The 72089-nt window shown below is 32.6% G+C and overlaps 2 protein-coding genes across 5 annotated transcripts; both read right to left on the reverse strand.

Moving 5' to 3' along the window:
* Positions 1-13881: 13881 nt before the first annotated feature.
* On the reverse strand, positions 13882-27163 carry LOC129920147 (uncharacterized). Of its 2 annotated transcripts, none has more exons than XM_056001364.1 (6): positions 26816-27163; positions 26450-26680; positions 26309-26385; positions 26072-26253; positions 17256-26018; positions 13882-15611 (listed from the first exon to the last, which is right to left on the reverse strand). In XM_056001364.1, the coding sequence occupies exons 2-6, from the start codon at positions 26614-26616 to the stop codon at positions 13977-13979; spliced, it is 10824 nt and encodes a 3607-aa protein (XP_055857339.1). In that variant the 5' UTR covers positions 26617-26680; positions 26816-27163; the 3' UTR covers positions 13882-13976. The 2 variants fall into 2 exon arrangements, with proteins under 2 accessions (XP_055857339.1, XP_055857338.1); XM_056001363.1 differs by having other exon boundaries at positions 26813-27163.
* A 261-nt stretch (positions 27164-27424) lies between these two features.
* On the reverse strand, positions 27425-56312 carry LOC129920155 (6-phosphofructo-2-kinase/fructose-2,6-bisphosphatase 1). Of its 3 annotated transcripts, none has more exons than XM_056001381.1 (2): positions 56108-56312; positions 27425-29315 (listed from the first exon to the last, which is right to left on the reverse strand). In XM_056001381.1, exon 2 carries the CDS (start codon positions 29096-29098, stop codon positions 27596-27598), a length of 1503 nt encoding a protein of 500 aa, XP_055857356.1. In that variant the 5' UTR covers positions 29099-29315; positions 56108-56312; the 3' UTR covers positions 27425-27595. The 3 variants fall into 3 exon arrangements, with proteins under 3 accessions (XP_055857356.1, XP_055857357.1, XP_055857355.1); XM_056001382.1 differs by having other exon boundaries at positions 55890-56312; XM_056001380.1 differs by lacking the exon at positions 56108-56312 and adding an exon at positions 29432-29597.
* Between the last annotated feature and the right edge of the window lie 15777 nt (positions 56313-72089).

The following is a 72089-nucleotide window of genomic DNA, read 5'->3' on the forward strand; positions in this document are numbered from 1 at the left end:
AAAGCATCTTTAAACGAATATTTTATGTCCCCGACTGCTTTTGCATGCACAAAATGTCAATGCATTTCGCTGTACTTTAAAAAGTACAATGGGAGAGAATGGGTTAAGAGAAATGTACTGGTTGCTCGAACAACATTCTAGACTTATGTCGTTTTCTTTCACTCTATTAAGGAGTACTCTAAATTTTTACTCCTTTTTCTGGAGTGAAAGAACATAATGAAAGTAATTTTTTTATTTGTAATTGTGTGTGTGACAAGGCACAAATAGATAATTTCCTTGAAAAAAATAGTGATAACAGGCCTAGAGACAAATTTTATGAATTGAAAAAAAATTAATAAGGGTATTCACGTAACGAGATAATTTTCTACTTTGCAGAAAAATAGAAAATTCCGCAAAAGGTTTAAATGAACACCCCAGCAGAAAATAATTGCGTAAACAAGGGAAATAAACAGCTGTTTGTTAAACGTCAAATTGAACTTGTTTAATTAAAAAAATGAGTCAAGCTAATTTTGCAAATACTATGCAACAATAAAAAAAATGTTATTTGCTCAAATAAAACAATATTCTCTTTTCAAATATTAACATATTTTATTTGTGGTTATCTGAATAATAATACATAAATCGCTTTCAAAAAGATATTCCAGATACGGGGATCCCAGATAGCCTATCCGATAGGTGATTAAACACACCCAAAGTTTATCTGATTTTTTTTCTACGGTTTCTGCTTCAAATTTGTGAGATAAAATTCTATGATTTGCGGAATATTTTTCCCATACAAATTTTGACAGCTCATTTCTACCGATAGAAAATTCTACAGTTTCTACGGTTTCTACGGGTTTTCCGCGTTTACGTGAATACCCCTAATATTGATACCTAACATAATGAAGCATAATAAGCGTTCGTTGATAAGTCTGCTTCTACACGAAGATGCAAGGCGCAGAAATTATGTTCGAATTTCCTTATGATTTTCGTTTCGGTGCGTCGCGCGCTTCTAAACGTAGTATTTTTTTGAAGACGCAAATTTGACAGCTATTTTCTTTGGTTTTATTTTGTTCTTGTTTTCGTATGACGACTTCTACAGGAAGACGTAGTCGCACAAGATGCACATAAGAACAAGGGAGAGAAAGATCGATTTCTCCTTTGCTCTTATGTGCATCTTGTGCGTCTATGTAGAAGCAGACTATGTATTTTAATTCAAAAAAAAAAAAAAACACCAAAATATACAAAAAAACAACTCCAGTGGGGTCTATGTGCAACGAAAATTTAATAAATTAAAAACGTTACTATACACGCAAATAATACTCAACCGACGAAGCAGACTCCGCGACCGACGAAATAAATAAAGCAGAACAGCAAAAAAAAGAACAATATCAAAGAGAAACGTCAAAAAGAGTCACAAAATTTTTTACCGGAGACTCACGTCTCCTTCCCTTTTCTTCGAACTTTATTTCTCCCTTGCTCTTATGTGCGTCTCGCGCTTTGCGTCTTCGTGTAGATTGTAAAATAAAAATATCCCATCACGGCAGAAAAAAAATGGGATTTTTTTTTTATCTGGCACAGGATTTTTTTTTATTGATGAAGAGCACTGGCTGAAAATTTTTTTTATTCGGTTTTCAATTTCATTTTGGAAAAAGTGAAGAATTAACGAACAAAATGGAAGAAATATATATGGCGGAATATAATACGATAAAAAATATATTCATAATGGTTGTTTTTGTTAAAACAAAAGAGTTTGAAAGAAAAACTTTTCGCATTTTTCACTTTTCAAACAAAATTTTAAAATGTCAAACTTCAAATTCATAAGTGTGTGTGCAAATCGGTGTAAATCTGACTAAAAATGTGGAGTAAATCCGGGGTACTCCGTAGTACTAAAATTACTCCGGAGTAATTTTTTTTTTACATTTTTGTGGCGTCAAAGAACACAAAACCTTCAAAAGTGCAAAAATAAGTACTAAAAGGGTACTCTTATTGGAGTGAAAGAAAACGACTAGTATTGAAAAAAAATTATTAGTTTACAAGCAAGTACTTGGGCCTGTCTGGACATATGGTATTCAACTCTGGGGTTGTACCCGCGATACAAATTTAAATAGATTACAAACCTTTGAAAATAAATTATTAAGATCATTTGTAAATGCGCCGTGGTATATAAGAAACGAAGATCTTCACAGGGATCTTGTAATTCCTACGGTTAGCGAAGAAATAAAAACTTTTGCCCCAAAAGCATAGAAAACGGTTAGTCGAACATACCAATAGAACAATAATAGAAATTCTCGACGAGACAAACTTAGTACGACGTTTGCGAAGGACTAAACCTTTCGATTTGGTACAGTGAAATTTTTCAATCTAATTCCTTTATTTCAAAATATCGGCATTCTTCTTCTTCTTCCTTTTTCTCGGCGCTGTTATGATCTCGATGTCGAGGGGATCATAACCTTCCCACGTTACTGCTTCACACTAGTGATCCACCTGTGGGGTTCGCCGGGTTGACCTCAGAAATCGGCGGCAAGCCTCCCGGTTTTGTATTGTTCCGTTTCTGAGGCCAACTGAATGCTGGTGTTTTTGCATTTGCTTGTACCAGGAGTTTTTAGGCCTACCTTTCTTTTTATTTCGTGTTGGAACGTTATATGATATTGCTTTTTTTGACGGGGTTCTCAGGATCTCTCCTTTGAACATGGCAATACCAACTGAGTCGGTCGTGTTCAATTTTTTAGGAGATGGTATTTTTAACATGAAGGCTTCCTCGGATCTTTGTACTTCTAATTCTATCAAGGCATTGATTAATATAAATTTAAAGCTTTATATATTTTATTTGTTTAATTTCATATAAAATACTTTTTTTTGATAACAAAATTTGAACTATTACTTTAATGATTTAATTTAAAAAATAATGTTATTTAGCTATTTCTAAATATCATCAGTAGGAACTTACAACGGAAAGTTACCTACAACACGTAACTTAACTTCGAGAAAGATAAATTGCTAGATAAGTTCCATCTGAACTTAGTTGCAATCGGGAGGAGGAGGTGGTTTTAGTGGTTAAGAGTCCCTCATATCTATGAGCACGCGTTTTCCGGGCCTCATAGAATCTTTTGAAGATTTCAACACCTACCCACGGACAAAAAAAAACCTTATTTTGACTAAATACCAAAAAAACACCCTAATTTTCAATCGAAAATTCACGTGTCAAAATATAAAAGAAAAAATTTACATTTGTACACTATAGTACATTTTCTCGGAAAATGCAAAAAATGAAAAAAGCTTGAATCGAAAATTTTTTTTGTCATTATTTTAAATTTTGGCATATTTAAAATTTACACCATAATTACTCAAAAACCATACGATTTATAAACGCAACATAAAATCTTACCATTTTTCAGTAATTAAGGCTTGGCCACACCGCAGGGTACGCGGTAGCGGTACGGGTAGCGGCAACGATATTTGTATTAAAAAAATTCCACACCCGAACGTTGATGTGTCAGTTTGGAATTTTTTCCATACAAATACCCGTACCGTTACCTGTACCTCTACCGCGTACCCTCCGGTGTGGCCAAGCCTTTAAAGTGTAAATTTTAATAAATAGGCCAAAATTTTAAATAATGATAAAAAAAATTTTCGAATTCAAGCTTTTTTCATTTTTTGCATTTTCAGAGAAAATGAGGAGAGGAGTTTAACATTCATTTCACACGATTTTTTGTTGCCGAGGGAGATTCACGATCGCACAAAAAAATCCGAGGGAAAAAATATGGAGTGATGCAAGCCCGGGAGACTTGCCTCCGCTTTCTGAGGCTAACCCAGTGAATCTCACAGACGGATCAATTAATTAAAATACTGATATCAAGAACTGTTCTTCATTATTTTATCGTAATTTTAGAAAAAGTTCAGCTGGCTCATAACTGCTTCCTTCCAGTAAGCGAATGAGTTTTTTTTATTTTTGCTCAATTTTCCATGGGACTTTTGATTTGAAACGACCTATAACACCGATACAAACTTTCAGAATTGAGTGGAAACGATTCAAACTGTTTTATTGGATTTCAGAATGAGTGAATCCTTGAGTGAAACCAATCGAAAACGACATCAAACTCACCCTCTCTCTTATGGTGGGTGATCCAAAAGCACTTGACTTTTTAGCATATTTCGGTTACTCCCCACCAGCTTTTATACCGTGGTGTAGTGGACGCCTCAAGGACAATTGTCCCTTGAGCAGCATATGCTAGCATTGAATAATTAGAAATTGAAGTGTCTTCGCAGGTTACTCATGCGCTAACGGCACACACACAGGGCATTTTGCGGAAAAAAATAAAAAAACTCAAAAGTTCTTCGGAGAACATTTTCAATATATTTCTGAATAAAATCAAAAAGAATTACTAGAATCGGACTTTTAGTTTACTTTTTATAGTTTTGTAAAGGTACAAGCTGCTGAGAGTATAAAAAACTAAGTGAAAATACCCTGAAATTTAAGTTGTGTCAATTTGTTTTGCTTGAACCGACTTAATATAAACTTTTATTTTTCCGTAAAGAAGCCATATTTTGTCTATTGTAAATCAAAGAAATAAGATGTTAATTATTTTATATAATTATTCAAAGAAAAGAGAACTAAATAGGATGTTATTTTCATATTTTAATATACAGGGTGATTCAGGAGAAATGTGCCAAAAATGCTAGAGCGTGTAGGTTGGGTCGAAACAAAAAAAATTGTATGGGAGGGGGTCTATTTACCCTCGTTTATCGGAAGGAGCAATTTAAAAAAAAAATTGGCTTAATTTGGAAAAAAATTGGCTTAATTTGGAAAAAAATTATTAAAAATCAACGGTTATACCTGCAATAACGTGTTATACCTTTTTGTAAACCCAAAAACCTAGTCTTTATTTTAAATCAAGCCATTTTATTGCATAGTTTTTAAGTTTTTACAAATGTTTTCCTTTCTTTGACAATGTTTCGTCTATTCTTACTGGATTATTATTAATATAATCAATATACATTTTTAGATAACTGGCTTTAAGCAAATTGTATAATATAACTGTTTGATAGAGTGACCGCAACTCCCATAGTAAAATTTTTTTGTCGATTTTTTTTCAGGGGAACCCCATAAAATGTTCAGCTTTTGCAGATTTTAAGATAGCCAAAATTTCAGCTCGATTGGGTAAATATAAATGGTGGGAGCTCTAGCTCCCAAACAGATGGGGCTATTTTCACTTTTTGTATATTAAATTAAAGGTAGTGTTTTTATACATAATTCAAATGCTTAATTTGTTAAGTCTTATTTAAAAAAAAATAGTGTGTTCAATTTAAATTTTCAGTACTGACTTCAAAAAAGAGCTGAGGTGCAAACTTTGTTAAGAATGAAACTTTCTTTGTTATAGATTGATGTAGGGTATCTGATCGAAATTCTTCTCGTATAATTTTAATAACAATAGAAGCACTAGGCCTGAATCCAATTGACTTTGTAGTTACAACCATTGCACTTACCAGGTAAAATTATATTAAATGTTTTTCGAAATTCATAAATGAAAAGAAGAGCTCAGCTAGTATTCCAAACATAGTTCATTTCGATGGTGAAACATCTAGTGACCCATTTAAAATGTTTAATTTGTTCGCAAGCTTTTTTCGTTCAGTGTACACACCATCTGTACCGTCAACCATTGAGAACTCCGACTCTAACTTAAACTTAGTAAGCATTGGTGAATTACAAATATCTTCTGAAGAAATTGAAGATGACTGAGAATGTTGAACGATGATAAACATCACGATGATAAACATCCAGGAGCGGATGGGATTGTTCCATTAGTGTTAAAAAATTGTGCAAAAGCTCTGGCTTGTCCACTCTCAGTCATTTTTAACCGTTCCCTTCATGAAGGTATTTTCCTTGATGCTTGGATATTATCATACATTCACCCTGTTTTTAAATCAGGTTGTAAGAATGAAGTTTGTAACTATCGTCCGATCTGTAAAATTCCTGTAATACCTAAACTTTTCGAAAAAATCGTTTATAACAAATTAGTATTTCTTTTGAAAGAAGTTATTTCTCCTCTCCAGCATAGCTTCGTAAATGCGAGGTCTACTACTACGAACCTTGTAGTCTTTAATAACTATTTAGTTAACTCCCTTGAACGTGGTTTTCAATGTGACGTAGTTTATACGGATTTTTCAAAGGCTTTTGATCGCGTAAATCATTCAATATTGCTATCACAATTGAAATAAAATGCACGACTGGGGCCGCACGTACTTGCTCTTATGATAAAAGTAGCTTTTATGTCAAAGATTTAAAAAAAAATATTTTGAATTAGTTAAAATTTGATTTTGTTAAGGAATTTCATAAGAAATGCAAAAATACGAAATTATTTTTTTTTAGTTTTTCTTACGCTATATTTTTGTTACTCGTGTTTTTTTGACAAAAACAAAAAACGCAATTAGCTACATATATTAAAATCACTTAAAGCATTATGTATGTCAAATTTGGTCTAGAAAATTGTAATAACTCATTAACGGTGTACGGGAAGAGCCGACATCAAAGATTAAAAAAAATGTAAAGTCATATTTCCATTATCCGTATTTTTTGAGAAAAACTAAAAATGCAGTTACGTTAGATTTACGAATAACATTAATTGTGTAAAATTTAATCGAAATCGTTAGAGTCATTTACGAGAAAATTGCAATAACTCCATTAAGATGTACGGGAAGAGCCGACATCCGCGATTTAAAAAAGAGTTAGGTAATGTCATATTTTCACTATCCGCATTTTTTGAGAAAAACTAAAAACGCAGTTATGTTAGAACTGCAAACAGCATTACGTATGTTAAATTTAATCAAAATCGTTAGAGCCGTTTTCGAAAAAATTGCAATAACTCCAAAACTTTGTATGGGAGGTATACGTTTAAAGCGAGATATTAAAAAACAAAAAAAAAATCAACCTTGGAAATTACAAAAAAAATCATCTGTACCAAATTTCAAGAAAATCCCTCAACCCGTTTAGGCTGCAGCTTCATGTACAGCTTTTTGTGACGACGCACCGACGCACAGACCAACGGACGTCATGACGAAAACCACTTTTTCGGACTTCTCCATCATCGTAATGTTAGTTTTGATTAAAACCTCGAATTTTTTTTTTACACGAAACCAATACTTGCCCTATTGAGCAAGTAAAAAATTGGATTTTTCTTTTCGATTTTAAAATGGTTAGAATCTTACCTTACAGGTAGAACACAACTTGTTCAAATCAACAATATTCTTTCTGATTCTGTGAATGTTACTTCTGGCGTTCCGCAAGGTAGTCATTTAGGACCACTATTGTTTCTTATTTTCATTAACGATATTCCTGATCAGTTCAATAATTGGAAATGTTTAATGTATGCTGACGACATCAAACTCTATATCAGAATCAAGTCAACTCTCGATTGTATTAATTTACAAAGAGACTTGAATAGGCTTTTCGAGTGGTGTGAAGTTAACGACCTTCATCTAAATGTTTCTAAATGTCAGTGTTTGTCTTTTTATCAAAGTCAATTCCCAATAATTTTTTCATATAGTTTAGGTGAAACACCTTTAGCCAGAATTATTGAAAAAAAAGATCTTGGGGTTATATTCGATATTAAATTAAACTTTTCTGATCACATTGACTATATTGTCTCCAAAGCAAGCTCAATGCTTGGTTTCATATATCGTAACTCAAAAGATTTCTCAGATCCTTTTACGTTAAGATCACTATATTTCAGCTTCGTTCGATCTATTTTGGAGTACTGCTGCATTGTATGGAACCCTATGTATAAAACTCATTCTATGAGAATTGAAAGGATTCAAAAGCGTTTCACCAGAATGGCTATCAAAATTCTTCATTGGAATATTGATATGCCTTCTTATACTTCGAGGTTTTTGTTATTGGGAATTCAATCTCTTCAATCTAGAAGAATATATTTTGAAATAATATTCATAAGAGATATTATTAACTTTAAAATCAATTGCCCTTTCTTGCTTTCTTTAGTCTGTTGGTATGGTCCTGAGCGTAATCTTCGTTCTCGATTGCTATTTGAGATCCCTTTTCACAAGGTGAATTATGGTTACAATACAATGAAGCTATTACTCGTTGTTTAAGGCTAGGCGCACACATGCGATTTTAGTCGCACGATTATTTAGTCGCAAAAAAAATTTTTGTGTCGAATTTTTGTCGGGGGAACCCCATAAAATGTTCCGCGTTTGCAGATTTTTAGATAGCCAAAAAAATCAGCTCGATTGGATGAGTCTAAATGGTGCCGACACTCGCTCAAAGTATCAAAAATCTCTGTTTTTTCACTGTTTTTCGCAGAAAATTAGCTCTAGCTTCCAAACAGAGGGGGTTATTTTCACTTTTTATATATTAAATTAAAGATAGTGTTGTTACACATAACTCAGATGCTAAACTTGTTTAGTTTTACTAATAAAAAAAAAAATATTGTCATCAATTTAAATTTTCAGTACTTACCTCAAAAAGAGCTGAAGTGCAAACTCGATTTAAAATGAAACTTTCTATGTTATAGAAAGGTATCTAATCGAAATGCTTCTCGTATAATAAATAATAATATATAATAATTTTATCAACAATAATAATATATAATAATTTTATCAACAATAGAGGCACAGAGTAAAATTGACTGAAAAAAAAGGGCACCCATTGGGGGTTGAACCTGCTATGTTTTTTTTTATAGAAATAAAAATAAAATGCAGTTGTAAAATACATATTTGTTGTTTTTTTATGAAGTTTAAGCTTTACGAGTCGTTTCGTTGGTAGTTCAATAATTATATTAAAATAAACTCGCGCTTTTTGCTAATTTTACTTTGTATGTAAAATAAATTAACTTAAAATAAAATGTGAGTAATAATTCTGTTGCGTTTTTGTTTTAATATTAAAAGAAGTTTTAACAATTTTAAGTGTTTTCAGCCGATTGAAAATAGACACAAGTTTTCTCAAAGCACCTCCAAATCTTTTGCCCGGAAACCCGCATTTTAAAGAAGGCTTTAAAAAAGTGCAATCACTTAAAGCCGTAAATGACATGGCAGAAAGAGGAGTCAAATTAATAACCAATTTTAATAACCTTTTAACTAAAGATGAGGAACAAAAACAATATGTACTTCAAGTAGTCAGTGAATGCCGAAAATTGTATCCTGATGCTTCCAAAACTATTTTAAGTAAATCTCTTGACACATTTTTTTTTAGTAATTACTTTATTAGTTATGTATTAAAAATGTAATAGGGACTTTTCACGAGTCAATTTTTTCCGTGCGGCGAAGCTTTTCGACTCGTGTGAACGTAATTCGCAGGCGACTAAAGTGACAATCCCTATAGAAAAATCCTAGTCGAACGACATATCGTGCGGCTAAAATCGACTCGTGAAAAGTAGGCATAAGACGATATTAAGTATTTTGTTTTTTTTTTTTTTAGAAATCGGTTAAATGTTTCATTTTTTTGTTAAAACAGTTAAAACAGTTTAAAAAAAGTTTCATTTTAAATCGAGTTTGCCCTTCAGCTCTTTTTGAGGTAAGTAGGTACTGAAAATTTAAATTGATGACAATATTTTTTTTTAGTAAAACTAAACAAATTTAGCATTTGAGTTATGTGTAAAAACACTACCTTTAATTTAATATATAAAATTTAAATTTCTGCGAAAAACAGTGAAAAAACAGAGATTTTTGATACTTTGAGCGAGTGTCGGCACCATTTAGACTTATCCAAACGAGCTAAAATTTTGGCTATCTAAAAATCTGCAAAGGCGGAAAATTTTATGGGGTTCCCCCGACCAAATTTCGAAAATCGATTTCTTGCGGTCACTCTAGTAAACACGCATGCTTCTAAAAAATAGCCGCGATTTAAAAATTGAAAATTGTCCCATTTTTTTGGCGACGCGATTGTGGCAAATTAAAATGGAACAAATGGACCAAAATAGTTATGCACACACTTGCGACTAAACCCAAAGCGACTAAAAAGTAGCAGTCGCAAAGAGGCCAACTCATGCGCACACATGCGATTTTCAACCACTCGATTTTTTAGACGCAAGAAATGAAACACATTATTTTAAATGAGAGCGCACAGACTTGCGATTTTAAAATCGCAAAGTTTAAAAAAATGGATCCGGTTCTATTTTTCCCGATTTTTACTTGCGATATAGGTACTATAGGGCAAGTTTAGGATTCGTAAAAAAAATCGAACCCGAGATAACAATTTTCCATGACATTACGATGATGGAGAATGCCAAAAAAGTGGGTCCGGCAATTCTGTCTGGCTCTTTTGATCTTGAAATGATGCATTTTTTTTATCGAAAAACGGTCAACTTTTTTTCGACCAAACATAATGTTTTTTCTTGCAATAAAAAATAGTCACGCGATTTTTTAGTCGCAAGTGTGTGCACGGTAATTTAATGTTGCGACTGCGATTTTTTAGTAGCAACGACTGAAAATCGCATGTGTGCGCCTAGCCTAAGGCTAGGGGATACTCACTGTTCAAATCTAATGGTCAAATGACCGCAAAGAAAACAATCACGAAATCCGTTCGTAATGGAAAATTTCATACAAATGGTATCTACGATCGGATTTTATGATAAGGTGAATTCATGAAACGGTGTAAGCTCTGGGAAAAGTGGTAAAGTGATAAATGTCTCAAAATTTGGTAAGGGTTTGACAGCTTGTTTACCAGATTAGAAACAGGTTCCTTGCAATGTGTATGTTTGTATCTTATTTTAGGCCCCACGAGTACCATTATTTCACCAAAGCATTGTATACTCATTCTTGGTACTGGGTAAATTTCTGAAGGTCTTCTCTTAAATTTTTATGAATTTTATGGAATTGTACTTTTAAATTTCCTATCGTTTATAAAAAAGAGCCACTATACAACACTTTCTAGTAATATCCATTATTATACTTAAAATAATTATTGTTCCAAGTGTCGCACGTGCGGGCAGGTGCATTATATTCTGTATAACATATCCTTATGTGCAGCAAACAAAAATCGCGAAAAATAGAACCGGATCCATTTTTTTAAACTTTACGATTTTAAAATCGCAAGTCTGTGCGCTCGCATTGAAAATAATGTGTTTCATTTCTTGCGTCTAAAAAATCGAGCGGTTGAAAATCGCATGTGTGCGTATGATTTGGACTCTTTGCGACTGCTACTTTTTAGTCGCTTTGGGTTTAGTCGCAAGTGTGTGCATGACTATGCTGATCTATTTGTTCCATTTTAATTTGCGACAATCGCGTCGCCAAAAAAATGGGACAATTTTCAATTTTTAAATCGCGGCTATTTTTTAGAAGCATGTGTGTTCACCGGCATTGAAATCCGTGTGATCCATTTTTGCGACTAAATAATCGCGCGACTGAAATCGCATGTGTGCGCCTAGCCTTAAGACAGGCTAACTCAGTTTGTAACATTACCTACCGATTTCAATATGTTTTTAAGCAGAGATGTAGGGGAGAGTGGCGGACAGTGAGACACCCTTTTTTTAAATTGGTATATCTTAGAATGTTTTCGAGATAGCTTAACGAAACTTTGAAGTTAGTTTAAGACATATTTTATCTTAATGTTGCAAAAAAACTTATAGTTAAAGAATGAATGAGGGCATCACATTGGACTAAAATGTAGAAAAAGTCAAAACGTCTCACTGTTTGAAAGGGGTGCGATCAGTGAGACATTCTTAGGTGAAAAAAAAAATAACGAAAGCGTCAAATAATTAGGTAATTGACAAGTATATACTTAATTAATTTATGTTACTTTAACCCATTTATTCAAAAAAAAAAAACAAAAAGCCAAAAAAAAATGAAAGAAAAAACAATACGAAATCATTTTGAAGTCATGCTAAAATAATAGATTTTTTTAAAATCTATATGTCTCACTGTTTGCTTTTTAAAAAACCTATGTCTCACTGTTTGCTTTTTAATAATGTCTCACTGTTTACTTTTTGTCATTTTTCGGAAAAATATAAAATTACAAAAAACGAGAAGGAATTCTAATTCAATGATATTTTTTTATGAAAGAACATATAAATATAATACATATGTAAAAAAAGTTCTGTCCACTAACCAGATTTTTTTGTGTTATACACTCTTTTTATAACACTCCAAAAACTACTTTCACCTGATTTTGTGTGATATTTTACGGCGGGGGAAAATGGACAGCTTTAATTAAGTCGGGACAAAATTAAAAGACGCAGACGGGGAAATAAACGTTTTGACCCAAACTAGCGTTACTGTGCTTATTTTCAGAAAAGAGAAAAATGGATTGTCTCACTGTTTGCACCGTCTCACTGTCCGCCACTCTCCCCTATTTAAAAAAAATATTATATCTTTTTTCTTCTCTGGTGGGTATATATTATAATTCTTATTGTATTCTGTAGTCTATAAGAGATTTATAACTCTGCTTGACGAAATAAATAAATAAATAAATAAATTTAAAATTTATTTACATTAATTTTACTTACTTTTGTGAAGATTCCATTTTTCTTAAAATATTCCGTAAATATTTTCTGTCGGAGGATTTCCGGACAAATTTTACGAACAACTGTAGAAAATTCTTTCCTGAATGCACTTTATAGCAATGCGTTGATGGGCCTCACATTTCATCCGAAGATTCTCCGATATGTCAAATGTCAGTTGTAACGGCGTACCTGCAGAGCTCAGTAACTTAGGTCTTCCTCCAACAATATTTTTCAGCTCACCTTTAAACCATAAATACTTTAGTTGTAACTATATATTATCTGTGTTTAAACTTTTTTCTTATTATCTGTTCAGAGCTTTTGCTTACCTTCAATATTTGTTCAATATTTGTTCAATTTTCCTAACGGAATATCCTTCTTTTCATTTATTTGTAAATGGTTGCATTTTAACAATTTTTTAAAGGACCCCGAACATTTTGTATGGGAAGTGGCCCTCGGTGAAATTGTCTGAAAAACCCGTTATTTTAAAAACTGTTCATTTTTCGACTTTCTGCCCATATCGACTTTTGATCAAGGGCTTTAAGAGAACAACATACTAAAATTTCAGACAATTTCACCGAGGGCCACTACCCATACAAAATGTGCGGGGTCCTTTAAATTGAATAAATTAACTGAAAGTGTAATTTTAGTTTACACAGGTTTAATAAAAACTTAATTTGATGGTATAAGTTTCGCTTTTTGATATTTGCCAATGTGTTTCAGAACTAAATACTTATTACTTGGGACAATTTTGCACCTAACTGTGTATAATAACTTTTCACTAATTCATGAGCATTTTGAGGAAAAAATACGATAAGTAATAAAAAAAATACACAGTCCTTAAAAACTCTGCAGGACAATTTTTGAAACGAAAATTACCGTGACTTTACGATGCTGTTATTCCGAAAAGACCTAGAACGCGATCAATTTTTACTCCAAACATATGACAACCATTCCGCAATGTTATCCGAACAAATACCTTCATAAGGTCGAAATTTATTATTTTTTGTATTATCTCGTTTATTTATATTTATGGTTGCATATATTTTCTTATTATCTACACAATAAAAATATTAATATTTTTGCTTATAATTTAAGTAATGAATTTCTTTTTTTGTATATTTTAAATCCTTTTGGGATGCGCCGAATGGGATAAGTTTTAATAATATATTTTGCAGATTAGGAAAGAGACGGCTAATTATACGAATATTTTTATATAATATCCGACTCTTAACTGTTTATATAACTTAGCATTAATAATATTTTTTTTTGCACATAGCTTTTCGCAATTGAATACAAATCCAGATTTAAATTCAAGTAGCTGACTGTGCTATTAAAATTAACTAAAAACTATGGAGTACATACATATGTGTATCTAAAATATGGTCGAAAACATCATTTCGACAAGTTTTTTGACTTATTTATTTTATTTTTTGTTGCTAAAAAAAATCGGTTTATTTTGTTTGTTATTCTTCGAAAGGTGGCGCTTTGAACCTAACTAAGAAGGTTCCAGCGTGGTACATCCTACTCGAAGAACATAAGTGGATATTATCTGCCGGGATCATCAAAACTAGCACTGCTTGTTACGACGGCATATTCACCCATATCAGTAACAACGGATTCTTCGTTTACTTGATCCTTATCCCCGTGTGCTTCTGTGTTTGATGGGAAGAACTCATAGCTAAGTTCTTGATCATTAGAGCTCATCGATGGCAAAGAAGTTATATCAGGATGATGACACAGGCCCGTTGCAATTATCTCATTCATAGTAATTGTACCTGGAGTTGGTGTTCTTGTTTTTGCAACAATAGCAGGATTGGTAACAGATGCAGGCAGCTCAAGCGACGTGGGCACATTTGGAGATTGAATGGGAACTCCAATTACATTGAGACAATCTTCAAGAGTTGCAGGAGTCGATGGTTTATTTTCGAATCTTCGTTTGCTCTTGTCTGAAGGAATTTCCACTGCAGACATCTTTGGGGCTTGATTGAGAAGGACATTTGTTTCATTGGTGTTTGCTTTAGTCATGTGATGAAAAATTAAATCAGCATTCTCTGCAGCCGTTCCAATTAATTGCATACCTTCGGGTGTTTCGATTTGAAGAATTTCGCCAGTATTTATAAATTGCTCTTCTGTATACAGTCCCGAATCATCAAGTGCCACTTCAAGAATATTTGTGGATGAATCCGCATTTTGAATAACGTCAGATATTGATACTTCATGCTGATGATCACCAATTTCTGTATTCAATGCTGGTACTGCTGTGATGTGCCCTAACGCGTAATGATGTAGCAGATTACTTATTACTTGTGGTGTCAAAATATATGCATCTTTTTCCGCATTATAAAAGTCAATTTTCTTTTCTCCAGTAAATTCAAAGAAAGATTTGTCATCTAAAATCATGTTGTGGGTGCCAGCAGTCACCACCATCATTTGCCCTCTTTCCGCATCTTCTATTACTTCACCAGTTTCAAATCTTGCTAATTGCAGGGTAAACTGTTGTGGTTGCAAATTGAACTGTTCCTGAACAAACTGTTCTGGTACAAACTGCTCTTGAACAAACTGTTCCTGAACGAATTGCTCCTGTACAAATTGCTCTTGTACAAATTGTTCTTGAACAAACTGGTCTGGAACAAATTGCTCTTGAACAAATTGCTCCTGCACAAATTGTTCCTCTACGAACTGCTCCTGAACCAACTGCTCCTGTACAAGTTGATCTTGAAGCTGCTCTCGTACAAGTTGATCCTGTGAAATCTGTTTGTGTGCAAGCTGTTCTTGAGTTAATTGCTCCTGTAAACATAGTAATGCTGACGCTTGCTCTTCCACTGAAAGCTGTTGGTGTTTTTGAATGAGCACTTGATCGTGCTGACTATTGCCTTCGTTTTGATTCACCATGTTTTCTGAATTAATCTCAATTAACCTCGATTGCAAAATATGTGGCGTACCATCAGATACTAATTTTAAAGCGTTTGGATTCGGTTCTCGACGAGAATCCGACAATTTCTTATGGGCTTCGGTTACCAGTTCGTCGGGTACTTCTAAAAATCTTGTTCGGTCTGGTGATAGATACAGAGGTTTTGAAAAAACTTCTTTATATTTATTGCCAACTAGCTCGCAAAGCAAATATGTTTGCGGGTATCCTGGCACCGGAAGGGAAGGTACTGCGTAACCACCGCCAGACACCTGAAGCAAAAAAATTAATAAACAAACACAAAATATACATTAGGGTGGCAAAATTTTTTTTTTCTTTTTTTTTTCAATTCTTACCTCCCAAAATTTAAGTGATTGGTCTGAAAAGAACGCTCGCGAAAACTATGCGCTGTAGTTTAACTCCAGAGGGTCGCTATTTTATTTTTAGTTTCCTATGCATTTTAGATATGAATTTTCGTTTTTTTTTTTTCATTCAAACACCATATAATTTTCATTTCTTAAAAATACCTATCACATAATCAGAAAGTTGTCTTTTCAAGCTTTAAGAATTTCTGAATTAATTTGGAGATAATAAATACAGTCATTTGTAATCTGGAATTCGTTCTGTTGAAATAAAATAGAATTTTTTTGTACAAAAATCCTATGTAAAATGCATAGGAAAGTAAAAATAAAATAGCAACCCTTTGGAGTTATGCTACAGCGTCTAGTTTTCAGGAGGGTTCTTTTCTAGTCAACCACTAAGATTTTGGGGGGTAAGAGTTGGAAAAAAAGAAACAATATTTTTTTTTTTTGAAGCACCCTAATATACACTGCGGTTCACATGAATAAAGGCACACATTTTAAAAAAGATAAAAGCGATTGGTGCTGTGGTTTGGTAACTTAGCAGATTTTCGGTCTTGGATTTTCAAAGAGTAACTTATAACAAACAATATTGTAAAAACAAAAAACCAAAAACTACTAGTTGCGTTGACTACTAGTTGCGTTTTTTTGCATGTGCTGACAAAACACTGTGTTTTGTTTGCGTCATTAGAATAAAGGCAGGCTCTAAAATCATGTAAAAATGATGAAAAAGCGTGGACAAAATTAGTTTTAGTATAGAAAAGTGAAACTTTGTAATAATTTGTGTATTTTAACAAAATCTAGGATAAGAGCTACAATTAGGCTCCTCAGAAAATTAACTTTGAGTTACATGGTTCGAAAAAAATCGCAAGCTTTGACAAACAAATAACAGTAGAAGCTTTCGCTAAGTTTAACACTTTGGGTAAACAAACGTCATAAGCATTCCATAAGGATAATGCCCGAAATCACAACGCAATAGAAACAAAACAGATGCATGTTGGATCAAAACGGAAGTTCACTGGACTAGCCACCATACTCATCGAATGTAAATGTTATGGAAAACTATAATTTATTATTTTTAAGATGTTACCAAGCATTTTATACAATTTCTCCACTTTAGTCCGTGATTGTGCAATGTGAAAGTGCATTTCCAGTGCAAACTTCTATTTTCGCCCTTTTCGTGGTTAATAATGCCAGCTCTTGGTAAATATTTGGTTCAAATGCACAAATACTATCAACGTTTCACTTTCCTATACAAAAAAAAAAAAAAAAAAAACAATTTTATCCCCGCTTTTTCATCGATTTTACCCGTTTTGATAGACTGCCTTTATTCTGGTGACGCACTGTGTTTTGTGAGGGGATGCGAAATAACGCAACTATTAGCCACATGGCTTCTATTTCTGGTTTTTGTTTTTACAATATTGTTTATTATAAGTTACTCTTCGAAAAACCAAAACCTTAAATCTGATAAGTTACCTGACCAAAGCTACAATCGCTTTATCTTTTCTAAAATGTGTGCCATTATTCAAGTGAATCGCAGTGTACATACACTCTTACCTCAGATGTTTCAATTGAAATTTCAGTCGTTGTTGTTGAAGCAGATTGTGGATTCAGGCCTATTGCTTGGTTCTGATAAGAATCATTATTTGCGCGAATACTTTGTGAAGAACCCATTGTCATCGAAGTGTATTCAGGATTTATCATAAATCCGACAGATTGTGTCTGTTGTTGATTTGGTGTGTATACGGTTGTGGATGCCATTGCTGATTGATGAGTTTCCGAAGAAGTTGTTTCTGGCAGCGACCGCATTGAACGCTGGCGAGGAGGCTCGCAAATTCTACCAGTCGAACGTCTTCCATTTGCATTGACTTTATTATTATTGCTTGGAGTCTGCTTAGTCGATGAAATGGTTTCTGTTTTGTTTTTAGGTGGTCGTCCCCGTCCTCTGCCTTTTGGCTTCGTTGTCACTGCTCGCCCAACAGGCATATTGGATGAAATATTTTGTTGCTCTTTGAAATATTGCTGTGTTTGATTGGATGGTGTTGATATAATATTCTGTGGTGATGTCACTGGTAGTGGTGGTATAACCGGTAGTGGAGATTTAGCTGGAGTTGCAATTTGAACTGTAAGTGGAGATTGTTTCTTTTGTCTTTGCTTGCGCTGGGAGCCCATTTCACATGAATCGGATGTCACTGGAACTCTTTGTTGTTGAATTTTACATGGCTCCGGACTGTTTGACATTACCACTGTATTTGTGGGATTTCTTATAATAACGTACTTATTACCACGATTATCGATTCCTATCTGTTTTTCTGAAAGATTTGATTGGGATGATTTTTCGTTACTTGCAAGTTGTTGTTGGCTTTGAAGCTGTTGTTGCAACTGCAGTTGTTGTTGCATCAATAGCTGGTGGTGGTGCTGCATTAAAATATTTTGTTCTTCTTGGAGTTGTTGTTGAATTTGATTTTGATGATGTTGGAATTGTTGTTGTTGAAACTGCTGTTGAAATTGATTATGTGTTTGCATCTGTCCTTGGGGATTCTGCCGCTGTAGCTGCAGTTGGTTATGATCCTGTTGTATCTGATGCTGTTGTTGTAGCTGCGGATTAGGATGAATATATTCTTGCTGTTGATTTGGTTGTTGTTGAATATTAATTTGTTGTTGATAATTTTCTTGCTCGAAATTTTGAGTTTCTGGAATTTGTTGTTCTGGCAATTGTTGTCGGGATGGCGTACGTTTAGTTCGAACACAAGATGTCCTGCGGACAGGTATGCCCGCTTTTGTTACATTTGCAGAACTGTTTCCAGAGAAATTGCTGGAACTTGTTCCTGTGTTGCTAGCCAACTGATGTTGGTTTTGTAACTGTTTTATTATTTGTGGATTCGTTGTTGGAGTAATAACAAGGTGTACTTTTTCGTTTATAATTTTTTCATTTGAAAGAACAATGGGCATATTAGAAATATCGAATATACCTTCCTCGGGCTTACTGCATTTGGCTGTCACCGTTATTAATGGTTGGTTATTTCCCGCACGCAGGATCTGTTGATTAATTATTTGCGGCTTAGCTTGTTGTGAGGTTTGCATTGACGTATTTTGATCATCTTTGGAAGATTTTCTCGTTATTTCTACTTGTGGGCAAAGGTTCTGTATCTGAGCAATTGTCTCTCTATCGGCTGCTTCTTCTTCTGCAATAGTTTTCGGGCAAGGTCTTTTTATTATAAACGAAGGAATATCGTCTTCAACACTCATCTTTCGCTTTTTAACTCCACTCCTCAGAGGAGCCTCGGTAGACGAAGGTCTATTCGTACCTAGAATAGTTGCAATTTGAGATGAAAGTGGATTCGAAATATCAACAGTTATGTGAACTTTTTCCAGAGTTTGTTTTTCAGCTAAATTGGATGATGTCTTGTCTGAATCAATGGTGATACCTTTGATCGATTCAAATGAATCAATTTCATCTGTTAATGACTCTTTCATATACTTGAGGACAAAACTGTCTTCAAAATTATCAGATGGTTTTATTAATTGTAAACCGGGGTCTTTTGAAACATTTGATAGTTTTGGAACTTTAACGTCAATATTTGATTCTTCTGGTTTTTCCTCTGACCTACCTTCATCAATCACACGTTTTCGGGGTGTCACTTTCATGTGGGAACGCCTTTTTCTTCGAATTAGTTCTTTTGGGACATCTCCCTTGTCACATAATTCCAAATCCTGTGTGGATGTTGATTCATTACATTCTAATGTTTCCTCTTTTATTTCTTCTTCAGCCAGCAAATTCTCCAAATTCTTAACTTCACTCAAGGAATCAACGGAATCTTGTGGTTTCGTTATGAGTTCAGTGGAGTTTTCTATATTTGTTGCTTGATTAGGAATAAGAAGTAAAGCCTCAGCGGCAGTCAACTCTTCACCTGCTAATTCTGATTTTCGGACATCAACGTTAGTTTCTGTCCAGCCTTTCTCTGTTTTTGATTTTTCTTTATGTTTGTTAAGTTTTATTATAGTATCTGATTTTTTCGTGATAGTATAATAAGAATCAGATGTTTTTCCATTTAGGTCTTCGACAAACTCGTTTCCCTCTGTTTGAGTACTTGTCATTTCAGAATTATATTCCTCTGAGATTTCATTTTCTGTTTTAGGATTTTCCGGATGATCGATTTGGAATTCCTGCACGATATCATCGACAATTGGTACTTCACAATCAACTTGTGGTCCTATCTCACTTTTGGATAAGCTTGTTGTAGTAGAATAATTTTCAATTGTTTCTGCTTCGGTATCTTCATCTAGTAGTGGTTCTATCGGAGGAGAACAGATTTCTTCTTCCTCCTCTTCAGATGAATCAGAATTTTCATAATTTGAATCCAAAGTGTCTTTTTCATTTAGTGGTAGTATATTTTCATGTTTTCCTAGGATATCATTATTTTCTTGGGAACAAGATTCATGTTCAGTCAATTCGTGTTCAATCACTTTGTTACGGAATGAATTGTTCTCACCACAATATAGCTTTGACTCTAAAATACATTCTTTTACATCATTTCCATATTTGTTCGCATTATAAACTATCTCATTAACAACATCATTTGATGTGCTTTCTTGTGTATCACATTGTAGCGATTGAATAAGTCGCTTATTTTCCTTTAATGAATTTTGTAACTGATTGCGTGTTTTGCGCGTTGATTTCTTCAGTGTTTTGTATCCTTTTCCTTCAGCATTTGTAGCTGGCGTTTCACCCCCGGATATGGGTCTGTTCAGCACTCTTTCGTCATCTAACATTGATGTTGGAGAACCAAATTCAGCCTCAGCATCTGAAATAATTGTACTAGAGTCATCGCTGGATAACTCTGCATGTTCAATATCAGTTTGTAACCTTTCTTCTTTCGGATCGTTTTCTTCGTCGGCGTACATTTGTGCGTTGATGCCAATAATTGAACTATTGGATTCATCAATGGGGTTCTCGATCACAACAGGTTCTGTTCCAACATATTTTAAGGTTTCACTCAAATTATCTGTTTCGTTTTCTGCAACCGAACTTTGAGACTCTATCACATCAGCAATAATCATTTCATTTAAGAATGTTCCATCATCACAGCACGATACAACTTCTTCTAATAGTTCAGTTGAAGACTCTTTTGCATTTTCCAAATTTTGCTCCTCATTCGAAATATGATCAACAATAGTTGACACTTCTGTGGTAACAAGTTCATATTCGAAGGGCGATTCGCAATTAGAATCTGCTTTGCCAATTTCATCGGAAAGAAACATTTCTTTGCCATAATCAGGTTCATTCATTTCTTCAGCATAGGCATTGCTATTATCTTCTATGAGTTTTTCGTGTTGATTTTTTATTAGTGTTTCCCCGTTATCTATATATTCAATATTTTCTTCATTGGCCATTGATGATTCGACAGTATATGGTATATTTTCTGGATTATTGATCTTAGCTAGATCGTCAGGAGACGCTGTTATATTATTCTGATTACTTGTTTTAACAATCATTTCAGGATCTTCGTTCACATCACCAACTTTTTCAGTAATAAAAGGCTCCAAATTCAGTTTCAACTCATCATTTTCTTTAGTTTCGGGAGAAACCATTGGATTTTCACAATTCATATTCTTTGTATTATCAACGTTACTAAGGTCATCATTTTTAGGGCATTCATTTGCAGTTTCATCACTCACACGAAGGTAATTCGTGTTAGTTTCCGTACTACTAGAAGAAACAGCACTTTCTACTATCTGTACAGATTCAGTTAGTACTTCTTGCTTTGATGGGGCATAAACTTCTGCTGGTGAAAAAACTATACGTCTAACTATTTCTTCTTCGGAGGTTGTTTCTTTACCATCAATTGCATGTTCCCCTTTGCTTTCCATATCCTTGACGTTTCCTCCCGCATTTGAAATTTTAGTGTCATTTTTCTCCCCAGACTCTTGGTTTTTTATATCTAGTGGCGGTTCAGTTCTATCACATATTTCGACCGGGGTTAACATGTTTACATTATAACTTAAAATAGACGAGCTCACAGATTTTGCTTCCGTTGTTGTTGTTGTAGTAGTAGTTGAAACCGACGTACAACTTTCGACACGAAATCGATTTCTGGACTTGAAAATTCGCTTTCCGCGTTCTTTGATGGGTAGTCCTCGAACTTCATTTGATAAAGGTTTAGAAGACGTTAGATTAACTGGTAGTGTAGTCGTTTTCAACAAGGATTCAATATCAGCTGATAATTGTTTGTCCTTCATTTCCAATTCAAGTTTTTGGGCGTCAGGCGTCTTTGGTCGACTATCCAGGCCAAAATTGTAACTTTTTTCCGGTGAAACATATGTTTTCTTAAAATTAGCTATAGACGTTAAAATATCTTCCTCCTCATTGAAATCAAAACATGCTAGCGATGCCTTGCTAAAGGAACTCCGAGGTTTCAATTCATTTAGTTCTGAAACTATTTTCGCATCTTCCAACTCTGATTTTGAATCTAAAGGCTGTACTGTAAAGGAACTACGAGGTTTCGATTCATTCAGTTCTGAAACTATTTTCGCATCTTCCAACTCTGATTTTGACTCTAAAGGCTGCACTGAATTTATTATGTCATCAACGCGTGTCGATTCAGTTGTACTACACTCTGGGTTTTCTGTTTTAGATTTAATTTGAACTTGAGTTTCGTTTACAACTGATTCAACAGTATTTAATTTATTTTCAAAATGCCCTTTTAAAGACAATGTTTCGGAATCATATTTGGCTTCTTCTTGAACTTGAATTGATAATGATTGATCGGTTGTGAATGAGTCAGTTTTTGTATCCTCGTTTGAAGAATGTAAACTTTTCTCATTTAACTTTACTTTTTTGGCGGGGGTTCCCGTAGTTTCTTTCTTAGCAAGAGTTTCCTTTGTTTCAAAAGTATCTCTTTTACATCCTCTGGGTGTCGGGGATCTTAACGTCGGTTTTTTTACTTTTAATTTCTGTTTTAAATCTGTGATGTTTTTTTCTTTACTCGATGTTTTAGCTTTTGATATCTCATCTGATGATTTCTTTCCAGAAAATACAGGTTCCACGTGACAATCTTTTTCTTTTAAAGTTTCATCACTATTTTTACCATCATCTGGTGCGTTTTTAGAAATCAAGGAACGTACTTGTACTGGCTTTTTGGCAGATGTTTTACTTTTTTTTCTTTTCGTTTGTTTTTTACTCAAAGAATTTTGTTCGATTTTGTTTGGTTCCACAGTGTTTACTTGAAGTAGATTTGGTCCGAGTTTTGAGACATAAGGTTCCAATATATTTTGTTCAGTTGTAATCAAAGAACTTTTAATGTTTAAAGAAGTCTCAACCATTGAGGTTTGATCTAATGGCTGATTCTCTGCTATAATTATGTCTCCTTTAACTTGCAGCTGGTTTTCTAAATCTGATTCTTTTTCTTTGGGCTCTGCAGGTTTCAATTCGATAGTTCTTGTTTCTACTAAATCTTGATTAATAATTTCAGCATTAGTTTGGTTAGTAGAAGCAGGCACTATTATAGTCGAAAGTGTTGTATTTATTTTTCTTTTAATCGGGTTTGTTTTAGTGGAGTCATCTGCAGTCGGCTTCAATGAATTAAACTCTGCTATAGTAGGTTCTTCCGTAGTTGTTTTGACTGAAGTAGCTATTTCCACAGAAATTGATTCAGTATTAATTAATACTACTTTTTTTTCTTCTATTGTAGTTGGTTCAACTATAGTTGATTTTTCTATGGTTGGTTCCATTGCACTTGGTTGTACCGTAATTAATTCTGGTATAGTTGCTTCATCTGTAATTGGTTCTACTATAGATGATTTTACTTTATTTGGTTCTAATGTAGTTGTTGGTTCTATTTTAGGAGGTTCTACTGCAGTTGGCTCTACTGTAGCTGGTTTTTCTGAAGCAGGTTCTACGGTAGTTGGTTCTTCCGTAGTAAGTTCTACTGTAGCTGATTCCTCTTGAGTTGGTTCAAATGTAAATGGTTCTACTGTAATAGGTTTTACTGTAGTTAGTTCTACTTTAGTTGATCCTAAAGTAGTTGTATCTAATGTAGTTGGGTCTTCTGAAGTTATTTCAGCTGTAGTTGGTTTTACTGTAGTTGATTTAACTGTAATTGGTTCTACTGTACTTGGTTGAACTGTAGGTGTTTCTATTGTAGTTAGTTCTTCTGTAGGATATTCTTTTGTAGTTGGTTCTACTTTAGTTGGTTCTACTGCAGTTGGTTCTTCTGTACTCGGTTTCGCTGTGGTTAATTCTATTATAGTTGGTTCTACTATTGATGGTTGAACTGTAATTGGTTCTACTTTAGGTGATTCTATTGTCGATGGTTCTTCTTTAGCTGATTCTCCTGTAATTGATTCTACTCTAGCTGGTTGTATTCTGGTTGACTCTATTGTACTGCATTTTATAGTACTTGATTCTAAATTAGTGGTATGTTTGAATTTAGTTTGTCCACCTGTATTTGATTCTATTTGAGTTTGTTCGACTGTAGTCATTGATTCTATTTCAATTGGTTCGGGTGTATTTGGTTCTCCTGCAGTTGTTTCTTGTGTGGTCAGTTTTACTATAGTTGGTTCTATTATAGCTGGTTCTTTTGTCGTTGGTTCTAATGTTGCTGGTTCAACTGTAGTTGATTCTATTTGAGTGGATTCTTCTGTAGCTGGATTAATTAAAGTTGGTTCTACTGTAGTTAATTTAACAGTACTTGGTTCGTTCGCTGGTATTTTAGTTGGTTCATATGTAGATTGTTCTACCAAAGTTTGTTTTTCTGAGTTTTGTTCATCTAACTTCTGTTCTACTGAAATTCTGGATTTACCAATAGGTGTTACCATTGTAAATTCTAGTGGGCTTGCTTTTTCTGTAGTTTGTAAAGCTGAAGCGGATTCCGTTATAGTTAATTCTTCTGAAATTGTTACCATGGGTAACTCAGTTGTTTGTGCTTCAGCTGTAGTAGTTTCTTCGGCTATTGTCTCAGCCATAGTTTTATCTTGTGGAGTCAATGTGCATTCATATGATAAATCTTCTTTAACATTTTCTGATACAGATTCTACTGCCATTATTGGTTTTATTACGTATTCTTGTGCAGTCGTTGATAGAGTTCTCGTACCTACAACTGTAGTAGATGTTAGTTCTTCATTATCTTGTAAGTTATTCACCGGGAACGATTTCATATCAGAAGGCGTTACTTCAACAGGGACTTCAATCGTTTCTGCTTCATGCCGAGTTGTTTTATTTTTTTTAGTGCTTGGTTTAAACATAGAACTTTTTTCATAGTTTGATTTAGCTTTGTCCCTTGATGCGGTCGTTAACATATTCGTAATGAGTAATTCTTCTGCAATCGTTTTTGTATCGTGTTGTTCTGGAACAAGAAGCTCCGGTGTAGCCGGTCCCAGTATTGGTATTTCGACGGCTGATTTATCTGGTACACATAATACATTTTCCTCATTCAAATGCTTTTCTGACGAAACATAACTAGTGGTTTTTTGGGATAGCGATTCCACATGAGAAAAATCGTCGCTCTGACTAAATTCAGTAAAAATTATATTTCGTCGATCTTTTTTGGGAATATTTCGAATTTTAGATGTTGGGGTTAGATTTTGTTTTTCTGTGACAGCCACAGAAGTTTCTTGATTTATTAATTTACTTGCGAAAACTGATGTTGATGCTAAAGAAACGGCACTATTGTATTGAATACTTTTATTTACATCTGAAGTAATATCGACAGCTTTAATTTGTTCAACAATATTCTCTCCTTCTTCATTTTCAACGTCGTCTTCTTTGTCTTCATCGATCCAGTCGGCTAAAAGACTTTTATGTATGTTTTCTGATTTGTTACAGTTTATAAAATTAAGTTGTTTTTTAGGTGGTGGTCTTATAGATACTGTGGCCAATGAAGTATTGTTTTCTTTTGATGGCCGTTCTCTTGCTAAATTTTTGTTACAATCTTCATTTGTTTTAACTATATCAGATTCCATTTCAACCCTGCTGTTGTTGCTGTCTATTGAAGACGCTAAATCGTTTTTTTTTATCAGTGGCCTTGAATCCATAACACTATTCATTTGAATTGTTGATGCTTTATCATTGACTTGGATAATTTCAGCAGGCGTTTGTTTTCCTTTTGTATTAGTTGGACTTATAATTGTGTGACCAACAAAAGAATTTCTCTGAGGTCGCGACCCTGAACCACTATGACTTCTCCTATGCAAAACCATAACATTTTGTCGAGTGCTTTGAAAGTCACACATAGTACATTTGTATGTTGGCGACAAATCACAAGATGAAATTGCGTCTGTGGTGGCACTCGGTTTTGTTTTTAATATTTTGTCTACTATTTCCTGCAATATTTAAAAATGTAAAAAACGTTAATTTTCTTGAGTATTTGACTAACACATTGCCTTCCATTTCGGATGCGTTCGCTTTGTGGCGGCGAATCTGTGAGAACTGCTTTAATAATGCTATCTGGTCGACTGTTGAAGAATAGTGAGGATCTAGTCACTGATCGTGTCAGTCGTTCAGCAGTTGATACGGCAGCAGGAAATTGCTCCATGTATTTATTCTTTGCCAAAAGTGCTAAGAATCAAATTCATATTTTTGTCTGTAAAGAATTGTTCATTAAATAACTTACCATGACCTTTGCGAATGAATTCGTCTTTTTTACTACAGTTAAAAGGAAATATCATCTTGGCATTCTTAACACACTCACTAGAAGCAAGGAAGTAGGTTCTTTTGATTTATACGAAACATACTTGGACAGTTAAGAACTTACAAAGATTCTTCTTGAAAAAATTTCACAACACAATATGGCTTTCGCTTTGTATTTCTTAGCAAACCTTCAGGTTGTCTTTGTTGGCTGCACACTTCTCCAGGCCACCAGCAACTCCGCAACTTAACCCACACGATATCCGCATCCTGGTATTCATTATCCTCAGACATGGTGTCCTTGAACAGTACAACTCAGCCGTAGAAATTTAAAAGATGTTCACTTAAAAAGCCAACTCTAAAAATCAAACAAAAAATAAATTGCATTCAAGTACGAGTTTTATGAAAAGTCAAGTTAGATTCTATTAAAAGTATGCTTTAAAAAACACTACTCTCAACAGATTTATTTACTAGTATTGGTGTTACTCACAACGTTTATATTTAATTACAGAACGGACCGCATCTAAGATAAGCCAAAAGATAAGGCCAACTAAAAACCAATTGTCATTGACCAAAGTCAAGGCACATGTTCTATTTTTTTTTTCTCATCTGTCTTAAATTAGGACATAAAATTCATGTTTGATGGAGTAATAGAATAATTGCTAGTTTCATTATAAGTTTCAATTTTGATTTTTTTTACAACATTCGCGCCTTCAAGCAGTCCTTTCAATTATTTATTATCGAAATCAAAGTCTGAAATTTATGTTTTTTATTATTTTCTGCACGCACAATTATACATGTGTAAACATTTCTTCTTAAGAGTCAATTTCATGTCAGGTATATCAAATTAAAATACCGGTACTTATCTTATCAATTAACTTCGTTTAAGAGCACTTGACAAATTAATTTATATTATATAGACAACTGTAATTATGTTTATAATATACACATAATACTGCCGACGCCTTCCAACTTTTGTTGATTAATACAAGGAAGAAAAACATACGCTATTTTTACAGTATAGAACAAATAATAGATTATTTATTTACTTCTAATCACTATACAGCATAACCTTTTATATTACTTTAACATTTTCTATAATATGCAAGCGTATTCTTCCATTTAGATTTGATTTTCCATTAAGCAATACAAAATAGAAGAATAAACAGTTAAATTTAAAATGCAATCAATAAATTTTGGAGCCTATAAAGTGAAGATATAAAATAGGTTCTTTTATGGTTCCACGAGCTAAGAACACAAACAGATAGTATTCTTATATGTGATCAGCTTCAAGTTTTCCCACTTCACCGGGTGATGTTGGTTTCGGCCGATGTGTATTCACCGCATCTATTGGTAGTTTTATATGTTCCACTTTACAACCATAGGCCACCGGGGTCAATTTAATGATTGTATGTAGTGGAACATACAAATATGGTAGTTCATCGGCCGACTTATCCAAAAAGTAGGCAAACAAGCACCGCAAAACAGCTTGATGAGAAACAACGAGTACATTTCCTTGTCGCTCCAGTTCCATAATAACAGGCTCCAATCGTGCAACTAGATCTTCGTAGCTTTCTCCTCTTGGATACCTATAGGCAAATTTATTCTGATCACGGGCTTTAAATTCTTCAGGGAATTTTTGTTGAATTTCAGCGTAGCTCATTTCTTCACAATTACCAGCATCAATTTCATTAAGTGCCTTCCAACGTTCTTGCGGTGCCTTGAGGTGGGCAACTGTCTGAACAGAACGTTTCATCCAAGAAGTCCAAACTCGCAACCCACTTATGCTTTGTTGGTCTATGTAGGCTGCTAAAGCGTCTGCATATTTCCAACCTCGATCACTTAAATCAGAGTCACCACCAATCAGACCTTTCAAATTATGTTCGCTCTCACCATGGCGTGTTAAATAGATCGTGCGTGGCGTAATATGGATATTCATCAAATAGTATACAATTCGAGATTGCACATGTCCTTCATTATTATAGACAACTACAGTTTTGCCTGTGTTAAATATTTTCATGAACGACAAATGTGGCTCTTGATTTTCATTAAGAGGTTGATATCTCTCTTCGTAATGTTCTATTCTTTGCAAAAAATCTCGAACGACTAAATCGGTGTTCATATTTGCATAATCCGGACTGCTAACTTTCACTTCCTTAATATTTTGCTCTATAATTTGCGGATCATCACATATGGATTCAACAAAGAATAATTTAAAGTTGTTTTCTCTAACAACAATGTCGTATATAAGCTTTCTCCTGTCAATAGTAGAGTTGGTTGCATCAAACACCGCCACACTTCCTTGACCGCTATGCAACCATCGACAAACATCGGCGAGTGCCTGAGTAGCACAACGATTGCGAATGGCCATAGCTTCTTCGTTATCTGGTCTAAAGAACTCGTGACTCTTGTATGCAGATGTTGCATGTCGTCTGTATTCACCCAAATTGAATACTCTTGTGCCAATCCCAATCCAATTAAGGTACCGTGTCAGCTTTTTTGAAATGAAAGTTTTTCCGCGAGCTGGAAGACCAACCATAGCTATAACATGGGGTGCTGAGACATCAGTTATTGCTCGTTCCCCGCGAATAGGAAACGGCTTGGTCATAACAGTTTCCGAAGTAGGTGGGAGCATTTTTCTTGTATCTTCTGACATAACACTTGGACATAAATGCAACTCACTTTCAGCGGCAACTTCGGTACATTTCTTAAGCTGGTTTAAAGATTTTGTTCTAACCCTTAGTGAGGGTGAAGTTGTGTACCGTGGCGGGTCCATGGCTCTTAACAGTGGAATTATTTGAAGTTATACTCTTTTTTGTCTACAATTTTTTTAATGCAAAATAAAAAATATGCGAAACAGCATCACGCGTGGAAGGAATAAATGCAATTTGATTGCAATTTTTCTTGCCAAATGTTTTTTCTTGTCGAATTTCTAATCTGGGAATAATTGTTCGTAGCTTTCTTTAATGTTTAATTATTCATGCGTTGAATGTCTGAAATAAAACATAAATAAAAAAAGAAACATGTGTTTAAAAACAAAAGGCAACAACTTGGTTTAATTATTTTTTTTTGTTTGTTTAATTAATGTAATGCACCGTTATTAATTTACTTTTAAAGTTATTAGAACAAAATTAAATGGTTGGTCGACAGCGGCGCCTGCAATAAAATAAGCGCGGAATAGCAGCAGTATGACAGCGAAACGAACACTTTCAAGTTTGTCTGAGATTAATATAAATTACTAATAATTCGCAATCATCAATCATTAGCTTTTTTAAGGTCACACAAAAAAAATTGTTTTCATAAATTTTTTTTTTTTTTTCATTTTCTAGATTAAAACATTATTGTGTGGTGTTTTCAAGATAATACTGCTTCGGAAAGATAGTGATTCAATGCATAGGCCTTGAGGGAGGGTATGAGATAAGGCACAAAAATACTCGTGCTTTAGAAAAGGAAAGAGTTTATAAAAATTGAACATCTTCCAAATCTATGTAAATGTGAGTGATTTTATTAAAAGCGGCAGCGGCGGCGGAAATAGTAAAAAAGCGAAAATGTAGCAAAATGTCTTTAAGCATTATGTTCTGGTTGTTTTATATAAAAAATCTCTTGTGGTTGAGAAAATCAAATTAATTTAAAATGCTATTTACGATATTTGATATGCTGTTTCTTCTGCTGCTGTTCCTCGGATAAGGATATTGAATTGAAATAATGCTTTTTTTTATATAAGGATATTCCTTTAATGACCAATCTTGTCCAAAACCGTAAACAAATTGTGATTGTCTAGTGCATTTCATATTATAAAAAAAAACAATTTAATACCAAATTATGCCTTTTGTTTTTCATAATTTTTATATTTTTTTTTATGTATTTTCCATGTTGTGCTATTTATTTATTAAGAAAAAAAAAAAAACATCACTTACAACATAACAATTCTACTGACCATTTCCGTTTTAATACCAAACCACACACTCGCGTTCGCGTTATATTAATTTTGATTTAAGTAAAAGAATATTCATTTTATTGGTTAAATAAATAAGGAAAACAAGATTTTAGTATATAAGAAAGAAAGAGTAAAATCATTTAAAAAGTGTTCAAAAAATTTAAAAAAAAAAAACAAACAATAAACTTATGCCAGATTTCATGAAGAACTTTTATACATAAAAGTCTTTGAAACCTGAACATTATTTTTTTGACACCATTAAGTCCAAATTTGTTCAAGCGCCAATATATTTACAGTCCTCATTAAAAGAAAACCATCAAATCGCATAGAAATATTAAAATTTCATCTTTTAAATGGCCACTGTAAATTTAATGGAGTGTGAATAAATTGGGCTTAATTGTCATCTTTTTAAATCTTATTACGGGAAATAGTAGCCGTCATTGAAGTCGAGATTTACCTCAAGGCCACATCTGAGGAGACTTTTTGCTTATTGAGCTTTATATAATCGAAGTTATGAGCGAAAAGTCAAGATTTTTTTCACTAACGCAAGTGTCCGATCCTTTTTCACTTTGAATGACCTTCGCTTGAGTAAATACTTTAGAATATTTTTCAAACCTATTAGACCGAGAGCCCACAGCAAATTTTGGGAGTAACTCTATTTAATTGTATCACAACAAAAACATTACTGTTAAAAAAAGAGCCAAGTTCTCCTATGTTGAAATTATGCTCGCACAAAAAGTACTGAGATGTAAAAGTGTACCAAGTTCTAAAGTTTGGGTTCAAATTCGTATCAATAAAATTTTGATTGTTCTCTTGACAATTTTTCTTAATTATCGATTTTTAAAGTTATTTCAAAAATTGCCAAGTAAACAATCAAAATTTTATTGATACGAATTTGAACCCAAACTTTAGAACTTGGTACACTTTTACATCTCAGTACCTTTTGTGCCAGCATAATTTCAACATAGGAGAACTTGGCTCTTTTTTTAACAGTAATGTTTTTGTTGTGATTTCACTACTTTTTGCAAGGTATGGCTGTAGAATATAAAATCTCTATATTTGATGAAAATTCAGTGAAAATGGGTGGTTGCCACGCTTCCTGCCTGAAATTCTCAAACTTTAAATTTTTTCCTTTGTGTAAACTACCAGCTCCACCATTCTACCAAATTTCAAGATTCTACGACAATCAGAAGTGCTCTATAATAATTTATGAAAATTCAGCGGAAATGGGCGGTTGCCACGCCCCCTGGCTGAAATTCTCAAATTTTAAATTTATTCCTTTGTTTAAACTATTAGCTCTACTATTCTACCAAATTTCAAGGTTCTACGACAATCAGAAGTGCTCTATAATAATTTATGAAAATTCAGCGGGAATGCCGGTTGCCACGCCCCCTGGCTGAAATTCTCAAATTTAAAATTTTTTCCTTTGTATAAACTACCAGCTCTACCATTCTACCAAATTTCAAGATTCTACGACAATCAGAAGTGCTCTATAATAATTTATGAAAATTCAGCGGAAATGGGCAGTTGCCACGCCCCCTGGCTGAAATTCTCAAATTTTAAATTTTTTCCTTTGTATAAACTACCAGCTCTACCATTCTACCAAATTTCAAGATTCTACGACAATCAGAAGTGCTCTATAATAATTTATGAAAATTCAGCGGGAATGCCGGTTGCCACGCCCCCTGGCTGAAATTCTCAAATTTAAAATTTTTTCCTTTGTAAAAACTACCAGCTCTACCATTCTACCAAATTTCAAGATTCTACGACAATCAGAAGTGCTCTATAATAATTTATGAAAATTCAGCGGAAATGGGCGGTTGCCACGCCCCCTGGCTGAAATTCTCTAGTTTTAAATTTTTTCCTTTGTATTAACTACCAGCTCTACTATTCTACCAAATTTCAAGATTCTACGATAATCAGAAGTGCTCTATAATATATGATGAAAATTCAGCGGAAATGGGCGGATGCCACGCCCCCTGAATTGAAAATCTCAAATTTTCGATTTTTTCCTTTGTATACACCACAAGTCCTATCACCGTGTAAAATTTCAAGTTTCTACGATATCGGGAAGTTCTCCATAATTTTGATGATCTGTCAGTGAGTCAGTGAGTCAGTTACGGTTTTTGCGATTTTTGAAGCCCTATATCTCAGAAACTACTCATCGTAGGAGGCTGAAATTTTGAAATGTAGTGAGTTTGAAATTTCTAGCATCTTTGGTGTGGAAGTTAGAGGGGGGTCGAAAATGGCCTGAGTTGTTTCCTGTAAATAAGGGTGTAGTGCCAAAGTTGCTAGAGAACTTGGCTGGGCACTACCGTGCCCCTTGATTATGAGAGCTTTTGCTCTTAAAGCTATTATTATTTATCTTTGGACGCGCATGGGTAGAAGACAAAGCTACAGAAATTTATACAAATATAAGGGTATACAAAATTACAGTTTTAAAAAACACTTTTTGAAGTTTTACTTTGTGGCGTTGGGGTATGAACATTTTTAAATATCAAATGGATTAGCAAGAAGCACCATTTAGTGCTCACAATTGTAAAACACTTTTGTTATAGTAGTAGTAGTAGTGTGTGATTTTATTTAAAAACAAATATTATGCATATTTAAACCAGAGATACCCAGAGATATCTCTGATTTAAACACAAAATATAGCATTCGCTTTTGCCATCAGCCAGTATATTGTTATATTATGAACATGAACCTACTACCTGAATTTCTGTGACTGAGAATCGCACACTCTTTTATAATTAAAGCCAATTTTTTTCTCATTGACGACTTCTACACCAAGACGTAGACGCACAAGATGCACATAAGAACATCTTATGTGTATCTTGTGCGTCTACGTCTTCGTGTAGAAGTCGGCATTACATTTTTTAGACGCCAGTAGGCATTAGGCAAGTAAATAGCTAAAAATTTCATGTTTTGAATTCATATTCGACAAGAAATAATTTTGTATCAAATAAAAAAAGAGTAGGATTTTGTGAAGATGAAGAGTTACATAAACTAATACACTTAAGATTACTTTTCTCTATTTTTCTCTATTTTTCAATAATCCCACATTTAAAATGCATAAGGACAAAACTATAACAATCGATATTTTACGGCTATCAAAAACCAAAATAATTTATATGAAATGTTGTAAGACTCTTAGGTTCAATTAATACAATTTCTATTATCTCAATTATCTTAATTAAAAATTGAAAATCTGTCAAATTCCACACGAGTCTTTAAAATTTGCCATTTTAAATTGCAACTTTAAATTTAATGGAGAGTGAATAAATTGAACATTAAAGAAAAAGTCGTCCTTAATTGATAAATAATGGTTTCCCTCTTTTCTGAAACTTTAAAAAAAAATTTTCAAACAGCTTTGAAAAACATCTTTTATCACAAAAAAAAATATTTTTCAGAATTCCCATATGAATCTGCCATAACAAGACAATACCTTATCGGTAGGCACGCTCTGCACCTTGAGTGTTCTTTATCTGCAAAAACTGTATGAAGGAGGTGGAAGAGAAACGATTCCACATCTTCGCTGTAAATGCCATACTCATTCATTTCATTATTACAATTCTACATTTATATTTTCTTATGTAATAGTTATAAATATTACAAACAAAAATGAATAAATTTTTTTTTTTCTGTGCGAAATTAATTTTTTAAGAGAGTCTATCAAAGTGCCAAAAACGTTAACCTTTAGAGCTCTGTAAATCAAAAATGTGTGTAAATATGTTACTAGAGATTGTAGGTATTACTGAGTACAACATATTTCGGCACTTTAATTTTTTCATAGACCCTCAAAATTTCTAGTTATCGTCAAAAAACCGTTTTTCAATGTTTTCAGATTTCAACGATTTTTTACTCAGTCATTTTTTGGTCAATTTCAGATTTGTTTACAGTTCTAAACACAGGAGTACTTGATCTCAACCACTTGAGCTCAACCACCAAATTGGATGTAGATTTTATGGGCTGAATCTCAAAGTACAACATTTTTTAATCGTTTTCTGCAGTTCGGAGACCGTTTTAAGCTACATTTTGTGTTTTGAAAAACAGTTTTTTTATTAACAGTTTTATTGTTCTATTTGTGCTGAATCAAATAAAATTTAATTCATCAAAATTAGTTCGACATTGTGGAAATTGTGATTTTTTACTCGAGAAAGAAATTTTAATTTATTTTGACAATGAAAGAAATAAAAAATTAATTTCTCTGTTCATAATAAAGGTAGAAATTTTGTTATGGTCTTAATTTTTAGAAAAACAGATGCTTTTGGAAAGTCGGAATATAATGGAATGGATTCCTGTCAAGTTGGAGTACACTTTCACGGCGAATTACTTTGTTTTTCATAAACCATTAAGTTATTATTAAAAAAATAAAAAATACAAAGTCGAAATCAGTTTGTTTTATTTTTTAACTCCAAAAATTAAAAATAATGTTACAACTACGAAAATATAGCTAATTATATTCACTTCTTTAGTGCTTCTGATCATCTGATGACATTTCAATAACACTTTTAAAATATATTGAGCCAACTAGTTTAAAACCTAGTTAAATTTAAAAGAGCTTGGTTTTTTTTTTTTTTTTTTTTGACGGGAGAAAATCTTCAAAAGACACTTGGCAGTATTCGACACCAAGTAGTGTGGGACTCTTAACCACTAAAACCACCTCTTTATCAGGACCAATCTTGAGAGATCGACGTCAGATTTTTCTTTCTTAACTTTGTAAAATCACTTTGGGGGAAGTTTAAACTTTTAATACTTTCCCATGTTTTTTTAGACCATAAGCTCATGAGGCTTTATTCTAGTATTCGACACCAAGTAGTGTGGGACTCTTAACCACTAAAACCACCTCTTTATCAGGACCAATCTTGAGAGATCGACGTCAGATTTTTCTTTCTTAACTTTGTAAAATCACTTTGGGGGAAGTTTAAACTTTTAATACTTTCCCATGTTTTTTTAGACCATAAGCTCATGAGGCTTTATTCTTCTTAATCTCCGAACATGGTTTCTTGTATTCAAGACGGACACCATTTCAGAATTGGTATGACTTTGCAGTCTCTGATTATGCGATACAGCGTATTTTTTAACAACTTCTGTAACCGTTTCTATTTGTAAGTCACGATGTAGATCGCTATTTCTTATGTACCAAGGGGCATTAACTATTCCACGAAGGACTTTGTTTTGGAATTTTTGGATGATTTCGGTATTTGTTTTCTTTGTATAGCCCCATAATTGGATACCATAGGTCCAAACAGGCTTAAGTACTTGATTATACAGCATTATTTTGGGTTGATAAATCAGAGGTGTTACCAAGTTACCAGTACATTTTTTATACTTCAAGTTTAGTTCTTCTCTTTTCTTTTTGATGTGCTCTTTCCACTTTAGCTTTGCATCCAAAGTCATTCCAAGGTATTTGGCCGTATTGGCGTAAGGTACAGCTTGATTATTAATGAATATTGGAACATTGTTTATCTTTTTATTTGTAAAGTTTATATGTGAAGATTTTGTTTCATTGAGTTTGATACGCCATTTTTCGGTCCAATCTCTGACTGTGTCGACGGCATTTTGCAGTTTTACTGCTGCCTTAGAGACACATTTGTCGGGTACCAAAATTGCGGTATCATCTGCAAAAGTAGCCATTATGGTGTGATTACCAACTGGGATATCCCTTGTGTATAGTAAATACAGGGTAGGACCTAGGACACTTCCTTGTGGTACACCGGCTTCTATTTTCTTCAGTTCCGAATATTCTTGATCGTACCTTACTCTAAACAATCGGTCTGAGATGTACGATTTTAATATTTCATACGTCCCTGCACAGGGAACAAGAAAGTTATGCCCAAGAAGATTTAATAGATCTGTATAGTCATCTTCTGTCGGGGATCGCCTTGGTGGGCAGTATATAGCTGCTATCTTCAACTCTTTCTTTTTCATACCAATACTAATAGTTGTTACTTGCATATTTTCATTAGTAAGCTTGGTTTCTTCATAATGTTTTAAGCTTTCTTTTATAAGAATCGCCGATCCACCTCTTGCCTTGTCAGCTGGATGTGGAGTGTGGTAACATGAATAGAGTTCTATTACATTATCTAGACTTTGCCCATTGGAGAAATGAGTTTCGGACACCAGGCAAATATCTATATGTTTTAGATCTAAAAAGATTTTTAATTCGGATAAGTGTTGTAAAAGACCGTTTGCATTCCATGTAGCGATTTTAAGTGTTCTGTCCATCATTGTTTTTTAAAAGCGACTTTTTCGCTTAACTGTTTGATATTCAAATCCTGTTTATCAATTCTTTGGAGAATGAGTTGTAGCATTTCTTTAATGGAAGTCTCTTCATTCTTCCGCACATTTTTTAGAATCTGAGAATAGGCTTTATTTTCATCGCTTTTACTTTGAACAGCTTTTTTAGGCGGTTCATTCTTAGTATTGTTTTCAGCATTTAAATAGGTATTTACTGTTTTTCTGGGTTTGTCTCTAGCAGATGTATTTTTGCTTCTGAACTCTTGGAATTTTTTGGCAACTGGGCAGCCTCTATAGCTTGCCGGGTGATTACCCTGGCAGTTCACACATTTTGCTTTCTGATCTTTGCTCATCGGACAATTTTTAGTTGCATGTTTTCCTGCGCACTTTACACAAGCAAACTCGCGGTTGCAGTATTTTTGGGTATGACCAAAAGCTTGGCAACGTTTGCACTGCGGAACAACTTTAGATTTTCGGAGTGGTTCAATTTTAACAGCTATGCCCAAGATTGATCTTACTTTATAAAACTCCTTGACACTTTGTTTACTGTCAAAAGTTAGCATGAATAAAGGTAATCACCTTTTACTTGACGTGGATTCTCCAGAGGAGTTTTTAATTGTCTCATTTTTAAATAGATTGACTGCATCAAGGGCTTGGAAGCCTTTTTGTACAAGATCTTCCACTACTTCCTCGGGAGAGCACGAGGAATGAAGACCTCTGGCTACTACTTTTATTGGCCTTGAAGCTTTGTTCTCATATGAGTGCCATTGAATTTGGTGTTTGCTCAGTTCTTCAGTGACAGATCTATACTCGTCGGCTTCTTCGACTGTGACTTTCCAGTTGTCTTTGTTGTACGATGTGTATTTGCAAGCTTTTTTAGTAAAATTTTCTATTATTTTCTTAAGATCTCCAAAAATTGGAAATCCTGAGATCATAATTGGTGGTGGTGTAATTTTTTTGCTGCCTTTAGCGTGAGAATTTGATTTAACAACAGCTACCATATTATTCGTTTCATTAGTTTCTGTTAACAATTCTTTATTATTTTCGGTTTTAGAGCTTTTCTGATTTCTTAAACAAATCTCAGGACTCCCGTTTGGTTTACGTTTCTTTGTGATACGCTTATTTTTCTTTTTCTCAGTTTCAAACAAGAGCTCTTCTTCATCAGTTTGATATTCACGCTCAATATATTTTGGACTTAACTGAAGCGTGGACTCTGAATCTTTCTTGTCAAGTAAGGAAACTTTCTCTTCGAGTTTTTTCACTTGAAGCTGAAGACTTTGAACTAGAACTTCAAGTTGTTTTCTTGCCGCTATTTCCATTTGCCATTCTTCAAAGTAGTTCTTTAATTTTGATTGGTCTATCTCTTTGTTTTCGATGGAACTCTGTTGATCTGTAATGTCGATCTCTTCATTTTTCTTGGTCCCTTTTTCGCTGATGTGTTTAACATCAATAGTATTGTTTGGGGTTGTCGGTGATGTAACCTCTGAAGTAAATTTGTTTGGGGGAGTTCTTTGCATCTTTGAACTCCGTCTCTCAATATTTATAAGCAATAATTGGTCCTCCCCAGAATCCATAGGACCGACCTCTAAAGAGAATGGATTTACCAGTTTAACTGGATTGCCACCTGGGGTATTTAATCTAGTCGTTTTGTTCATTGCCATAATTTTTTTAACTTTGTTTTCGTATCATAAATAGGTCAGTTACTTCTATCCATAGTTTATATTCAGCCGCCCCACAGGGTACAGACACTGACCAGTGTGCCGCACAATATGTGTCAGACGCTCTTGGATTTAATTGTGAGCTGGTGCATTCAGAGCGATATTTCTGTTCTTTTGCTACTAGTTCCTGAAAAGATAACTCAGGTGACTCAACTCGTGGATCGAATGGATCCAACGCTCGTCGTTAGTTGGATATCCAGCGGGCACCGCGAGGAGGTGACGATGCGATTTTGCCACGCTTGGTGAAACCAAAAAATCCAATTGTAAGGTTTAAAAGCCTGTTTAATGTTTAAAAGTCCTTCGTGAAATCTGTCATTAAAAAGTTAAATTTGTAAGCGCTATTAATTTAATTCCGATACATGAGCGAATTCCCATACTGTGCTGCGTATGAAATATATCACGTGGTTGCTTGGCGAAACTTAAAGTGTAAATAATTCGAAGAGAACAGGATTCGAGCCAACGTATACAGATCACATTGGATTGGCATTACAACGCTTTAACCACTAGGCCACCACATCATGCCTGTTTACTTTGGTGGTTTGTATTGTTATATTTTCTTTCTTTTGAAATAATTAAACAATATTGAATTCTGCTGTAATATCGGCGAACTCCTCTAAACATACAACTTCAAGCCTCAATCGGGCGCTCTTGTTTATATTCGAATCGACAAGAGCAAACCTATTTCTCGGTATATTTCAATGAAATATTTTTTTGTTTCACGTGTCAGGCATATTAGCTTGTAACTCATACAAAATATAATTGCACTGGCAGAATCGCACGACAATTTTTTTACAGGGTAGAGCGCACTCAAGGTATAGCCGCCACTGATCACACCTACGAATATAAAAATCTCAAGGACGAAAAATCTGTTCCTACACTTTTTTTGTTAGTGGTGCAAAATAAATAATGTTTTCCTTTTTTGTTTTTTGTATGCATTTTACTTATTAGAATTTAGAAAAATGTATCTTATGGGCAATTCAGTTATCGCGGGTGCAACGTTTATACTCATTCGAAGTTAATTTACATACAAATACATTAATACAAATATATTTAAATTAAACGATAACTTGAAAGGGTACATTTAGACCTGTTTATTCTTGATTTAGCTATAAAATTTAAATTAAATAAGTAAATCGTTACTAGGAAGGAAGGAAAATGCGATCGCGGGTGCAACAAAATCGGCCCTACCTTTTTAGATCTTAGTACAAAAACATAAAAGTCTGTTAATTTTCAAACACTTTTGATTTGTTGCTTACATGTCATCGGCGTAAAGCAGAATTGTTCTAAATTACTTTTTACCGAAAATGAGTTAATGATGCAGTTTTACTAATTCGAGGGTGCTCTTTCTGAATTTGAAAACCGTTTTTACAAAAAAATTTCATCCCGCAGATAATATAATTTAATGGGACATAGAACAATAAAAACAGGGAAGTAGCCTTTTGAAAATGAGCCCGAGTATTCTTGATTGTTCTAAGTCCCATCATATTTTGTTCTAAGTCCACTTTTTATTTAAGAAAAAAACGGACTTGTATAGGAATTATGTCCAATTTTGGGTTTTTTAGTTTTTAAAAATGTTTAAAAATAGTATGCACCTACTAAGGAGGTAAACTTGTATATTTTAGTCAAGAGAAAAGAACATACTTTATAAAAAACATAACTTGAATGTTAAACGAGCAGAAAATTGTCGCTTTAAACCAATTTGAAATTTAAAAATCGTCCCCTGTAAAATTAGCTTTTTGTGACTTAGAACAATTTTGCTTTACGGCGACGATGTATCGAATGGTATTAAATCACCATTTCACACAATTTGAATTTTCGAGTTCACAAATTATCCGCAGCTAAAGCAGCTATCAACTGCATGTGGTCAAACTTTTTCAAAAACAAAAGTATTGATCCGGCTTCAAAATTTAAAGTGTTTGATGCAACCATTAAAAGCTGTTTTTGTTATGGTAATGAAGTTTACGGATACAAAGAAGCAGAAGAGATGGAAACGATTCAGAGATATTTCTTCAAACGTATCTTTAGACTCCCACCGAATTCATATTGAATGGCATAGTTCACAAGGAAATTAAAAGCAAATGCAGACTATATGATTAAAGTCATGCAAAGATCAAACAATAATTTGCCGAAAAGGATTCTTCAAGTGGCGTTACATTGTAGGTAGGTATTCCATTTTCAAAGATTAGTATGAATTGGCTTCGGAACACAATTTAACTTTGGCTTTGGATCTGGACGGTTTAGATTCGTGGAGAACTTCCCTTTACGACTGTATTTCTGCGGTTCTTCAATGTTTTCACATTTCAACGATTTTTTACTCAGTCATTTTTCGGTAAATTTCAGATTTTTTTACAGTTCTAAACAAAGGAGTACTCTGCAAGGTCACTCCAAAATAATTAACATTATTTTTATTTTGTAACACAGTGTAATTATTTTTGTTTTGGTTTGTGTATTATTGAACAAAATCCTAGGTCGTCGAGCTTATTAAAAAATTTTAAAATTATTATTATTATGTACTGTTACATACTTACTTAAGGCGGCGCTCACTTCCAGCTCGGATCTGGGCCTCAAAAATGTTCAAATGCACGAAAATAAAAAAAATATGAATTTTTCAGTCTTTGGAGTTATTTTTAGAAAAAATAGCGTGCCACGGTTTAAAACAAATAATGAGAAACACCTGTTTTTTAAGGCCGACCATCCAAACAGAACACAAAGGAAAATAGATCACATAAAGTAAAACAAAAACAATAAGATTTCTTTATGGTTTTTTTCAAATAAGGAAGCCTTACGCCCGATTTCTTCACATAGTTCTAGCACTAATAGTGGTCATAGTCCTAAAGTAAGTACTCAAATCAGATTCAACTCATTTCATCACCCAAGTACTAGTTCATAATTCTGTCAATTTAGCACAGAATACTACGGGCAAATGTTAGAACACTGAGCCCAACAGTTGTGCCTGGGCGAAACGCATTTGGACTATACTCCAGTCAAAGCGTCATTTGACCTTGCGCACAGAGGCACTGTCAGTTTTTATTTCATGGATCGATAGGGGTACATTTGGAAGGCTTAACCCCAATTTCTCACCACCTGATCATTCTTTTTAGCGGAGTTTTTCACAAAAATGCAATTTTTGGGATATTTTACTTTTAAGCTCCACTTTGTCGTAGACCAAAAAATAAACGACATGAATAGGGCTACAAAATAGGTTAGAAAAATGTTAACCATAATATAAACTTTTTTCGAAATAAAAACGAAAATGTGTTTTTTAACTACTAGAATTTGACTTCAACTGGCTGCCATTTTGTAGTACCTCATTCAAACACAATGAAATTACATACAACAATAGAAAATATTATAAGGAAGAGAATGTATGTTTATTTTCTGGTCTACGACAAAGTGGAGCTTAAAAGTAAAATATCCCAAAAATTGCATTTTTGTGAATAACTCCGCTAAAAAGAATGATCAGGTGGTGAGAAATTGGGGTTAAGCCTTTCAAATGTACCCCTATCGATCCATGAAATAAAAAGTGACCGTGCCTCTGTGCGCAAGGTTAGGCCCTTTTTTCCGACGCTTTGACTGGAGTACTACAGGGCATTTAAAATTTTCAAATTGAATTAAAATTCACTAAGTCCATAAAATATAAATAAGAAATAATGAAAATTATTCTTTGTTTACATTTTTCTTTCTTTATATTACTAGTTTTGGGAAAGTTTCATAAAAAAATTGCTAGTATCATGCAGTTTTTTTAATAATGAACAATTTATTTTTTGTGTAAAAACCCAACCACTTTTTATATTATTTATTTTAATGAAATACAATATACAATCAAATTATACCCTATTAATAAATACATAGTTCTTGCCTTCATCCTTAACGTCATTAATTTTTTTTTCAATTTTGCGATCTGAATTTAATTAAACTCCTTTTTCTTTACATTCAATTTGTTGAAATATCAAATTAAATTATTTGAAATGTCAAAATATTGTCAAAAATAGAGTTAGAATAGTTTTAGACGTATTAATAGGTGTGATTAATGAAGAAAATCTGGAACAGCACAAATAAGTGAAAACTGTCAGAACAAAAAGATCAGGAAAGCACAGCTCCATGTTTAATAAAGTTGAATATTGCCTATCAGTTTTGTGTGAATAAAATTTTTTCAGAATGATTCCGGACGCTTCCGGACTGCCAATCGAAAACGCCATTAAAATTGATATTAATTTGATTGTTATGACTTTTCTTTCAAATAAATCATAATAAATTGGCAAATTTATTCACATTTTGAATATTTCTTCGTATTTAGAAAATTCTAAAGAAATTTCCATTTTTTGTAATTCATTTTATCATATTATATTTATCATGTTATATATTTTATCATATTATCGTAGTTTAGTGAAAAGTTATCTTGAAAGAAGATTAACAATAAGAGCTGATGTTCAGCCATACAATTTAAGAAATAATAACAATTTTAATGTACAATTAGTAGTCTACGAAATGATGTTCAAATTGAAATAAATATCACAAGATTCAAAAGTAAAATATTAACTTTTGTTAAAACTATTTAAAACTTTTGAGTAATTTATATACCGATTTATAACTATGTATTTATTTATTCAAATGTATTAAAATTGTAAAAATAGCTTTTTTTAAACGCTAAATAATCATTAAACTAGAATCTAACTAAATATTTTTGTCAAAATAAAACAAAACAGCTGTTCATTCACACTTCTCACTCATTTGCTCTACCTGAAAAGTAGGACTAGAAAAACTTGAACTACTCTGTACTGAAAAACTTCATGGAGCACAAAATGACATTTTGTAAAACAGTTTAGGACAAGGTTTTCCTTCATGGAACACACAAACCTGTACTTTTTGGATCTTTTCTGTTCTTTTCTGTGCGGATTAGATTCATTAAACAGACCTAAATACTTTTTTTTATATGTGCGCGCGGGTTTTAGGTACCCTTAATATGTATATAAACACAGTACGAGCTTTAGGAAAAAAGGGAACGATTTAAAAGGAGATAACGATGCAAATTGGTTTTAAAGTTCTGAACATTAAAATGGGAAAGGAAAAAACTAAGGCGTTTAATGCATTCCACATTCTCGTAGTACGACTTTAGAAAGAATCTCTGTATTTGGCGGTACGTCCGAAATTGGGCTTTAGTGTAAACTGATGGGCATTCCTTGAAGTACGACTACTACGGTTGAATTGTTTAAGATTTCTTAAGATTCATTAAAAAAAATAGCTATAAAATAAGGATAGGCATGATACATTCCGGCGGTGCTTAAGAATGGGATTGTATCTGTAATGGCCCTATCAACAATCATTTTAAAAGCTCTATTTTGGATTCGGTCCAAATAACTCAAGTGGGTCTCAGGAGCACCTTCCCAGATATGAGAATTGTAGTCGAGCTTTGGACTTATGTATGCTTTATAAATTGTAGGTAGATCAGAAGGGGTGAAGAATTTCTTACATCTTCGGAGTAAACCTAAGCATTTCGCAGAGTTTTTGGCGACATCGAATATTTCCTCATTCCACAGGAGGTGGTTTGTAATGGACATTCTTAGAACCGAAAGCTGTTCAGTTTCCTCGATGCAAGTACCACTCATGGATAGTTTGAGCATTGTAAGCAGCATTGTGTTTTAGAAGCATTAAATTCTACGCGGTTTCTTATTTCCCATTGGACAATGCGTTCGAGATCAGAATTTAATGAGGTTATCATATTTTGCCGTTGAAGATCCTCATCCAAAGGACATGGATGTGAATCCTCAAACGAATATGAAAAGCTAAGTGTACTATCATCAGCGAAACAAGTGCATTAGAAGTTTAGAACTTTCAGAAAGCAGATCATTAATAAAAATGAAGAAGAGAGTCGGAGACAAAACGGAGCCCTGCACACCAGCGTTAATGTTAAGAGGTTCAGACTTTAATCAATCCAACTTGAACGATTTGTACCACTTTATGATTTTTGGTCGGGTCCTATAAATGTGAGAAAATGCTCCAATCCTACTACCCATACTTAGGACTTGTGTGAAAAAATTGGCCGGTATTGGTTAACTTACTGTTTTAAAATCTGCATTTGAAGGCTATTACTTAGAAAAAAAATCCTTTTAAATGTTGATTTTAATAACAATTTCTCTAAAAACAGCTCAATAAGGCAATCTGTTATACTTTAGGTGGTACTATTTTTCTCTGTGAAAAAATTGTGTAATAAGAGGTTGCAGTCAGCTTACATTCATAATATGTAGGATGTAAAACATGTAACATTGTCATGTCATGACTCTAGAAAATCTATTTCGTATTTTCTTTTTTTTATTATTATTATTAATATTTTGCAAAACAACTTCCCCATTAATTTGTTGAAAATCACCATTTTCTTCAAATATTAATTATAATTTTTCATTTGCATAAATTTGACATTGACACAAACACAAAAAAAAAAACAGAATTGAGTGGAAACAGTGTGACCTGGGGGCTGTTTCTCGACAAGCTACATCAACTACATTTACTACATCGATGACACTAAAAACCAATAGTAAAGCTCCATTTAATAATTTTAAGTATTGTTCGTGGTCAGAATATTATCAAAAATACTAAAACTTTATCCATGAGGTCCGATGGGACGGAGATATTGAAGTACAAAGTCGTTGGCACCAGGGTCCTGTTTCCGAGCTTGCTTCATCAGCGGCCTCAATAATAAATAGTTGACTCCGATTGATCGTAATAGTCGGAGAGGCGACCGTCGAGTTACTTAGCTCATAAGGTTAGAGGTTAAAATTGGTGTCAAATGAAAGATAAGTTGATACCGAAAATAAAAAATAGGGTTGATACTTCTAAAATGGGAACTTCCATGTGGCAACCCTATTTGAAAGGAAAAATTGTCACATAACTAATACATTAAAATCTTTGTTATTTGGCCAGATAAAAATTTTTTTAAATGCCAAACGAAAGTCAAAATATTAAAAAAAAAAAATAAAATAATATAAAGAACGTAACCCTACAAATGTGGCAACCCCATTCAAATGAATACAACACTGACAAAAATCTTCTTTGAACAAAACAGTATAACTTTTTATGCACTAGAAAGCTAAACTATACGCCATATTTTAGATAATACTCCCTTCTATCTAAAAAATGTCGGGTGCCCCCTCGCAAATGCAGACAAGTACTCGGCAACCCTATCCAAATGCTAAAAAACGCAAAAATCAATTGTTTTTTGGCCAAAGTGTATAATATTTGATAGAGTTGAAGGCTATAAAATACATCCTGTTTAGCTTAGACTCTCTTCTATCTAAAAAATGTCGGGTGCCACCTCGCAAATGTAGACAAGTACTCGGCAACCCTACTAAAATGCTAAAAAACGCAAAAACCACTTGTTTTTTGGCCAAAGTGTATAATATTTGACAGAGTTAAAGGCTATCAAATACATCATGTTTAGCTTAGACTCTCTTTTATCTAAAAAATGTCGGGTGCAACCTCGAAAATGCAGACAAGTACTCGGCAACCCTACTAAAATGCTAAAAAACGCAAAAATCACTTGTTTTTTGGCCAAAGTGTATAATATTTGATAGAGTTAAAGGCTATAAAATACATCATGTTTAGCTAAGACTCTCTTCTATCTAAAAAATGTCGGGTGCCACCTCGCAAATGCAGACAAGTACTCGGCAACCCTACTAAAATGCTAAAAAACGCAAAAACCACTTGTTTTTTGGCCAAAGTGTATAATATTTGATAGAGTTAAAGGCTATAAAATACATCATGTTTAGCTAAGACTCTCTTCTATTTAAAAAAAAATGTCGGGTGCCACCTCGCAAATGCAAACAAGTACTCGGCAACCCTATCCAAATGCTAAAAAACGCAAAAATCACTTGTTTTTTGGCCAAAGTGTATAATATTTGATAGAGTTAAAGGCTATAAAATACATCCTGTTTAGCTTAGACTCTCTTCTATCTAAAAAAATGTCGGGTGCCACCTCGCAAATGCAGACAAGTATTCGGCAACCTTATCCAAATGCCAAAAAAAAAGTGATTTTTGCTTTTTTATGCATTTTAGTAGGGTTGCCGAGTACTGGTCTGCATTTGCGAGGTGGCACCCGACATTTTTTAGATAGAAGAGAGTCTTAGCTAAACATGATGTATTTTATAGCCTTTAACTCTATCAAATATTATACACTTTGGCCAAAAAACAAGTGATTTTTGCGTTTTTTAGCATTTGGATAGGGTTGCCGGGTACTTATCTGCATTTGCGAGGTGGCACCCGACATTTTTTAGATGGAAGGGAGTATTATCTAAAATATGGCGTATAGTTTAGCTTTCTAGTGCATAAAAAGTTATACTGTTTTGTTCAAAGAAGATTTTTGTCAGTGTTGTATTCATTTGAATGGGGTTGACACATTTGTAGGGTTACGTTCTTTATATTATTTTATTATTTTTTTTTAATATTTTGACTTTCGTTTGGCATTTAAAAAAAATTTTTTTCTGGCCAAATAACAAATATATGAATGTATTAGTTATGTGACAATTTTTCCTTTCAAATAGGGTTGCCACATGGAAGTTCCCATTTTAGAAGTGGCAACCCTATTTTTTATTCTCAGTATCAACTTATCTTTCATTTGACTCCAATTTTAACCTCTAACCTTATGAGCTAAGTTACTCGACGGTCGCCGCTTGGACTATAAGGAAATACTTGTTATTGTCTAAGATACCTACAATTTTTTTTTAAGAATACAAAAGAGATCGAAGATGTCACCTAATGTCGTTTTCCCAAATTATGGGAGTGAATCACTGCTTTTTTGTGCAATTTTGGAATTTGTTCACGACGAATTTGACAAGTGGAGTGATTTGACGTTGGCTTTGCATGTGTTTGTAATACTAAATAATAAATAAAATAATAACACAATCTTTTAAATTCACTTTTATTGGTTTTTTACAATACTTTATTTAATTTTTTTTATAAATAAATATAATTTCCTTCACAAAAATTTGGGAGTAAACAATTCACTCCAAAAATTCACTCCTTTTTCAATTTTGGAATTTGAAATCACTCCTTTTGGGAGTGATTATATAGCTAGGAGTGACCCTTTTTGAATTTTGGAAAACGACATAAGCAAATGTTGGTCCTTCATACTGTTTTTTTCTGTCTAATACTATATTCTAAGTACCGTTACAATGTTTATGTCTGTGGGAACTTGAGAACGAAACCAGTGCTTTTCCAATTGATTGACGTCATGCATACAAGTAAATTATTTTAAATTATCTCTCAAAAGAGGTAACGTTTCTAAAAAAAATAAACAATTTATTCAGCCCTATGATGGTAGCCGACCGGAAGAGATTTGTATCCGATTTGTACGAATTTTTCAGTTTTCATATGATTTTTACCCTTCCGACTGTAAAATCGGACAGATTTACGAAAAAAATCTTAGGCGCGTTGAAAATTTAAAATAAATGCGATGCTATGCAGTGAACTGTCAAAATATTTGCGACGGGTTGTGATTTGTGCTGTTTTTTCTTTCCGATTCTTCCCGACACAAATTCAAACGTGAAATATTATCCGAAAAATATAAAAACCAAAAAAGATGGGAAATGAGTGCGTTGTTTGGAAGTTAATTTTTCTTGTCGAATTCGGGTACCGTGAATACAAAAATCTTCCGATCGGAACTTTTCTCCGATCGGATATTTTTCCGATCGGCTACCATCATAGGGCTGATTGAAATAGCTAGGTTTTCCAACATGGGCTTCTGTTCCAAATACCCTACTAGTGAAAAATAAAAAAGAAAAACATTACGAAATGAACTATAAATACTTTTTATGGTAAATTCAAAATACATATCAGAGTTAAACTTTCCAAAAACAAAAAATAAAAAGAACAAGTAGGTACTGATAAAAAATATTTCCGCTGGAAGAGTTTGAAAAAGCTTACAAGGAACCTATCTATACCCGTTTCTACAGAAAAATATTTGTACCTAATTTGGCTTTTCGAACAAAATTTTATTCCTTAAATTTGAACTTATTATTAATACTTTTGCTTTGTTCTTTTGTTTATAAATAAATATAAAAGTTTATCTTTAATTGTGTAAAGTTTCAGCCCTTAGTTTTTTTTTTTTCTAGCAGTTCTAGTTTGGGTGATACAAGTACTCGGAAAACGCCTAAAAAGAATCAAATAATCAATTATTGAGATGTTATAACGAGAATATATCGAGAGCGCAAGCTGATAAAGAAATTATGATTTTGGACTCGAGTTCAAAACACCCAACCCCTCATGAAAAGCATTGCTTTGTTCCTGAAACAAAATCACTGTAAGCTTTAAATAACTGTAGCTTAAAAATAAGCAAACAATCTAGGTATAATAGAGATTTTATAACAGAAATATCTCAAAAACGCGAGCTGATAGATTAGTTTTCTTCAAATATTTTTGAAATTTGAGTGCAATAATGGCAGGTCCATTAAATTAAGTGTTAACAGTACAAAAACATATTTATAAATAAGTTAAATTTGGAATTTTAGAATAAAAAGCCGATTGAAATAGCGAAAGCTCTCGTTATAGTGAATGACTTCGAACAATATAATGATATTATCATTCTTAATACTGGACGTCCACTGTATCTCAAAAACGAGAGCTGATAGAAGAATCTTGATTTCGTATTCAAGTTTAAAACACCCAAAACCTCATGAAAAGTATTTTTTTGCTCCTGAAACAAAACCACTGTAAGCTAAAACCGACTGCAGCTTAAAAACTAGCAAAAAATGAATTATTGAGATCTTATAACTACGGTGATCATCCGTCCCGTTTTACCCGGGACTGTCCCGTATTTCTACAGCTTGTAGGGTTTTTATTTAAGAAACCCGGGACGTATAAGTGTCCCGTATTTTGTAATTTGTCCCGTTATTGTCCCGTGCACATTCTCTGATTTTTGTATTCAATATTTTAAATACTTTGTACGGAAAACATGAAAACGGTGGTTGGAAATTAAAATTTTTCTAATTTTTCGGATAAAGCATTAAGCCTAGTACGCTGCTGAGCAAAACGAAAATTGGTTTTGTATGAAAATTTTCGTTTCGCTTCTAGACTAGGCTCTAGTTTTTTTTAAATGTTCGTCAATTATTTAGTTCCAGCTTCTGTTTGTCAGGTTGCTACACCAGAAAAAATGTTTTCGAATAAAGAACAGCATATGGAAGAGTAAAGAACCCAGATAAATTTCAAAACTTTTAAGGACATGTTAAAAGTTGTGTTAAAGATAATACAATTTCAAAATCATTTAAAATAAAATGTTAAAAAACAGCTCTCCCGATTTTGATTTTAAAAAAATATATTTTTAGAAGTTATTAACAGACATGAAACTATCTGCTTCTTTTAAGAGACTAATAAAAATTATTCTGAGGAATAATCTCAACAAAGATAGTGTGTCAATTTTCAAAGCTGTTTTGAAGAAAATATTGATAAAATGGATTTCTTTGAGATTATAAATTATAAAGATACTTTTTTCACACATTTAATATGACCAATGCGTTTAAAAAACACAAGGGAACACAAGAAAACAAAAATAACACTGTGTTCGAAAATGGAACTTTTTTTTTCCGACAGAGGGCTCTCATGTCTACTAAAGATAATTCGAGTATGCTGAACACGATGGCGTACTCAGTTTTTCTGGATTAGGTCAAATAAGAAAGATTTTTGCGTTTGAAATTTTGTTTGCACATGCCAAAAATGAGGGTATAAAACACACCATATATTTTCCAATTTTTAATTTTTTATCGATGTAAAATGACGGAAAATCTATTTTTTGAGAAGTATTATTCGTAAAAGAAGTTATCGAAAAAAAAATCTGTCGAATGACATTTGAAATCATTATTTTATGGTAAAAAAACGTCGATTTTTCTTCAATTTTTCTTGTATTTTTCGTTTTACTTAAATTAAAATGCAGCACTCGGTGGCAACGATTTGATCTTGTGTTTCGAGATAGAATATGGCTTTGTTTACAAATACGAATAGGTAGAACCTACCTACCTACCTACAATATTGGTTAAGCTTAAGAGTAAAAAAGTAGCAGTAAAACCATATTTTTTTCTCAAATTTTTAGTTTATAAAATAAAAAAATTACAAAATGTTTTAATGACATATGTAGGGGAAGTGGGGGCAAAATCGTTTTCTTACTATGTTGTATGACAAAAAATAAAACTGGCAAAACTTGCAATATGAAAAAAGGGGCTTTTGGTACGATCGCCCATGTCTGAAAGTATGAGCAAGTTTTTTTGAAACTTCGAAAAAGTTACGGCAACTTTTGTGATTTTTCAACAAATCATTACAATTTATGTTAAAAGTTGCACTTTTAACAGTGAGATAGTTAAAGTTTTTAACTTATTCTTTTTTATAATGAAAGTTGGATATTCAAGAGTATTTTTTTGTGAAAGAGTGAATCCCAAAGGATTGAACCTTAAGAAAAAAAATAGTTTTTGAACTTAAAAAAAATTTAAATAAAAATATTTATACCATGCCTGATTTTGTAATTAAATATCTACATCTACATATGTATAATATTCCAGAGTACTAACACCTAAAAGGTCTGTACAAAAAAATTTTTGAATTTTCGTATAAATTTGTACCTTTATAGTTAAAAAATTTAATAAAAGGGAAAAAAAGTCTACGCTTTTTGCCATAAAATAATGATTTAAAATGTCATTCCACAGATTTTTTTTCAAATAACTTCTTTTACGTATAATCCTTCCAAAAAATAGATTTTCCATCATTTTACATCGATACAAAATCAAGAATTGGAAAATATATGGTGTTTTATACCCTCATTTTTGGCATGTGCAAACAAAATTTCAAACGCAAAAATCTTTCTTATTTGACCTAATCCAGAAAAACTGAGTACGCCATCGTGTTCAGCATACTCGAATTATCTTTAGTAGACATGAGAGCCCTCTGTCGGTTTTTTGAACTATCACAGTGTAATTATGAATAAAAACGACGTTTAATTTTGAATATTCTTGAATTTGGCATTTTGTTTTGTTATTCTGTAGAATAGATTTTTATTGATTGAAAAATGTCATTTTTTTTTTATCTGATTATGAGCCTAATAAGTAATAACTTTATTCGTCGAACAGTTAACTGACTGTTTATTAGAAGATTGAAAAATCGGCTCTCAAAAAAATTTAATTTTTTTTTGAAAAATCAATATTTTCAAAACGATCCATCGAATTTTTTATCGGTCCCGGGTTTCACTTCCAGAAATATGGTCACCGTACTTATAACGGGAATGTCTCAAAAACCCAAGCTGATAGAAAAATTTGTATTTCAGATTTGAGTTCCTCACCCCAAAATACTTCGGAAAAGTTGATCAATCTTATGTCGTTTTCTTTCACTCTATTAAGGAGTACCTACTCTAAATTTGTACTCCTTTTTCTGGAGTGATAGAACATAATGAGAGCAAAAATGGATAATTTCCTTGAAAAAAATAGTGATAACATGCCTAGGGAATTTATGAACTGAAAAAAAAAATAATATTAATAACATATGAAGCATAATAAGCGTTCGTTGATAACTCTGCTTCTAAACGAAAACGTAAGGCGCAGAAATTATCTTCGAATTTCCTTTTGATTTTCGTTTCGCTGCGTCGCGCGCTTCTACACGTAGTATTTTTTTGAAGACGCAAATTTGAGAGTTATTTTCTTTGGTTTAATTTTGTTCTTGTTTTCGTATGACGACTTCTACAGGAAGACGTAGACGCACAAGATGCACATAAGAACAAGGGAGAGAGAAAGATCGATTTCTCCTTTGCTCTTAAGTGCATTTTGTGCGTCTTCGTGTAGAAGCAGACTATGTATTTTAATTAAAAAAAAAAAACAAAATATACAAAAGAAAAAACAACTCCAGTGGGGTCTATGTGCAACGAAAGCTTTTGAATAAATTAAAAACATTACTATACACGCAAATAATACACAACCGACGAAGTAGACTCCGCGACCGATGAAATAAAATAAAACAGCAAAAAAAAAAAACAAGATCAAAGAGAAACGTCAAAAAGAGCGGTAAAACATCTTCCTGCCCTTTTTTCGAACTTTATTTCCCCTTGCTCTTATGTGCGTCTTCGTGTAGAAGCGGACTTAGTTTTACTTTTGGTATATTTTTCATTATACTTCAGATCGGTTTTTTTCAGCCTAGTTTTATAAAATTGTAAAATAAAAATATCCCATCGTCGCAGAAAAACAAAAAATGGGATTTTTTTATCTGGCACAGGATTTTTTTTTTATTGATGAAGAACACTGGCTGAAAAACTCTTTTATTCGGTTTTCAATTTCATTTTGGAAAAAAACGAAGAATTAACGAAAATAATGGAAGAAATATATACTATGGGGGAATATAATATAATAGGAAATATATTCATAATGGTTGTTTTTGTTAATAACAAATAATTTTAAAGAAACACTTTTCGCATTTTTCTCTTTTCAAACAAAATTTTAAAATGTCAAACTTCAAATTCATAAGTGTAAATCTGACTAAAAATGTGGAGTAAATCCGGGTTACTACGTAGTACTAAAATTACTCCGCAGTAATTTTTTTTTAACTTTTGTGGCGTCAAAGAACACAAAACCTTCAAAAGTGCAAAAATAAGTACTAAAGTACGACATTAGTGAAACAAAACCCTTGTTACCCAGAGTAGTTTTTTTTTCTTATGTCGTTTTCTTTCACTCCAATGAGAGTACCCTTTTAGTACTTATTTTTGCACTTTTGAAGGTTTTGTGTTCTTTGACGCCACAAAAGTGTAAAAAAAAAATTACTCCGGAGTAATTTTAGTACTACGGAGTACCCCGGATTTACTCCACATTTTTAGTCAGATTTACACCGATTTGCACACACACTTATGAATTTGAAGTTTGACATTTTAAAAATTTGTTTGAAAAGAGAAAAATGCGAAAAGTTTTTCTTTAAAATTCTTTTGTTATTAATAACAAGAACAACAACTATGAATATATTTCCTATTATATTATATTCCGCCATATATATTTCTTCCTTCATTTCGTTAATTCTTCACTTTTTCCAAATGAAATTGAAAACCGAATAAAACAGCCAGTGTTCTTCATCAATAAAAAAAAATCCTGTGCCAGATAAAAAAAAAATCCCATTTTTTTTCTGCGATGATGGGATATTTTTATTTTACAATGATCAAACTATGGGTGTATATCAATTAGGCTGAAAAAAACCGATCAGAAGCCTAATGAAAAATATACTAAAAGTAAAACTAAGTCCGCTTCTACACGAAGACGCAAAGTGTGAGACGCACATAAGAGCAAGGGAGAAATAAAGTTAGAAAAAAAGGGAAGGAAGATTTTCTACCGTGAGTCTCCGGTAAAAAAATTTTGTGACTCTTTTTGACGTTTCTCTTTGATCTTTTTCTTTTTTTTGCTGTTCTGCTTTATTTTATTTCGTCGGTCGTGGAGTCTGCTTCGTCGGTTGTGTATTATTTGCGTGTATAGTAACGTTAGGTGTGTTTTTTATTACCACTGGTCTTAACTGGACAAAAAAAACGCCTCGGGGCTTAACCTGAAATCTTGGCAGCACTGTATATTGAATGTTCCGAAAACAGCAGACACAACAAAAATTTAGAGTTGTCATATTTTTCGCTTTCGTCATTTTCTTGTATTTTTCATGTATGTTTTACAATGAGATACACAAATGTATGCTAGCAAAACTATTTTAATACATTTTGTCCTTCCAAACGTGAGTTTTCACGTTTTTAAACAAATTCTAAACAATTTATGAAAAAATTAGTTTGGTAGCACAGATTTAAAACTCTTCAAAAAGTTAAGCCCAGAGAAATCTCCGGGCTAAACAACTAAGCCCAAGGGGCTAAGGTGTTGTTGTATTTAACATGTAAATTGCTTAGCCCAGACTGCGTTTTTTTTGTCCAGTTAAGACCGGTTGTAATAAAAAACACACCTGTTGTTAATTTATTCAAAAGTTTTCGTTGCACATAGACCCTACTGGAGTTGTTTTTTTTTTTGTATATTTTGGTGTTTTTTTTTTTTTTATTAAAATACATAGTCTGCTTCCACACGAAAACGTAGACGCACAAGATACACAGAATACGACGTGAAGAAGCGCGCGACGCACCGAACCGAAAATCAAAAGGAAATTTGAAGATAATTTCTGCGCCTTGAGTCTTCGTGTAGAAGCAGACAACGAACGCTTTTTATGCTTCTATGTTATTAATATTAATTTTTTTTTTCAATTCATAAAATTTTTCCCTAGGGCTATTATCACTATTTTTTTCAAGGAAATTATCCATTTTTGCCTTGTCACACACACAATTACAAAAAAATAAATTACTCTAATTATGTTCTTTCACTCCAGAAAAAGGAGTAAAAATTTAGAGTACTCCTTAATAGAGTGAAAGAAAACGACATTAAATAACACATTGCAAATGAAAAAAAGTCAAGCTAAACAAATCTAAGTTAAACTTAGGTCCCTGTGTTCCTGATAAGTTACAATCACTTTCATACTTAAAATAATTTTCAAGTATATTTTGTCCGTGCAGTACAATACTAACAATTCAATTCAGAAATAAAGGCTAATAACTATTCTTACTCCAATTTATCCTAGAACAAAACAGATTCGATGGTTTATTGCAAAAATAGGGTTAAAAAATAGTAAATTGATTGATGTTTTCAGCTCAGCAATCTTTTAAGTAATAAAAAAGTTACACCCAAAATACAATCAAAAAACTTTGAACCGCTCTCCTGAAAAATAGCATATTTAAGCTTAGTATACTTTTGCATGGGGCCATCGATATGAAAACAAAGAAAAAAATCCCTTCTCACATCTCCCCCTCTTTTCCTCATTTAGTTGTGTTTGATAGATTAACATTGATACTCAAGTCCAGAAGCTGAGTTACGAAATGTAACTATTTGACACTTCAACATTGCATTTAGGAACGATGTTGTGACGTCACAATGTTAAATTTTGTAACTTTTTTCTCATTTATAAACGATGAAAGTTAACTATTAAACAATTTTAGGGCTAATTAGCATCGCATACTGATCGAGGATATCAATCAAGGAATTTCGGACATTGAACCTCACATACTCCGTATGAGTTGTAAAGCAGATTATATATACATGAAAACCATATATGACCCACCTCTAGAAGGTTCGCGAGTTGACAGGCAAACTTGAGCAAATCCTAAGAATAAGAAGTACTTTTTATTATTAGACCAAATCTCTATCCAAACCTCCATACATTTTACACATTTCATTTCGTCGTTTGGTTCTTAAGCTAATTATTCTTTTATCATTTGAGACTTGAACAAAAATGTTTTACCTTATAGTTTTGACTACATTATACGCTAGCTATTAGTAGGTACTTTCTTAAAAAATGCATTCATACAAATGCAATATTTTACTTTTGAGAACTCATACTCATCTTGTATACATCAAAAAATTCTGATCCCAGACTTGGTGGCTGAGCTGGGTCTGTGTACAAACTTTAATATTGTTTAGATTACAAAACTATAAACTTAAATTTTGTGATAATAAACCCGTCTGGTGTGCATTTCTAACACAAAAAAGTAGATCAATTGTTTATAAACCAAATTGCAATTTTTTTTTTAATGGGCGCGACAAGAAATATTTAATTTTAATTTTTTCAATCTGACATTAAATTTTATGAAAAAAGCTTACCAATTTAACGTATAAATAAGATTTTTCTTGAGAAATATTTGTTGTGATAATTTTCAATGCGGTAATGAAGGTATTCTTAAAATTTTCATATTTTTCTCGTATAAGGAAATGGCGATGGCTTCCGAGGTGTGAGTGCAGAGAAACAGCAAGTTATACATAATAATTTAGTCATTACATTTTTTTTCAGGTACATCATAAGGAAAAATCAAGAAAATCACCTTTAATTGTGTTGCTTTCAATTGAATTTCATTTCCACTGAATTAATAATTGTTTCGCAACACGTTTTGAATAATTATCAAATTAATTCGTTATGAATTATTGGTTTTATTTATTGTTTGAAGTTTTCTGTGTTGATGAAAATGTATTTCTTCTACGTACTGACTGAACATGAACAGCAACAGAACAGCGGACATATTTTTTCCCAATTCGAACAAAAGTGTGTATGTATATCCGTTTCGCCATTTAGATGATGGCTAAAAAAAATATATGTATAAGGCATATTAGAGAAAGAGTGACAACTGTATTTTTTAACATGCAAAATTTTATCGAAAAAGATGGCAGAATATATACTTTAAGGCAGAACTGCAATGCCCGCCTTTTTATGTCTAGATTTCTTTGGCCGTGGCTACACAGTAGTGTTTTTTTTTTTTAATACACCCGGTCTTATACTATGTTTCCACTTACCTTAAATCCGAGATTTAGCTAAGTAGATTTAGTATAAATCTCGAGATTTATTCTAAATCTCGGATTGAAAGTAGGTGAAAACCTTGGATTTAGGCTATGTGAACCTAAATCCGAGGTTTAGCGAAGTGGATTTATACTATGTTTCTACCTACGCTAAATCCGAGATTTAGCTAACGGTCATATTATTCACTAGTTTAAAAAAAAACATCTGGATGTAAAGAAATTGAAATGTCAAAAATAAATCCAAATCCATGATATTCGCTATCACACAGAGAAAAAAATAGTGTAGTTAAAGCTTAAAACTCGAGATTTATGCAATCTACTTAGCTAAATCTCGGATTTAGGGTAGGTGGAAACGTAGTATTAGAATAAATCTCGAGATTTATTCTAAATCTACTTAGCTAAATCTTGGATTTAGGGTAGGTGGAAACGTAGTATTATACTCTTAGAGGATATGGAGTGCTTGTGCTGTTAGTTCTATGAAGCTTTTATAGAGGGCTGTAGTTTCTTGAAGTTTTTCGATGAGTGCATGAGTCCATTTTATTTTCATTTGATGGCTGTCATCAACAAGCGTGTTTATTAACAGCTGCGGAACCGGACTCATTGAAAAACGAAGGCAGCGACCCCTATCCATGTATATGGCATTACAATGTATTAGGTATAGGAACAAGCACTCTAAGGCTGGGGCCTTAGAGGATATAATATATGGAGTGCTTGTGCTGTTAGTTCCGTGAAGCTTTTATAGAGTTCTCTAGTTTCTTTAAGTTTTTCGATGAGTGCATGCCTCCATTTTATTTTCATTAGATGGCTGTCATCAACAAGCGTGTTTATTTACAGCTGCGGAACCGGACTCGCACTGAAAAACGAAGGCAGCGACCCCTATCCATGTATATGACGTTACAATGTATTAGGTATAGGAACAAGCACTCCATATATTATATCCTCTAAGTATGACCATTACATCCATTTTTTCAACCCTCATTTTCTCCACTTTTTTTTTGTTAATATTTTCAGATATTTTTGTATGAACACAACAAATAAAGTACCTTGGCACTACTGTTTTTATGGAGAGAAAGTAAAATCTGGATAATTATCTGGATTTTTCAAAAATCTATACATATAAAGTTTTTGTTGTTTTTAACACGTAAATTGTTTTGATTTCAAAAATCTCGATGTCGTTTTTTTGCACAAAATCTATATAGATAAACAAAAAAAAACACACCTAATATGCAGTGCTGACAAGATTTTAGGTTAAAGCCTAGTACGCTGCTGATGCGAAACGAAAAATGTTCAAGTCTCCAAAGTCGACAACGGAAATGCTAACTAAATAAATTGCACGACTGGGGTCGCACGTACTTGCTCTTATGCTTAATGTAACTATAATATTAAAGCTTTTTATTCAAAAAATTTAAAATTTGATATTTTGAAGAAATTTCATAAGTAGTATACAAAAATTAAATCTGTTTTTATAATTAATTAAACTCCGTTTTAAATTATCTTAAAAAAAAAAACAAATATGCCATTTTATTTCTCGTATAAAAAGGTATTTTGAGAAAAAAATTTTCGAAAATTGTAGGAGCCGTTTTTTAAAAAAATTATTTTTTATATATAAAAATTTTTTAACATTTTTCAAAAAAAAAGTTGGTATGCCATTTTGAAGAAATAATTAATTTACACATAAAAACTAAATTTCAAAATTTTTCATTGATTCGTTTTCAAAAAATTGATTTTTCAAAAAAAAATTTTTTTAATATTTTTAAAAAAACCAAAAATGCGTTTTTTGAAAATTTTCTAAAATTTTAATATTATCTTTACTTACACACTTTTGTATAAAAATTTTCATTTAAATCGGGTTAATGTTGTACGAGATATTTAGAAACGAAAAAAACCGTTCTATGACAGGTACCGTTAATAACGGTACAAAAAATATTTTTTTTATTTAAAAAGTTGGCTCTTATGTGTTGAAATACACACAAAAATTTTAATCAAAATCGTTAGAGCCGTTTTTGAAAAAAATCAACTTTTCTATTTCCGTTATATGGCAGGTACCGTTAGTTTTGGTCATAAAAAAAAATTTCAATTTCCCCTCTAGGTAATCACCAAAAACTGCTAACTACCAAGTTTGAAGAAAATCACTTCACTCGTTTAGGCTGCAGCTCCAGATAGAGACAGACACACAGACAGACAGACAGACAGACAGACAGACAGACAGACAGACAGACAGACAGAATTGCCGGACCCACTTTTTTGGCATTCTCCATCATCGTAATGTCATGTAAAATTGTTATCTCGAGTTCGATTTTTTTTACGAATCCTAAACTTGCCCTATAGTACCTATATCGCAAGTAAAAATATCATCGAGTATCCTGCAAAGTCAAAAAAAAATTAAAAATTAATTTAAAATCAAGAAAAATCAACAGAAAATATTTTTTAAAGCAAGAAATAAATAAATTAAAAGTGAAAAAACCGTTAACACTGCTCTTGGAGTCAAGAAAAATGCACAGGACAGTAAAAAGTAAGTGACAAATGAGTGAAAACTCTCCGATTTTTTGCTAGAGCTGCGTACTGAAGCTTTGTAAGCTGCTGAAGCGAAACGAAAAATTTTGAAGTCTCCAAAGTCAACAGCGCTCATGTTAACAAAAAAATACCATCGGATATTATAGCAAAGTAAAAATTATGAAAATACAAATTCAAGAAAAAAACATCAGAAAATAAGTTTAAAAGCAAAAACAAAACAAATTTCAAAACTCCAGCCTATGAACTTGGTGGTAACACACACAAGTTGTTGTTGTTCATTCAAAAACCTTCAAACAAATTTAATTTCGTTCAAGATTTCGTTAACGAAATTTTGTATGGAAAATTTCGTTTCGGTTCAAGATTTCGGTAACGAAATTTTGTATGGAAAATTTCTTTTCGCTTCAGCAGCGGGCTCCGCGAAATTAGGCCCCAGGAAATAAGGCCCCAATAAAAAAAATGAAATAAGGCCCCCAAAAAATACACACAAAACAACAACAACAAATTTCTCAAATTTTGGGGTGCTATTTCATTTTTTGGGGCCTTGTTTCATTTTGTTTTTGGGGCATAATTTCATTACGAAATAAGGCCCCCATGAAATTAGACCCCAACACTTATTTTGGGGCTTACTTTCATTTTATTTTAAAAACAATTTGGGGCTTTATTTCATTTTTCATAATTTATATAAAAATGCTGTACTAAATTATCTTTCAAAAAAACTGTTGTAAAATTCCGCTTATCAAGGACCCAGAATTGGCAAAGTACCGCATATTGTGGACTCCCTGTTGGTTTGCAGCAATATCTTTACATTTAGAAGCATTATTAAATAACAGAATAGCTGAAAAAAAAGGGTAAGCGGGGCTACATTTGACACCGGGGCACATTTGACTTTGCGTTTTTCGGTATGATCGTGCCCTCAATTAACAATAGTTTGGATGAAGAAAGAAGCTTAGTTTGATTTAAAGAAATTTTGCGAAATTTCGCAGTCTTTCATTAACTTTTCGCGAAGTACCACGTGTTTTCGTGTTTTCTGTATTTCTGATCTAATTTTTGACCACCGGTATGTAAGCAATTTCTGAACCTTATAAAACAGTTTTTTTTAATGGTGAATCAATATTTTGATAGCACTAAGCTTAAAATTAAGTAAATTAAAACCAGGGGTCGAACTACGGCATACGTACGTTAACGTATTGACGCTTTATGTCTCTATCATTTTCTTCTGATTAAATAGAGAAAGCAATAGTCAAAACGTTATCGAACGTATGCCGTAGTTCGACCCCAGCTTTGTAAAAAAATAGTATTAGTTATTGAAAAAAAAAGAAAAACAGTTCTGTGGCTCCTTCGGGGCACCTTTGTGCCAAAAGTGCCCCGGTCAAAACTAAGTGTCAAATGTACCCCCTTCTCCCCTACGATGTTTACATTGGAAAGCATTAAGGGCCCAACCCATACAATCCGTCGCATCCGTTACGTCGACGTATTTAACTGACAGCTTTATAAAATATACACGTTCTTATGAGAACCGACCCATAAAACGCATTAGTTGAGTCCGTCATGTATGGGTCGATTCTCATAAGAACGTGTGTATTTTATCGGGTTGTCAGTTGAAAACTTCGACGTAACGCACGCGACGGATTCTATGGGTTGGGCCCTTTAGAAAGTAACAGAAAAGCTGAAAAATGGTGCGATTTTTTCAGCTATTCTGTTACTTTTTAATGCTTTTCTATGTAAACATCGCGCGATTTTTTCAGCTATTCTGTTACTTTCTAATACTTTCCAATGTAAACATCGTGCTGCACTGCAAACCTTCTCCCCTACGATGTTTACATTAGAAAGCATTAAAAAGTAACAGAAAAGCTGAAAAATCGTGCGATTTTTTCAGCTATTCTGTTACTTTTTAATGCTTTTCTATGTAAACATCGCGCGATTTTTTCAGCTATTCTGTTACTTTCTAATGCTTTCCAATGTAAACATCGTGCTGCACTGCAAACTAATGCCTTTCAATGTAAAGATCGTGAAGTAAACCATCAGGGATCATTGAAAAAAGCATTAATAAGTAACAGAATAACCAAAAAAAAAACAACAATAGTTTGAAACATCCTTGAGGAACAATATTAAAAGTTCCATAAAGATGGTTCTGTTGGTTTCGGGTGATATTTCATTACCAAAAATAAATAAATTATGAATAAGAAAAATTGGGGTATAATTTCATTTTTCTAAAAAAGTTCAAAACAAGTTAGGGCTTTATTTCATTTATTTTTGGGGCATTTTTTCATTTCAATGGGGTCTTGTTTCATTGGGGCTTTATTTCATTTTTTTCTTTTGGGGCCTTATTTCCTGGGGCCTAATTTCGCGGAGCCTCAGCAGAGTACTAGGCTCCCCGAGGCGTTTTTTTGTGCAGTTTATAGTGGAGTAACTAAAGCTCAAAAATTGGCAATATTAGGGAACCATAGTACTATCATCATAGACTTATTATATAATAATAAGTCCATCACTATCATGAAGTGAGATTTTTAAGTTTTTATGTTAGCTGAGTGGTCATTCACGTCAGTAATATCGGTAAAGTTGTTCGTTATTCCACTATTTACGTGAATGAACTTGCTCCATACATTTGGAATCCACATAAAAAATGTTGCGGATCTGTCACTTTTAGTTGTAAAAATAAACACACCATCTTTTAAATTAAGCAAAATGCCACTTTTCATAATTTTTTTTAGTATTTGTTTGTTTGTAATGGGTTGATTTTATTTTTTCTATACAAAAAACACATCCAAAATAATTTTTACTTGCGATATAGGTACTATAGGGCAAGTTTAGGATTCGTAAAAAAAATCGAACTCGAGATAACAATTTTACATGACATTACGATGATGGAGAATGCCAAAAAAGTGGGTCCGGCAATTCTGTCTGTCTGTCTGTGTGTCTGTCTCTATCTGGAGCTGCAGCCTAAACGAGTGAAGTGATTTTCTTCAAACTTGGTGGTTAGCAGTTTTTGGTGATTCCCTAGAGGGGAAATTGAAATTTTTTTTTTATGACCAAAACTAACGGTACCTGCCATATAACGGAAATAGAAAAGTTGATTTTTTTCAAAAACGGCTCTAACGATTTTGATTAAAATTTTTGTGTGTAGTACAACACATAAGAGCCAACTTTTTAAATAAAAAAAATATTTTTTGTACCGTTATTAACGGTACCTGTCATAGAACGGTTTTTTTCGTTTCTAAATATCTCGTACAACATTAACCCGATTTAAATGAAAATTTTTATACAAAAGTGTGTAAGTAAAGATAATATTAAAATTTTAGAAAATTTTCAAAAAACGCATTTTTGGTTTTTTTAAAAATATTTAAAAAATTTTTTTTTGAAAAATCAATTTTTTGAAAACGAATCAATGAAAAATTTTGAAATTTAGTTTTTATGTGTAAATTAATTATTTCTTCAAAATGGCATACCAACTTTTTTTTTGAAAAATGTTAAAAAATTTTTATATATAAAAAATAATTTTTTTAAAAAACGGCTCCTACAATTTTCGAAAATTTTTTTCTCAAAATACCTTTTTATACAAGAAATAAAATGGCATATTTTTTATTTTTTTTAAGATAATTTAAAACGGAGTTTAATTAATTATAAAAACAGATTTAATTTTTTTATACTACTTATGAAATTTCTTCAAAATATCAAATTTTAAATTTCTTGAATGAAAAGCTTTAACATTATAGTTAATTTAAGCATAAGAGCAAGTACGTGCGACCCCAGTCGTGCAATTTATTTTTCTTTCAATTTACTTCCACCGTTTTTTTTTTTAAGTTGACGTTCACGTGGACGTGAAAGGGGGGTATGATAATGTAGTTCACCCGATGGATAGCAGAATGGCAAGGTAGAGTTAAAGTGGATCGTATGTGTGAATCGGATCTGAGATTCACGTGAATAGCAGAATAGGGTTGTAATAGTTAAAAAAATAATTGTTATTCCAAATGATAGTTTTGATGTTTTTAAACAAATCCTAAACAATTTACGAAGAAATTAATTTGGCAACACAGATTTAAATCTCTTCAAAAACTTAAGCCCGGAGAATTTTCTGGGAGTGATTACATGGCTAGGAGTGACACTTTTTGAATTTTGGAAAACACCAATTTTTTTTTTTATTTCTTAATAAATATTTAATTATTAAATATTCTATATTTGTTCGTCACAAGAAACCATTATTTACACAACGAACTAAAACGTTTGTATTAGTTAAGAATATAATAGTTCACCGTTGAGGATTTCAATAATCTCGGATCACAGTTCTCCCAAGCAACATATATAAACTCTTGAAGAGTTTACCAAACAAATTTATCAGCTCTTAATTGTGCCCTTAATTATGAAAGTGGACTAAGTCACTGCTAAAAATGGCATCAAATCTAGCCTAAAAATAATTATTATTTAAGAGGTAAAGTTTATTTGAAAGCGAAATTGCAGTAAATAAACTTCTTTATTGCCCCTCTAGTGATTTCATAAAAGAAATATAATTAAATCGTTATAAGAAAATTGTTATGTAAGTTTTTCTTCAAACAATGCAAAAAGTGACTTAGTCCACTTTCATAATCATGGGCACAATTAGCTTTTAATTAAATATTTTTAATACCATTCCTCTATATGACTATTAAATTTACACTAGAAAAGTGTTTATTTTTTTATAAGACCTTCTTGGAAAGTGTTTTCATTTTGAATTTTTGTAGGCCCTCTTTCAGGGTGGGCAGGAAGCATCGATAGGTTGCACAAAAATGTCGACAAAAACTGCAAGTTGGGTTGTATTTGTTGATGATTATACGTGCAATATCCGTTGAAATCCTAGCTGCTCCTTTTCAAAAGTTATTCATATTTTTGTATTTCTAATCGGGACAATTTGGAATAAAAATCAAAAGTTCTTAGGCGACAAGAATTGATAAAGGTATTTTGTAGAGGAGTTTAATACAAAGATTTTTTACTATAGGAGGGGGTGTCCATTCCCCCCCGTTTAGTCGGAAGGGGCAATTATCTAAAATATCACGTTAAACACAAAAAAATATTAAAAAACAACGGCAACACTAACAGTTATGAATGATACCTTTTTCAAAAGCTAAAATTGTACACTTGATTCTAATTTTTAAATAAAATTATTGCAATTAATTGCAATTTTTTGAAAACAAATCAATGAAAAATTTTGAAATTTAGTTTTTATGTGTAAATTAATTATTTCTTCAAAATGGCATACCAACTTTTTTTTTGAAAAATGTTAAAAAATTTTTATATATAAAAAATAATTTTTTTAAAAAACGGCTCCTACAATTTTCGAAAATTTTTTTCTCAAAATACCTTTTTATACAAGAAATAAAATGGCATATTTTTTATTTTTTTTAAGATAATTTAAAACGGAGTTTAATTAATTATAAAAACAGATTTAATTTTTTTATACTACTTATGAAATTTCTTCAAAATATCAAATTTTAAATTTCTTGAATGAAAAGCTTTAACATTATAGTTACTTTAAGCATAAGAGCAAGTACGTGCGACCCCAGTCGTGCAATTTATTTTTCTTTCAATTTACTTCCACCGTTTTTTTTTTTAAGTTGACGTTCACGTGGACGTGAAAGGGGGGTATGATAATGTAGTTCACCCGATGGATAGCAGAATGGCAAGGTAGAGTTAAAGTGGATCGTATGTGTGAATCGGATCTGAGATTCACGTGAATAGCAGAATAGGGTTGTAATAGTTAAAAAAATAATTGTTATTCCAAATGATAGTTTTGATGTTTTTAAACAAATCCTAAACAATTTACGAAGAAATTAATTTGGCAACACAGATTTAAATCTCTTCAAAAACTTAAGCCCGGAGAATTTTCTGGGAGTGATTACATGGCTAGGAGTGACACTTTTTGAATTTTGGAAAACACCAATTTTTTTTTTTTATTTCTTAATAAATATTTAATTATTAAATATTCTATATTTGTTCGTCACAAGAAACCATTATTTACACAACGAACTAAAACGTTTGTATTAGTTAAGAATATAATAGTTCACCGTTGAGGATTTCAATAATCTCGGATCACAGTTCTCCCAAGCAACATATATAAACTCTTGAAGAGTTTACCAAACAAATTTATCAGCTCTTAATTGTGCCCTTAATTATGAAAGTGGACTAAGTCACTGCTAAAAATGGCATCAAATCTAGCCTAAAAATAATTATTATTTAAGAGGTAAAGTTTATTTGAAAGCGAAATTGCAGTAAATAAACTTCTTTATTGCCCCTCTAGTGATTTCATAAAAGAAATATAATTAAATCGTTATAAGAAAATTGTTATGTAAGTTTTTCTTCAAACAATGCAAAAAGTGACTTAGTCCACTTTCATAATCATGGGCACAATTAGCTTTTAATTAAATATTTTTAATACCATTCCTCTATATGACTATTAAATTTACACTAGAAAAGTGTTTATTTTTTTATAAGACCTTCTTGGAAAGTGTTTTCATTTTGAATTTTTGTAGGCCCTCTTTCAGGGTGGGCAGGAAGCATCGATAGGTTGCACAAAAATGTCGACAAAAACTGCAAGTTGGGTTGTATTTGTTGATGATTATACGTGCAATATCCGTTGAAATCCTAGCTGCTCCTTTTCAAAAGTTATTCATATTTTTGTATTTCTAATCGGGACAATTTGGAATAAAAATCAAAAGTTCTTAGGCGACAAGAATTGATAAAGGTATTTTGTAGAGGAGTTTAATACAAAGATTTTTTACTATAGGAGGGGGTGTCCATTCCCCCCCGTTTAGTCGGAAGGGGCAATTATCTAAAATATCACGTTAAACACAAAAAAATATTAAAAAACAACGGCAACACTAACAGTTATGAATGATACCTTTTTCAAAAGCTAAAATTGTACACTTGATTCTAATTTTTAAATAAAATTATTGCAATTAATTGCAATTTTTTGAAAACAAATCAATGAAAAATTTTGAAATTTAGTTTTTATGTGTAAATTAATTATTTCTTCAAAATGGCATACCAACTTTTTTTTTGAAAAATGTTAAAAAATTTTTATATATAAAAAATAATTTTTTTAAAAAACGGCTCCTACAATTTTCGAAAATTTTTTTCTCAAAATACCTTTTTATACAAGAAATAAAATGGCATATTTTTTATTTTTTTTAAGATAATTTAAAACGGAGTTTAATTAATTATAAAAACAGATTTAATTTTTTTATACTACTTATGAAATTTCTTCAAAATATCAAATTTTAAATTTCTTGAATGAAAAGCTTTAACATTATAGTTACTTTAAGCATAAGAGCAAGTACGTGCGACCCCAGTCGTGCAATTTATTTTTCTTTCAATTTACTTCCACCGTTTTTTTTTTTAAGTTGACGTTCACGTGGACGTGAAAGGGGGGTATGATAATGTAGTTCACCCGATGGATAGCAGAATGGCAAGGTAGAGTTAAAGTGGATCGTATGTGTGAATCGGATCTGAGATTCACGTGAATAGCAGAATAGGGTTGTAATAGTTAAAAAAATAATTGTTATTCCAAATGATAGTTTTGATGTTTTTAAACAAATCCTAAACAATTTACGAAGAAATTAATTTGGCAACACAGATTTAAATCTCTTCAAAAACTTAAGCCCGGAGAATTTTCTGGGAGTGATTACATGGCTAGGAGTGACACTTTTTGAATTTTGGAAAACACCAATTTTTTTTTTTATTTCTTAATAAATATTTAATTATTAAATATTCTATATTTGTTCGTCACAAGAAACCATTATTTACACAACGAACTAAAACGTTTGTATTAGTTAAGAATATAATAGTTCACCGTTGAGGATTTCAATAATCTCGGATCACAGTTCTCCCAAGCAACATATATAAACTCTTGAAGAGTTTACCAAACAAATTTATCAGCTCTTAATTGTGCCCTTAATTATGAAAGTGGACTAAGTCACTGCTAAAAATGGCATCAAATCTAGCCTAAAAATAATTATTATTTAAGAGGTAAAGTTTATTTGAAAGCGAAATTGCAGTAAATAAACTTCTTTATTGCCCCTCTAGTGATTTCATAAAAGAAATATAATTAAATCGTTATAAGAAAATTGTTATGTAAGTTTTTCTTCAAACAATGCAAAAAGTGACTTAGTCCACTTTCATAATCATGGGCACAATTAGCTTTTAATTAAATATTTTTAATACCATTCCTCTATATGACTATTAAATTTACACTAGAAAAGTGTTTATTTTTTTATAAGACCTTCTTGGAAAGTGTTTTCATTTTGAATTTTTGTAGGCCCTCTTTCAGGGTGGGCAGGAAGCATCGATAGGTTGCACAAAAATGTCGACAAAAACTGCAAGTTGGGTTGTATTTTTTGATGATTATACGTGCAATATCCGTTGAAATCCTAGCTGCTCCTTTTCAAAAGTTATTCATATTTTTGTATTTCTAATCGGGACAATTTGGAATAAAAATCAAAAGTTCTTAGGCGACAAGAATTGATAAAGGTATTTTGTAGAGGAGTTTAATACAAAGATTTTTTACTATAGGAGGGGGTGTCCATTCCCCCCCGTTTAGTCGGAAGGGGCAATTATCTAAAATATCACGTTAAACACAAAAAAAATATTAAAAAACAACGGCAACACTAACAGTTATGAATGATACCTTTTTCAAAAGCTAAAATTGTACACTTGATTCTAATTTTTAAATAAAATTATTGCAATTAATTGTTCTCGAATAATCAACTTTTTTCTTCAGAGTTCTTCAGAATATAAGCGAAAATAGTTAAGAAAATGAAAATCTGATAAAAAGGTAATTTTTTTATTTTCAATTTTCTCGGATATTATAAAGCTTAGAAGCATATTGTTTTCAGTATTTGATAAGAAACTGATTTATTTTGTATTAAAATTCACATTCTTGGTAAAAATAGTATTTAATGTGTTTTTTTTTTTCAACTTTTTTCCCAAATTTTGACTTTGAAGTTGATTATTTTGAGAACAATTAATTGCAATAATTTGATTTAAAAATTTAAATCAAGTTTACAATTCTGGCTTTTGAAAAAGGTATCATTCATAACTGTAAGTGTTGCCGTTGTTTTTTAATAATTTTTTTTGTATTTAACGTGATATTTTAGAAAATTTCCCCTCCCAACTAAACGGGGGGAGATGAACCCCCCTCCTATAGTAAAAAAATCATTGTATTAAACTCCTCTACAAAATACCTTTATGAATTCTTGTCGCCTAAGAACTTTTGATTATTATTCCAATTTGTCCCGATTAGAAATACAAAAATATGAATAACTTTTGAAAAGGAGCAGCTAGGATTTCAATTCCAACGGATTTTGCACGTATAATCATCAACAAATACAACCCAACTTGCAGTTTTTGTCGACATTTTTGTGCAACCTATCCATGCTTCCTGCCCACCGTGCTTTAAAACCATTTTAATAGAATAGAGCGGCCACTGCAGAAACGCTCAACTCACAGAGCTAAAGAAAATTTCAAATGGGAAGTGAAAGAGGGCTATTAGTAGTTACGAAAACCACAGGTCTTCCCGTTCGCATCCTGGCACGATTGGCGTGGTAAAGTGCATTGTGCATCTCATAAAGTTAAAAGACAATGTTGGTGTCAAATTAAAGGTGATATTGTCAGCTATAAAAATTCAGAGGTCTTCCGGGTGAAAGTCTGGCAATTTTGTCATGCAGCCCATTTTAAGGTTAGAAGCGATTAAAGTGAGTTTTTTTTTAAGGAGTTTTTTCACTATAAAATAAAAATAAGAGTTATTAGCATTTAAATATAAAACGATGTTTTGGAAAAAGCTTGATAGATTATTAACAATGACCCAAAGTATATGCAAAACTACGAATAATTCACGAAAAAGTCTCAAATAATACGCTGCGCCCCTTCCAACTCCAACTTACCGAATTAATAGCCCTCTTTCACTTCCCATTTGAAATTTTCTTTAGCTCGATCAGTTGAGCGTTTCTGCAGTGGCCGTCCGGTCTAGAAGCAAAGTTAGAGTTTTTGTGTTTACTTTTTCAAACATAAAGCTAGAACTACATCGAAACACAAAAGCAAAAAAAGGATAAAAAATAAACAAAAGTACAAAATAACAAAAACAAATTCATTGATTGACTTTTTTTCACTTTGTGTTTCTATGTACATAGTTCAGGCTTAATAAAGATATTTTTAGGACGTTTTTATGTAAAGACTTTATGAAGGAATGCAATTGTATCTTCAAGAAATATTCTTTTTCTCTTTGGTTTATCTGAGGTTTCTGAATTGTGCATGTTATTAAAGTAGGAGTATTCACGATTCGATGCAAATGGTCTTGTATTGTTGCAAAAGTGTAACATTTTCTTACACTAAAACAAACAAATATACAAACTACAATTATTTCTTACACTTTTGCTCTACCCTAACCCTATTACAACAAAAAAAATTCAATGGTGCAAAATCATCTGTTGTAGTTGTAGTTGTAGTAGTAGACAAATAAAATATAGCTACTTTACACCTTTTTGTTGCACCGGATCGTGAATAACCTTACTGTGTTTTGAACCTACTATAAAATGAACTTAAACTTGATACCCGACTAGTACAAAAATTCTAGTTCTTTGTGTAAATAATGGTTTCTTGTTTTTGGCCCTAGCGAGGTATCCTTCGGACCGGAAATTTGTCCAATTTTATATGATTCGTAGAATTTTTACCTGTCAGAAATACACATCGAAGCATAATTCGTATGAAATCGGAGAATTTTCTGCTCCGACAGATACCTCGCTAGGGCCGATTAAGAAATTACCTGCTGTAGGGATCGAACCTCGGTCTCCAGCATGTGAGTCGAATACTCATCGAAATTTCAAAACTTGTACAGGTTTGGAAATTTAATCGTAAGTGATGTTAAGAACCAAACAATTTTTGCTGATCACTTTACTGAGCAAAGAATAGGTGATGATAAAAAATGACAATAAAAAAAAATGTGACAATCTAGAATCAACTATCACCTTAGCCGATTCGACCCCAGGTTTAATCGGAGTTAACACCGTTTCATGAATACATTTATTGTATACCAAATATGATCAAATTTGAAGACCCATGATTTTTATAGTTGTCCGTTTACGTGAAATGACCAATACGACATAAGTAAAAATGTTTCATTTGGTGTAACTTAAAACGCAAAAAGCGTTCCGGATGGAATCCAAAGTGAATCGTGAATTTCCAGGGAAATTTTTCCCTCGGAATCAAAGTTGCGATTCGCTCGGAATCGATTTTCAGAAAAGAAAAAATCATATGAAACGATATTTAAACCGACAGGCGACAGGAAAGTTTTCATTATCATTTTCGTTCCCATGTTTTTATTCACCGTAGACCCCAATATCCCAAAATGACTTGTAAATCGAACACTGCCGACCATGAAAATGTCATGCTATTATGACAAAAAGCACAATAGACTTCCTTAGCCAGCACCGAACCCCACAGTCGGTTAACTAGTGTTAGTGTGAAATAGATAATAGATAATAGTTGGAGGTTGTAGACTACTCATAGGATGTTCCTTACAGAGATTGTGTATGGGGAAATTTTTATAATTAGCTATTGAATATGTAGTAACCAGTCAACAACTTCCAAAGTAACACTTCTTATTTGGTTTTTATTTAATTAATAATTCACTCTTTGTCTTTTTCCATCTTTGATCCTAAAAAATAGCCAACAGCGAGCTGACAGCAATGCTATAGCTACAAAATACATTATAAAAAAAGTACCAAAAAGAAAACGAAACAATAAATTAATGAATTACTTATTACTTACTTTAGTTGTCAACAGAAAGCCTTTAAAGAACAACTTCTGATTCGTTGTTTAGAAAATTTATTATTACAAAATTAGCCAACTATTCTAAAGTACCGACACAATTATCCTAATTCCAAAACAGCAGCGACACAGCCATTATGACACACGACATCGCCACATATGGTGATAATCTTTCACCTATTCGAGCCAGCTTCCAAAATACTCCAAGAAGTCTAAAATATTGGGCTTAGTTTCTAAGAGAATCCAAAAGATTAATTAAAAAGTTATTTACCCTGTTTTGTTTCTGTCCATTATGCTTGGGAACAGCGAACGTAAATAGGCGCAAGTGCATATCAACAATAGAATCACCGACAGCAAACTTTGAAAATTGAAAAAAGCACTCTGCGAGAAAAGAAATGTAATGGTAATTAGGAAATATTTTTGTTAGCAATACAAAAAATACCATTTCTATGATAATCAGACCGAAATTTGATGAAAAACCTATATTTTTTAAGTTTTTGGATTTTAATAAGCGCTACAATGAACCTTCATCATTACCATGCCAGCCTAGCAACAAATGTAAAGTCAAATGTCAGTGTCAGTCTATCAGTGTTAAAAAATAACACGGGTTCTCTATGAGCTTTATTTCATAGCATGACGAGGTTTGACATGATTGACCACAGTACACATAAAATTTTAAATATTACGAACTGACATTGGTCGCCAAATTGTCAAAACATGACAAATTGGCGACCAATGTCAGCTACCGAATTCTTCATTGTTTAAATTACCAACGAAAAACGCACAAAAACCCATAAACCACGCACACCACTAATTTTTAAACAAATATTGACCATTTTCCGCGTTGAAACACGAAGAAAATTTGTTATTTTTCAATTTATAATTTTTTCAAATGACATTTTATAAATTAAAATAAAAACAAATTTCCTGTTTACTGCGATTGAAAAATAAAAATTAAAGGGCGACCTGACAGATTGGTGCCCATTTTTGACAAACAAATTTTGACAACGTTCGGAAGATATTAGGTCTGTTTAGGTACACAGTACACATAAAAAAAAGTAAAATGATAATTAGGTGTGTTTTTTTGTTTATCTATATAGATTTTGTGCAAAAAAACGACATCGAGATTTTTGAAATCAAAACAATTTACGTGTTAAAAACAACAAAAACTTAATCTGTATAGATTTTTGAAAAATCCAGATAATTATC

This window comes from Episyrphus balteatus, chromosome 4 (genome assembly GCF_945859705.1).
Source record: "Episyrphus balteatus chromosome 4, idEpiBalt1.1, whole genome shotgun sequence".
NCBI lineage: Eukaryota > Metazoa > Arthropoda > Insecta > Diptera > Syrphidae > Episyrphus > Episyrphus balteatus.

What these genes read in the sequence shown, in the direction of transcription:
- LOC129920147 (XM_056001364.1), bottom strand. Translation starts at nt 26,616, where the DNA reads ATGTCTGAGGATAATGAATACCAGGATGCGGATATCGTGTGGGTTAAG. An exon ending in TTTTTTCAAGAAGAATCTTT is followed by an intron (nt 26,386 to 26,449) that starts GTAAGTTCTTAA and finishes CCTTGCTTCTAG; the next exon opens with TGAGTGTGTTAAGAATGCCA. An exon ending in ATTCATTCGCAAAGGTCATG is followed by an intron (nt 26,254 to 26,308) that starts GTAAGTTATTTA and finishes TTTGATTCTTAG; the next exon opens with CACTTTTGGCAAAGAATAAA.
- LOC129920155 (XM_056001381.1), bottom strand. Translation starts at nt 29,098, where the DNA reads ATGGACCCGCCACGGTACACAACTTCACCCTCACTAAGGGTTAGAACA.